Source organism: Lathyrus oleraceus, chromosome 7 (genome assembly GCF_024323335.1).
Source record: "Lathyrus oleraceus cultivar Zhongwan6 chromosome 7, CAAS_Psat_ZW6_1.0, whole genome shotgun sequence".
Classification (NCBI taxonomy): Eukaryota; Viridiplantae; Streptophyta; class Magnoliopsida; order Fabales; family Fabaceae; genus Lathyrus; species Lathyrus oleraceus.
In genome coordinates, this window is record NC_066585.1 from 100,510,524 (window position 1) to 100,582,612 (window position 72,089).

At 39.7% G+C, this 72,089-nt stretch overlaps 1 protein-coding gene across 1 annotated transcript; it reads right to left on the reverse strand.

The window, feature by feature from the left end:
* Nucleotides 1-45,181: 45,181 nt before the first annotated feature.
* Nucleotides 45,182-46,562, reverse strand: LOC127102446 (RHOMBOID-like protein 1). The gene is made up of 5 exons (XM_051039818.1): nucleotides 46,537-46,562; nucleotides 46,293-46,456; nucleotides 45,979-46,217; nucleotides 45,768-45,885; nucleotides 45,182-45,504 (listed from the first exon to the last, which is right to left on the reverse strand). Exons 2-5 carry the CDS (start codon nucleotides 46,335-46,337, stop codon nucleotides 45,376-45,378), a joined length of 531 nt encoding a protein of 176 aa, XP_050895775.1. The 5' UTR covers nucleotides 46,338-46,456; nucleotides 46,537-46,562; the 3' UTR covers nucleotides 45,182-45,375.
* Nucleotides 46,563-72,089: the final 25,527 nt, after the last annotated feature.

Here is a 72,089-nt window from a genome sequence, read left to right on the forward strand (position 1 = left end):
AGACAAGTATGTCAATAGAAACCCAGAATTCCCTTGGACTTTTTAAGAATAAAGCAACACACAAATGCAGAATTATATCAATCTTGAAGAGCAAAGGAATCAAATAAAGATGGCCTCATCCAAGCTTATCCACTCCAATGATCTTCTTCAAAATTGCTCATGTAGCAAATGAAATCCACAAGCCACAGGTTCAACATAATAGCTTACAAGGATCAATGTTGCAGATGAATCTGGAGAGATCTAGAATGATGTATCAGATGAATTCAAACTTGCAAGTTCTTGGTCTCTCAACAAATTGGCATTAGCCAAGTCCATTAGCAAAGGAATGTGGCCTAAATTCTAAGTCCAATTGGGGAGATCAAACAACAGTCCACTCAAAAAGTCTTTTAGGGTTTTTGTTATTATTATGTGCATTAATGGTCAAAGACCAAACAAACAAACAAGACAACAAAGTATATCACATAATATGGTCCAAGTGGACAAAGTGAAAATTGCATAAACATAAACAATTAGAATGATATGTACAATGACAAATGATAATAGAATAATAAAAGTAAATTGCATTAAAAGTAAAAGCTTGAAAGTAAAAGTTAATGGTTAGTAAGTTAATAGTTAGTTTTGTTTTGCTTTTGATTTCAATACATTCTTTGGAGAATACTCAACCCACTTGCCACAAGCATGGATCCTTGAACCAAAACATCTTCCAAAGGAAGGAAAGAAGGCCAAGTTTCCATACAATACCATGGAAGAGGGGAGACTTACAATCTCACTAACTAGAATGCTTATGACTTTTTATGTCACAAATTTAGCGCTATGTTAAGCAATCGTAATTGGACTTATGTGGAAGTCACAACTATTTGAGGCCGGGCAATGAACTTTTGGTGTTAATGCATGTTGGAGACATAGTATTAAGAACTCTGCTCATTAAACATACCACACACAAAAATATGCAAAGGTGTGGCCTAATCTCATCCATACTCATGTTAATCTTTCAATCAACTAGCATTAGGACTTTGAGATGTCATTGGCCAATTGAAATGAATGGATGAAGAAGGGGAATTAGATGAAGAGGGAAGGGGATGAATGAGATCACACATTGGTCAAAGGAGGACTTTTACCAAATTAATATTATTCATTCATTTTGGGAGATGGAATGTACATTTCATTAATCCCCTAAATCCAATAATATTAATTTGACAAAGTCAAATCAACCTTGATCAAGGCCCAACAACAAATGAGAAACTCAAATAAGTCAATCCAAATGGTCAACACAATTTAAATGACATTTATTCAATTAAAAATATTAAAATAATGCATTAAATTCAAATATGTTTTGTCCAAATCCTAAAATCACATTAAAACACCAAATAAATGGCCATGTGATTTATCATAGGTCAAACAAGGTCAAAGGACCTTGGATAAAAAAAATTCATAATTTTTGGACACTTAAAAATATTTTTAAATAATTAAAAACAAATGAAAAATCAATTAATTCATGAAAAATATTAATAATGATACAAAAAATAATTTTAATTCAGAATATGAAAGAGAAAAATACTTGAAATTTTTTGGTGAAAGTCCCATATTTTTTGGATCAATATTGAATTTAATATGAATTATTGAAGAAAATGAAATAAAAAGGAAAATCAGAAATTACAAAATACGTGGACCATCAGATTTCCCTCATTAATTGAGGTGGCAGATCTGATGATCCACAGCGCGCGTTCCACCAAGGTGCTAGTCAACTACGTAGCAAACTTGTTAATCACAATGCACAGTCAAGATTAGAACGCAGGAATTGGATCACAAGGTCTAGACCTCAACCACATCATCACTGGAGCCTGAGCTCCGGTTGTCTTCTTCGGTGAGCCTCGCCAGACTGGTCATCATCAACCATCACCAGAATTTTAAACAGGGACATGATTTTAAAGAGAAAACATCACTAAGCAAGAATATCACCTTCATTTCTTCCAATTCCAACTATATTGAGAGATATGTGGAATTGAAAAATGAGATTCATGATCCGAGTTGCTTCGATTCATCATCAAAACAACTCAAACACCTTGCCTACATTGGTAGGACTTCAGCCAACACATTAATCAAGAGAATTGAGCAAGAAACAAGGAGAATGGAAGAGATCAAAAATTCTGCAAACTACCTTCAATGGAGGTCTGAGCTTGCTAGATCTTGATCTGAATCGTGCTTTGCTCCACTCCAATTGCTTGCAGAAGAGGAATGAAATGGCTTAGAATCAATAGACTCCTGGAGAATTAAATTCCAAAATAGTGAGATTCAAGCTCAAATTCAACAGAATTTTTCAGGTTTATCCTCTCAATGTGAAGGGTTTTCTGTGGGGAATCAAAGCTTGCGCAATGTGTGTGTTGATTATGAGCAATTGAGCTTCAATTTATAGAGGATTCAAGTGTTAATTGCACACTCCATTCAAGTTTCCAAAATTGGAAAAGTGAGGTAAGCAGTTGCATGGGCGCGCATAGGCCCATCAAATGATTGTTCAAAGGTCCATAACAAAGTTCAGATATGTTGAAGCAAGCTTAGAATGAAAGGCAATTAAACATTGATACTTGAAGTTGGATCCATGATACATGATACCAGTTTGTTTAAGCGATGCGCAGCCTATGCATTTCTCATCCAAAATGCATGAATTTTAGCTCTTTGGAAAGTGAGATCAAGAGGAACAAGTTTGATGCTGAACACTTTTTCATTTGGAGCTTGGAACTTGGAGATATTTGAGGTGGAAGTTTGGAAAAATTTGACATATTGAAAATTTTCTAAGTGTCAAGCCATATGTCTCAATATTCCATCTTGCTTAACTTTTTATGGGAGCTTCAAATGAGAAAAGTGTCTTCATCAAAGTTGTATCTCTCTCAAAGACCTTCAAAATGGTCACCAATTTCATGTCATTTGGATTTTAAATAATAGAGTTATGCATTTTTGAAGTTTGGCAAAATCACTTGATCAATGGTATAGGTCAAAAATGACCTATAATGTAGCCTCATATCACATGTGCAAAGAAGTTGAATCAGCTCTTACTCCAAAAATAAAAGTTGAAGTAGACACATTGAATTTGATTATGCAACTTGGAAATATTTCTTATCATAAAAATTGAGCAAGTTATGGCCTTGGGAAGTTGACTTTCAAATTAGGGTTTAGACAAAATAACCTATAATGTTTCAACATAGAAAATGATTTTCCAAGCAAAACTAGCTCTAGGTCTCAACATGAAAGTTGTTTATAACATCATTTAGAGTATGTTTTCTCTTGGAATTATTTTCATATGGTGAAAATTGTAGGAAATAGGGTCTAGGGAGACCCAGTTTTGATTAGATGAATTCATCTGGCCAACCACCATCAACCAACTTGCTAACTTCCAATTCTATTGACTTTCTTGACTCATGGTAGATAATATATGCATAAGATGTTGTATTTTGAAGTGTCCCTTGAGAAATTTGATCAATTGGTGAGATAGCTTGTTGGAGAAGTTACCCAAGATACCTAGTCAAACTAGGGTTTCCAAGGCACATCACCCTCAAACTCTTAAAGCAAACCTGATCAATATAACATGTAGAAACAATTGGGACTCATACATGATGCTTATAACTATTCTTGAATCAATTGTTGATGGTGCTCTTTGTTCATGGGGGTCTTAAACCCTAGATATGATCAATGAATCAAGGAGATCATGTCCCTCACCTAAAAAATAGTTAGACAACTACAAAGACATATGTTTGGTATTTTGGTTAGTGAAAAATGATAAAATACAAGTATGATATAATCACAAAGTGCTTGGGGATCTCTCCCAAAACAAACCCAATGAAAGAGGGGTAAGGAGGATGTCAAGGTATGATCCCCATGCTAATTCTTATGATGGAATTTCATGAGGGATCTTAGGGTTAAAATTGGGGTCTTACAGCTGCCCCTATTTAAGGACATTCTAATTGAGGAGGTGAAGGTTAAAATCTTTGGCTTGACTCAGTAGAATGGGCTTAAATAACAACATATAGAAACAAATTTTGGTCCCTAAGAGACCTCATGATGCATATGATATGAATGCAAAAGTAATGCTTTATGGGGGAAATGTTGCCACAAAGGAAAAGAAATAAGAGAGACCGAAAGTCTGCAGGAGTATAATGCATTCCATAAGGAAAACTCACTGGGGAAACAAAGACTCTGAGGGGATAAAAAGGGGTATGCGTAGTCCAGGCTACGACTTAAAACTACTGGGGGACTCGAGGGGATCCATATAAAATGGAAAAACTCAGTCGGGGAAGCAAACATTTCTGTAGGGGATACGAATAAGTCAGGATAAAACTGAAGTACTCGACTCATGCAAGGGGAGCAACACGATTTCACTAAGGAAATGTGCACTCGACTCGACTGGGGAGAAAAATAAAATTTCAACACAGGAGGAGCAGAAATCTATTATCTACCATTTGTTACTAGGTAAGGAGATAATAAAGATCTGATAGAGAGAACATCCGTCATCGGTTAGGATGAACATATCAAGGATGACTCACTGAGGACCAACAGGAGGAAATATTCATTACCGGTTACTGGGTAAGAATAACCTTGCTGGGGCAAACTGCGAAAAATAGGATTTACAACTACCAGTTACTGGGCAGAAGACCGAAGGATTGGAGTATCCGTCATCGGTTAGGATGAACATATCAAGGATAAACTCGACAGGGAAGAAAATCTGTCACCGGTTAAGATGAACATATCAAGGATAAACTTGCCTGGGGATGTCAAGGAGGATACCCGTCATCGGTTAGGATGAACATATCAAGGATATACCAACTGAACAAAAAAGGTAATTACATCTATCGCAAACTGGATAGAAAACCGTCGAAGAGAGAATCCGTCACCGGTTAAGATGAACATATCAAGGATTAAACTCTGTGAGGGGACAAAGTAGGATTTACAACTACTGGTTACTGGGTAGAAGACCAATCAAAGAGAAAATCCGTCATCGGTTAAGATGAACATATCAAGGATAGACTCTGAAAGGGGAGAAAACAGGGGTTACATCTATCAGTTACTGGATGGAATACCAAAGAAGAGAAAATCCATCACTGGTTAAAGTGAAAATATCAAGGATTAAACTCCGCTAAAGGGGAACAATAGGATTTACAACTACCGGTTACTGGGCAGAAGACCAAAAAAGGCGAAGAAAACCCGTCATCGATTAAGATGAACATATCAATGATTAACTCTCTGGGGAAACAAAATAGGGATTACAACTACCTTTTTACTGGGTAGAATACCAAAGATGAGAATATCCATCACTGGTTAAAGTGAACATATCAAGGATAGACTCAGGCGGGGGAATGAAAGATATCCGTCACCAGTTAGGATGAACATATCAAGGATACACTTCCGGGGACTCCACTTGGGAGAAAAGAGGTACTTTTGCCGGGTATTGGGCAAGAAGTAACAAACCACAAACTAAGAAGAATATCACCAGTTACTGGGTAATAGACTCTTAGGGGGACCAAAACATCCATCTAGGTAAGAGCTAGAAAGGAAACAGTCAATCAAGACTCGACCCAATGAGGACATAACTCAAGGGGAGTAATTCCATCCAGAAAATTTGCTAGAGAGGAAACTGAAATAACAACCATGCACGAGGAAACAACTCAGTGGGGAAACAGAGAAAGGTTAAAGTCTTTTCTGCTTAGGGGCTGACACTCTACAATTGAACAAGGACAAACACCAGATTTGGTATGGGGATAAAGTACCGCCATAATAGAGAATAAAAATCTCGAACCAAACAAATATGAAGATGCAGGATATGCAAATCATGAATTCATATGAATGGATATATATATATATATATATATATATATATGGTGATTATGCTGACAAAACGATCACGAAGGATACAGAGGTGTCGCAAAGAAATTGAACCACCGGTACAATCCTCGGTCAATCAACAAAAAATCATGGAGACAAACTGCTGGAGAATATAGAGATCAACATATCAAAAGCTCAAACCCTAGCTGGGGAAGGAGGAGATCTGCTGAGGAGAAAACACATCCAACTGTAGGGAATTTTAGGTCAATACCATAAAATGGGAGACAACCCTACTAGGGAGGAAACAAAAAGCTGCTCAAAAACCAGGGGGGAACTCTAACTGGGAGCAGAGACGCAACGATTGGTGGAGACACCAAAGCAATCTACTGGGGAGAGATCAAACATCTTCTGATGACGGTCTACCTGCTGAGGAAAAATGAACTCCGTTGGGAAGGCCGAAGCTCTATTAGGGACAAGGACACACCGCTGGGGATTTGAATCAATCAACTCAGCTGAGGAACAGAAAAGAAATTCCACTGGTGTATCAAACACTCCACCGGAGAACTGAATCAACACTGACGCCTAGAGATACCCGAAGAGTTACTGCTTGGGAAACCTCAGATGTTTCACACTTAAGAACTTTCTTTTCACTGAAATGCTGTTGATATTACTGTTACTTGCTTTGGAAAAGTTGTTGCTTTCATATTTTTAAGAAAATTTGGTTTTGATTTAAAAATTTTATTTCAAAATGATCATAATAAAAATTTAAAACTATTGGCTGAAGTAAATAAGAGTATAAACAATTGGATAAAAGCTCAATTTTATTTAATATGATGGTAGTCTGTAAATGACAAGACTCCATAGATTTTACAAAGTTGAAAATGGTAATTTACATGGAAAAGGGTTACATTAAATACAAATGATCCTTAATCCTTCTGCCAAATCTTGGTATCCACTGTGCTTTTTGACCGCTGCTGAAGATGAACCGATGTCAACCCTTGTGCTCAAACAAGTCTTCAAAATCATTGAAGATCAGCAGAATGCAGTTACTTGCCATAATCCCTAATTTTTGCATAAGTTTCCCCAAGGTGGGGTACTCAACTTATAGGGAAATTATTTTCTGTTTTTATGTCTCTAATTTTTGCCTGGATCGCCCTTTCGGGTTTTCAATCCACCGAGACGCTCATTTTTGCCTAAGCCGCCCTTTCAGGTTTTCAACTTAGCGATCCGTTCTTTTCTTTTTTAGGCGAAGTATTTCTTGACAACATATGGGCCTTCATAATTAATGGTCCATTTTCCTCTGGAATCTGGCTTGAACGATAAAATCTTCTTGAGCACAAGGTTACCTTCTCTGAACACATGAGGTTTGACCTTCTTATCAAAAGCTTTCTTCATCCTCTACTGATATAACTGACCATGACACATGGCAATTAATCTCTTTTCTTCGATCAAATTCAATTGGTCAAACCTTGTCTGACACCATTCAACTTCAGTCAACTTGGCTTCCATGAGCACACACAATGAAGGAATCTCAACCTCTACGGGGGAGCACTGCTTCCATACCATATACCAGAGAGAAAGGGGTTGTCCCTGTTGAAGTGCGGACGGATGTACGATACCCATGCAGAGCAAACAGGAGAATCTCATGCCAATCGTTATACGTGACAACCATCTTCTGGATAATCTTCTTGATGTTCTTATTTGTCGCTTCAACAGCCCCATTCATCTTGGGTCTATAGGGAGAAGAATTATGGTGCGTAATCTTGAAGTCTTTGCAAAGAGCTTCCACCATATTGTTATTCAAGTTCGATCCATTATCAGTAATGATCTTACTTGGAACACCATAACGACATATGATCTGATTCTTGATTGATTACATTTGCATACGGTGTCGCTTCAACCCATTTTGTGAAGTAATCAATTGCCACCAAAATGAAACAATGTCCATTCGAAGCTTTGGGCTCGATCATCCCAATCATATAAATTCCCCACATGGAGAAGGGCCATGGGGAAGAGATAACATTCAATAGTGTCGGAGGAACATGAATCTTATCAGCATAAATTTGACACTTGTGGCATTTCTTCACAAACTTGCAACAGTCAGATTCCATTGTCAGCCAATAGTAACCTGCTCGCAACATCTTCTTTGCCATTGCATGTCCATTGGAATGAGTACCAAAGGAACCTTCATGCACTTCGGTCATCAACAAGTCTGCTTCGTGTCTATCCACACATCTGAGCAAAACCATGTCGAAGTTTCTCTTGTATAGTACATCACCATTCAAGTAGAATTACCGGCTAATCTTCTCAAAGTCTTCTTATCTTTCAAAGATGCCCCAAGCGGGTAAATCTGACTTTGGAGGAAACATTTGATGTCATAATACCACAACTTCTCGTCTTTGATCTCTTCAACAGCAAACACATGAGCTGGCCTATCAAGACGCATCACAGATAAATTGGGAACTTCATTCCAATACTTCACTATAATCATTGACGCCAACGTTGCAAGAGCATCTGCGATCCGGTTCTCATCTCGAGGGATATGATGAAACTCAACCTTTGTAAAGAAAGTTGAAATCCTCCTCACATAATCTCTATACGGTATCAAACCGGGTTGATTCGTCTCCCATTCTCCTTTGATCTGATTCACTACCAAAGCTGAATCACCGAAGACATCCAAATACTTGATTTTGAGATTCACGGCCTCTTCAAGCCCCATAATGCATGCTTCATATTCTGCCATGTTGTTTGTACACTTGAAAGTCAATCTAGCTGTAAATGGTAGATGCGTGCCTTGAGGAGTAATAATCATTGCCCCAATGCCATTTCCATATTGATTAACAGCTCCATCAAATACCATGCCCCAACGGGAACCAGGTTCTGGCCCTTCTTCTAGCAATGGTTCATCACAATCTTTCATTTTTAAGTACAAAATCTCTTCATCACGAAAATCATATTGTACTGACTGGTAATCTTCAATTGGTTGGTGAGCCAAATGGTCAGCCAAGATACTACCTTTGATCGCTTTCTGATATCGGTATTCAATATCATACTCTGATAACAACATCTGCCAACGGGAAATCCTCCCAGTTAAAGCAGGCTTCTCAAATATATACTTGATTGGATCCATTTTGGATATCAACCAAGTGGTATGATTCAACATATACTGACGCAGACGCTTAGTAGCCCAAGCCAATGCGCAACAAGTCTTCTCAAGCATTGAATATCGAGTCTCACAGTCGGTGAGTTTCTTACTGAGGTAGTAGATTGCAAATTCTTTCTTTCCAGTCTCATCTTGCTGACCAAGAACACAACCCATACTATCTTCGAGCACAGTCAAATACATGATCAACGGTCTTCCTTCAAAAGGTGGAGACAAAATCGGAGGTTCAAACAAATACTCCTTGATACTATCAAATGCTTTCTGGCAGTCTTCGGTCCAATCACAAGACTGATATTTCCGAAGGAGCTTGAATATAGGCGCACATGTGGCAGTCATGTGGGAAATGAATATGGAAATATAATTCAAGCGGCCGAGAAAACCTCTAACTTGCTTCTAAGTTTTGGGCGCAGGCATCTCTTGTATTGCTTTGACCTTGGCAGGATTAACTTCAATACCCTTCTCACTGACAATAAAGCCCAACAACTTACCAGAACGAACACCAAAAGTACATTTATTGGGATTCAAGCGGAGTTTATACTTCCTCAAACGCTGGAATAGCTTCAATAAATGCTCAACATGTTCCTCTTCATCAATGGATTTAGCAATCATGTCATCGATATACACTTCAATCTCTTTATGCATCATATCATGGAATAGAGTATTCATTGCTCTCTGGTAAGTTGCACCAGCATTCTTTAGACCGAAAGGCATCACTCTATAACAGAATGTTCCCCAGGGTGTAATGAATATGGTCTTCTCCATATCCTCGGGTGCCATCTTAATCTGATTATATCCGGAAAATCCATCCATAAACGAAAAGACTTTGAATTTAGGAGTATTGTCTACCAACATATCAATGTGTGGCAGGAAGAAATCATCTTTCGGATTGACTTTACTCAAATCTCTATAATCAACACACATGCAGACTTTTCCATCCTTCTTTGGCACATGCACAATGTTGGCCACCCATTGCGGATATTCAGCAGTCACAAGGTAACCGACATCAATCTGTTTCTGCACTTCCTCTTTGATCTTCACAGCCATATCAGGATGCGTTCTTCTCAACTTCTGCTTGGCTGGCGGGTATTCTGGCTTCAAAGGCAATCTATGCTCCACAATATTAGAATCCAACCCAGGCATGTCTTGATAGGACCAAACAAACACATCGGAATACTCTCGAAGAAGATCAATCAACCCCTTCTTAGCATCTGGACACAATCGAGACCCAATCTTGACTTCCTTCACATCATCTTTGGAACCCAAGTTGACTAGCTCAATCTTCTCTTCAAATGGCTGAATAATCTTTTCATCTTGCTCAAGAAGATGAGACAACTCTTCACTGACTTCTACATCACTTTCCTCCTCGACTTCAAACACAGGGAATTCAAAATTTGGAGAAGGAGAAGGATCATTGTATTCAATGGGGTTATTTTAGAGAAGTGAATTTTTGACCAAATATTATGCAGATGGACAATTATATTGTTTATTTATGTTTTTTGTGATTACCATTTTAAAAAATAAGCAAAAAGTAAAAACAAAACATCAAAGATGTGGATGAATAGAATTAATTTTATTGATGATCAATTTAAAATGCCCAACAACGTTCACTTCTCCCTTAGGCATAGGAGAAGGATTTTTTTTAAAATATAAAAATAAATTACTTAGATCGATGAAAAATAACAGGAATATCAACAGCAGTCAAATTGTTGCATGTCTGTCCATGCGTCACATAGTTGGTGCAGTCTTCCTCTTCATCATCCTCTAGCACAGCAGCTAAGTGTTATTCAATCCTATGAATGAACCCTCCGCTATGGAAGCTGAGTTGCATCTCTTCAGATCTAACAGCTGACGAGCCCTTCTGGAACCCCAAACCAGCTCTTCCTTTATTGTCGGCGACCTCTACCATGCGCCCCCACTAATCAACAGGACCTTCTTCAACAATCTTCTGCGCATCTTTCAGAGAGGACATAGGTGCCCCAACTCTCTTCTCAATAGCAATAGACAAGGCTTAGAACGGCGTCCCAACCTCATCCTTAGCTTCCACATATGAAAAATATGACAGATGGCTGACTAACAATGCTTTCTCACCTCCCACAATCACCAACTTGACATTCTTAACAAATTTGAGCTTCTGGTGCAGAGTGGAAGTAACAGCCCCTGCTTCATGAATCCACGGCCTTCCCAACAAACAGCTGTAGGCCGGGTGAATATCCATTACCTGGAAAGTAATATGAAAATCACTCGGACCTATCTTAACTGGAAGGTCCACTTCTCCAATGACAGTCTTGCGAGAGCCATCGAAGGCTTTGACAATTACTCCACTATACCTCATGGGAGCTCCTTGATAAGATAACTTTGACAATGTCGACTTCGGAAGCATATTGAGTGACGACCCGGTGTCAACTAGTGTAGCGGGGTATTCGTTACCTTTAGATTTATTGACTAAATCAAAAGTAAGCATACAATTCGAGTCACCACCACACTTCTATTTATCCAAAGGAAAGGTTAGAAAGCGAACAAAAACCAAGAAGTTTTATCAAATCAAAAACTAATAAAAATGTCAGAGATATGGGTAAGGGGGTTGGTTATGCAATGGGAAGGTTTTAAGCACCCAAAACATCCTTAGTACTCTAAGGGAGCCCTTTTTGCAAAGTGTATTGTAGGTTGGTATTTGTGAAAATATTTGTGCAAACAAGATTGGGGAGATGAGAAAAGAATGTACATATTATTTACAATTTTATTGTTTGAATGGATGAATCCATTGCCTACGTACCATCACAAAGGTAGGATCAAAACCTCACAGTTCGGGGTAAAAATCTCAAAAATATGGGTGAATTGATTTGGTCAAAAGCCTTAAGGTCTTTTGTTATCAAAGGGAGAAAACTCAACCTAAACCAACAATCCACCGTATGAGGAGAGCTTCAACATACTAGTGAGGGATCCACCCTATAATAAGTATGGAAGACTTATAGTCCAATCACTAAGGATAAGGTGAGGTTTACATCAACCACTATGATAACTCAAACCTAATGACTAATGTTTATGAAAAAAACGGTTTTAACAAAGGTGGTCATTGGAACCACAAAAACAACTTGAAGTGAGTTGTATTTAAAAGTTAGAAGTATTCACAAAATGAAGTCAAAGTTGACTTAAGGTTCATTCAACATAAGTATTAATGAAAAGAGTTTGAAAAATCAAAGGCATATGGCCTAGGTTTCTAATTTTGAAAACAACGTCAATGTTTGCACAAAATGAGTTTGGCTTGGGTTAGAGAGGAGAGAAGAAGAGAAGGGTTAGTCCTAAACATGTAAAGATGAGAGAAGAGATAAAACCCTTGGATTTCCTTTCTTGAGATCATAAAGATGATTCAAGACGCTCCTTTCCTTTGGACTTAACAAGCAACAAGCAATCATAACAAATATTCAATCAAGCTCCTAGGATCTTCCAATTGGACTTGTATCTCTTAACTTGCATGCTCATGACAATGGTCCTTCTTACTATCTCAAGTTTAGAATCCCTACCACACAAGAACAAACAATCAAAAAGTTCACAATGCAATAAGAGGAATGGACAAAGAGTGAGTTTAGATTAGGGGTCCTTTGAAGTCAACTTTTAAGATTAAGCATTCTAAAGACATGAGGCCTAGTTGCTCTTCAATCAATTTTAGAATTCTAAAGGCATGAAGCCTAGTTGCTCTTGAACTTCTTTAAGCATAGGTAAGGTCCTAATTCTAAGTCCTTTCTCCTTTTTGCATTGGGTTCACACAAACAAAGACAAAACAAGCACAAGGCAACAATATATTTACACAATAATGTGCTCCAATGAGCAAAAGGAAAATGGCATAAACATAAAATATGAGCTCAAGTGAGCAAAGGGAAAAGACAATATGAATAAATGAGGAAGAAATTAAATTGCATTAAAGTAAATTGCAAGAGTTAAATGCTTGAATTAAAGTTAGTAATTAGTAGTTAGTGTTAGTGTGCCATGAGGCAATTTAGCGCTATGTTAAGCAATCGTAAATGGACTAATGTAGTAGTCACACCTATCTAAGGCCAGTCAATAAAACTATAGGCAAATAAACACAAGTTAGAGATCATGACTAGTAAGCCAAGCTCCTACAACTTGCCATGCCAAAAGAAAAGAGGAAAGGCCTTGTATGGATTTCAGGATTTTTGCTTGACCAAGAAGCAACCTATCTTGGACACAAAGCAACTCACTTGATCTTTGATCAAGTTGAGTTTGATTTGGATCAAAGAAGGTTAAGCCTCTCATATGTCAAGGCTAACCACAAATCATTAACTCATTGGCCAAAATAAAAGAAGAAGATGAAGATGAAATGAAATGAATAGAAAATGAGAATTCAAATGACATAATCAAAACATAATGATCAAATGTGAATGAAATCAATACCAATCAATGGTAAATAGAAGTGAAATGAAGATTAGAAGTCAATAAAGGTCAAACATATTTTTGGTATTTTTGGAATTAAAATAAAACATAAAATAAAATGAACAAAATATGGTCAAACTTCAAATTCAATTCAAATCCACTTGGATAAGTCCAATTGAATCATCATAAGTCTAACATGATCAAACAAGGTTTGACAAATTTTCTCAACATTTTTTGAAAACAGAAACTATTTTAAAACAATTAAAAATCAAGAAAAAATAACACAAATGAACTAAAATCTCAAATAAATCTCAAATCAATTAAGTAATTGATGAGAATATTTTTCATTGACTTATCATGATCCATATGTGTTAAAATAATATTTTGGGAATTTTTGGATATCAAAAAGTATTTAAAATGAATTAAAAACTATTAAAAACAAAATAATTCATAAAAAATATTAAATTGAATCACAAAAATAATTAAAAATCAGGTTATGAAACTAGATTTTAAAAGAAAAAATTTGCAATTGGTCTCATATTTTTGTGATTCCAAATAAAATAGTTATGAATTTTTGAAAATAAATGGAATAAAAGAAAAATAAAACAGAAATTAGAAAATATGAAAAAACAGGGAGCGCTGGATGGAACTCATTAATTGACGTGGCAATATCTAATGGTTCAGAAGCGCGCTTCCATGGTAGGCAAGGGTCAAGCGCGTTGCAAAACATTTTAAAACAAGTCAAATGAAACAAAGGCTATGATTAGATCGTGCACATGAGATCCAAAGGCCCAGGAGGTTCCATGTGGGGACGGTGGTGGAAACCACCGTCTTCTCCGGTGAACTAACGGATTCCGGCCACCTGTTGCAGGTTTTCAAACCTCAACAAAAATGCATGATCCTTATACCAAAATGAAGCTGGGGTGATGTACATCATCCCTGTAACCTTGGATTTCTCTCAAGATTTCTATGGAATGAGAAATCTGAGCTTGAATTTCCAGGTGCATAAACTGAAGTGCTTTAAAACACAAAATCAAAGCCACCACTGGCTTGCCTCTCACACGAGGACTTCAGAAAACCAAATGAACACAAACAATTCACAATATATGATGAGATATAGCTCAAAACAGTTGGATCATAAACCTTTGAAGTGCAGCTTTAAACAGCACGATCTGCTCCAATTCTTGCTTCCAACTTGATCAGGAGATGATGATGATAGGCTTAGGAATTAGAAACTGAAGATCAACCAAGGAAGTTGAAATTCAAGTTTGAATTTGAGAAAATAAAATCAGAATTCCTTTAGTGTGGTTGGGTTTCCAATTCTGCAGAGCTTCAGGTTGAATTCAGGGTGAAATTTGAATGAGTATGGCAAGGTATTTATAGCTGGAGCTGATGCCAAGTGAGGAGAAACTCGTGTGCATGAAGCTTTGGGTCCTCCATGCATGGGCCTGTACAGGCGCATGTGAGGCCCAAAAGCTGATGGATTTGCAAGATGATAGCATAATGAGTTGATTTGGACGTGTAATTTGCCTTGCAATAGCTTGCATTTCAAGATTCAATGTGAATTTCATAATTGGTCACAAATATTCACCTCTTCGAAAGTCACTCATGAAAAATCCAAACATAAGCATGTGAGTAATGGTTGGAAAGGTCTTGACATAAGGAGAAAAAGCTATGTTGGGAAAAAAATCCATTTGGAGTTTAGAAAATTGTGAAAACTGGTCATGAAGTTTGAGGTACAAAACATGTCTTTGAAAAATTTGCCAAAAGTGGCCAACTTCAAGCCCTTCTGTTTCAATGATGCAAGCCTCAAATGGAAAAACCTCCAAGATGATAATTTTGGACTTAAATTTTGCATCATTTGGGTTTTTTTATGAGAAAGTTATGGGCACTTGAAGTTGGACTTTTTCAAGATTCAATGGCTTTGGTCCAAAGTGACCTATAATGTTTTGTATTATCACATGTGTTTATTTTAGGATTATGAAATTTTGTCCAACATAACATTTTAAGTAGACATCTTACGCTTTCCAATGCAATTGGTCTCACCTCAAAATAATAAAAAATGAAGGAGTTGGGTCCTTGGGAAGTTGACCCAAAATTAGGGTTTCAGTCAAAATGACCTATAATGTTTTGAAACTAATGATGACCTTCCAAGTTTCAAATGGATTTTTGATGAACATGAAAGTTGTTCATATGGTTCTTAAGAACATTTTTTTTATCTTGGGTCATATTTATTTGACAAACACATCAAAAGTTAGGTCTCAGTGGATTTCAATTTGGTCAGATGACTTGACTAGTCAACTTCTCAAGTCCAAACTTCAAATCTTGATGAATGAATGATTGAGGATACTCATATAAGCTCATATATGCATAAAATAGTGAATGAAAAAACTTCCCTTGATTGAATTTGATCATAGGTTGAGGTTGCTTCATGAGCAAGGCACAATCAATGCACAGTTGAATTAAGGTTTCCTTGGGAAACAATCCTCAAGCCCTTTGGTTTATATTGATAAAATTAGCAAATTGAGATACTTGGGAGACATATATGATGATTGAGAGCTTTGGGAACCATTGTCATGCTTTCTTTCATCTTCATCTAGCCCTTTCAATAAGCATAGGAGCCTCCTAGGAGCAAAGGATCTCATGATTGCTTGAGCTTCAAAACAAAACAAGTTAGTGACATATTTTTGTGCTTTTGGTTAGCAAACAAAATAAGAAAAGCAATGATATACAATTCAAGCATGCTTGGTGGTCTCAAACCAACTCACACAAGTCCCAACCCTAGGGTTAAGGAGCCAAGATGCTATGATCCTTGAGGCAATGCAATGAGCAATGGTATGATGCCATGAGGGATCTTAGGGTCAAAATTAGGGTCTTACAACTAGCACGTTTGACAAAGCATCTTCCTTGCTATCCTTGGAGATGTGCAAAGCCAGATTGTGATTCCTTCCCTCCTCAGAGAGTTTTTCATCGTAAAAACTCAAATTGTTGCATGAAGTGATGTTAGCTACAATATGATCAAATTGAGCCACAATAACATCTTGCTCCACGTATGCCTGTTCGAGAACTCTCTAGAGTGCTTCTCTATGCGCTTCAGAGTTTAAAAGCAGAGACAACACGGAAATCTTTGAGGGGGTCTGAAGCAATTGCTTAACCACGTTGAATTCACTCCTCTTGATTAGTCGGAGTACCTCATCATCATCACTATTGGCTTTCAAATTGCTGGATTCACCAGACTTATTCTTTGAACAACCAACCGGATCTATACTAGGCACCTCCGCCTTCTTACCAACAATCAATTCGTCCTTATTCTCTGGGACAACTGGCCCAAAAACTTGACCACTGCGGGTCACCTTCGTAACATCTATAATGCTTACTACTGAGCTGGTCGTAGGCAACGGGACCTCTTGACCTTTCTCAATCATCGTAGCATTGTATTGATACGGTACAGCCTTATCAGATGCATGCTGGATTGGGCTCGTCAACCGTATTACCAACGGCGAAACTGATCTATTGCTGACGTTCTTGCTGCTATCATACTGCATCACCAACCGCTCTGGTTGCTTGAAAACGGGAACAATGACATTAACATCGTCATCTTGATGACGGGATTGACAAATCTGGATCATGCCTTCATCCATCAGACGCTGGATGTCCCTTTTCACAACAACGCACCCCCTTGGGTTCACATTACAAATATCATAGCCTTCATGATCATGTTCACATTCACTCACCATACAAATGTCCTTGTGTATTTGCACCAAGGATCCACGAATGAAACGCACATCAAAAACTTTATATTCACCTGGACAGCCGTCCACCATATTCACTGAGGTATTCCCATGAGCGGGCAAGGGATTAACTTTCACATTAGGCGCGCGGTCTTCAAAAGACACCGTACCACTCTTCATAAGCTTTTGCACCTCATACTTTAACGGATAACAGTTCTCGATATCGTGCCCAGGTGCACCCTGGTGAAAAGCATAGCGAAGTTCGGGTTTATACCATCATGGAAGTGGTTCTGGTATCTGTGGCGGATTCCTTTGTTGGAACAAATTCTTGAGGACTAAAGATGGGTACAACTCAGCATATGACATAGGAATCGGGTCGAAAGAGACCTTCTTCCTCTCGAAGTTCTACTGATGGTGATGATTGTTGTTGGAATTGTTGTTGTTGTAAGAGTTTGTTCTTTGTTGCGGTTGTTGTTGTTGACGTTGATTTTGATACTGATGTTGTTGTTGTTGAATTGGTGTTGCTGGTTGATTTGAAAACACTGGAATAATAGAAGACACTTGATGATGATGATGTTAACGGGGTGGTAAATTCCTTCTTGCTTGAGGCCTCCTCTGCCTCCCACTGCTTACTGCATTTGTTTCATTTTCCTTCCTCTTGCTAAAGTTGCTCCCATACTTCTTGTTAGTCGACGCCTCTTCTTTCGACAATCGTCCTTCACGGACCCCTTCTTCAAGTCTCATCCCCATGTTTACCATCTCGGTAAAATCACCGGGGGCCCTGGCAATCATACGTTCATAATAAAATGAACTCAGGGTTTAGAGAAAGAACTTCGTCATCTCCTTCTCCTCTAAAGGAAGAGTAATTTGGGCAGCCAACTCTTTTCAACGCCGAGCGTACTCTTTAAATGTCTCCTTGTCTTTCTGAGACATGGACCTCAGTTGGTCCCTATCTGGCGCCATATTCACGTTGTACTTGTACTGTTTCACGAAAGCCTCTCCTATATCATTGAAAGTGCGGATGCTTGCACTATCTAACCCCATATACCACCGGAGTGCAGCACTTGTCAGGCTATCCTGGAAATAGTGAATCAGTAGTTGATCATTATCTGTCTGGGTTGACATCTTGCGGGCATACATCACAAGATGACTGAGTGGACATGAGTTTCCCTTATACTTCTCAAAGTCATGCACTTTCAATTTGACTGGGATTTTCACATTGGGCACTAAGCACAGTTCAGCAGCACTCTTCCCAAACAGATCTTTTCCTTTCAGTGTTTTCAGTTCCTTGCGCAGCTCAAGGAATTGGTCCTTCATCTTATCCATCTTCTCATAGACGTTCGGGCCCTCTGATGGCTCGGAGTGATAGATGGTGTCTTCTACTCGTGGCAAAGTGTGCACAACGGGAGGTGGCACAAACATGATCGGGCTAGATGCGGGCATGGAAGCAAAGGTGGGAGCGAAACCCTCTGACACAAAATTAGGTGGCATTCCCCAAGGGAATCCAGAAGGCAGATTCGGAGCAAAGTGAGCGGTGGCAGCAGGCACTGTAGCAGTTACCACTTCAGAGATGACAGTCCTCGCGGGAGGAGTCGCAGGAGTTGGAGAAGCTTGGCTTTGGGCACCAAGAACTGACTCCATCATGGCAGTCCGTCGGGCAATCTTTCAAGTCGCGGTTCTCTTGCTCATGGTGTTCCATGATCTTTGAATGATTTGCTCAAGTGTTGTACCAGTGAGTCAGCTTGGCTAAAGCACAGAAGAACACTGATCAGACACCTGGAAAAAACCTGCTTATGCAAATGATGCATGAAATGTAATGCTTGATTATTTTTTATTTCCAAGGAACTTATTATATCATTTTCAAATATATAAAAATTGAAATTGCAATAATTTTGATATGACCAAAAATCTCTTTTCATTTATATAAATTGGAAGGATTACACTGAGTACAATTTCAGAAACCAAAAATAAAAGATATAAGAGAAAAGAAGATTAGTCATCCTAAGGATCCCTAACAACAGTGTCAGAAGATCTGGCTAAAGGCGCATACTTCCTTCCAATGTGACGAATCTCGGTCTCAAAAGAAGCCTTCATCTGGGTCTTCTCGAGGACAAGCTGGTCAACAATCTTCTTCCAAGCAACGAAAGGATGAGGCATACTAGAATATGAAACCTATGGCTCTCTCTGTCTCTTCGTCACTCGGTCTTCAAGTAGCTCAATCAATGCGTCTTTGTCCTTAGACTCCAATAGCAACTCTTCATGCTTCTTACTCAAAGCATGGAAATGTTCTTCCCATATATCTTTCTCTTGCTTCATCTTGGCGAGCGCGTCTTCCAACTCCTCTACATCTTGGTTAGGGAGAGTTAATGGCTCAACCGCAACCATAGACATAGGTCTCTCACAAGGATAAGGCGTCTTCAACTCTAAATCTCTCTTCTTCACCCAAAGAGTGTAAGCTTCCAAAGCTATACAATTGCGCGGACCAAGCTCGGATCTTCCTTTCCTGTGCACATTATGCCAAGCATGCACAATCTTCTGCTTCAAATGTTATGGATCTTTACCCTCTTGATAGAAAAGACCTTCTAACAACATCTTATTAGGTTTGTCTCTAAAGGGGAACCCAAGTTGACGACGAGCCAAAGCAGGGTTGTAGTTAATTCCTCCTTGTGTACCAATGAGGGGTACATTAGAGAATTCACCACAACCATCAATAATCTCCAAGCTTCTTAAGGACAGATCATACCAAACTATATCATCATTAGTGAGAGACATAAGTCTCTGAGACCACCTTAGACATTGTTTGTTCTCCATAAAAGCAGGTGTCTAAGGCAAGTGCGAAATAAACCACTTGTACAGAAGAGGAATGCAACAGACAATCGTTCCACCACCCTTAGAATTCCTTAGATGCAAAGAGAAATACATATCACCCAACAAAGTAGGCACAGGATTCCCAATCAAGAAAAGTCTAATGGCGTTAACATCAACAAAATCGTCAATGTTAGGCAACAAAGCTAATCCATAGATGAGCAACATAAAGATAGCTTCAAAAGTGTCCATACTACCAGCTTGAGAAAAAGTAGTAGCTTCCTTGATGAGGAAATCAGATGGCAACCCAAACAATCCTCCTTTCTTCACCCAATGAACCTCTATCTCAGATTTCTTCAAGTGAAGAGCTTCAGCAATAATACAAGATCGGGGAATCTCCTCCAATCCACTAAAAGGCACTCTACTAGAAACAGGTATCCCCAAAAGATGAGAATACTCCTCCAAGGTAGGCACAAGCTGAAAATCTGGGAAAGTGAAACAATGGTAGAGAGGATCATAGAACTGCACCAATACACTCAACAATCCTTCCACTACATCAGCAGACAAAATGGACAGAAGCTTCCCATGACGCTGTTTGAAGTCTAAGGGGTCTAATACAAAATATGCTAGCTTCCTTAACTCTTTCAAGTCGGGACCTCTGAAACTGTACTTCTTAGTGTTCCTTCGTCCATAATCCATGGTCTGAAAATATTTGCAAATGATACCTTAGTTCCTTTAAATTTTGTGTGATGAATGTTATGATGCGCATGAATGCAACAATCGCCAGTAAGGGATCACACACAAGGCAAACAAAGGTGAAGGGATGAATCAAGTCATTGTCAAGATCAATCATCCATTTTGGTGGATTATGGTTTTCACCTTATCAACATCCAAGTTCCATTGATATTGGCAAGACTTTGATTGGATCAACCAAGAATCAAGCGTTTGTTGTAAGTCACGAGCATGGAGTATGGGTAAGAACCATCCCAAAAGAGTGAACTAAGGATAAAACCTGTAGATCATGTCCTAAAAAGTTCCCAGAGTCTTAGTTCCATCTATCAGATATTATAGGTTAAGATGACTGACTCATCGACCCATAATATTCTCAAGAGAAACTCGTCTGAGTGTAGTATCGCGTAACAACTATTATCAAGTCTACACTTGAATAGTTTCTGCACTACGTCCTAAATAGGCCAAGATTGGTTAGGTGTTCTAAGGTCCTCAGCTTCTCAGACCCAATTAGAAATAGCCATGCCTAACCACAAATACTTGTGGGACATTTCCAAATCCAACGGAGTCTCCACTGAGCAGATGGATCTCAAGCCAACTTATTAAGGACTACTTCACACAAGTCTAACATGACTATACTATCCTCCTATCTTAATTGCACTCAAGTTCGGGTTAGAACTTATCTCACCACTCAGAGATCACCAAGCACAACAAGCAGATTATATCACACATACATATATACAAACATCACATATATACAAATATATTCACACAAAAAGTAGGCTAAACCCACTGGAGACTACTCCCCAGCAGAGTCGCCACTTAATTTCTGTAGCGGGAAATTCATGATCATTAAGCTATTGACAAGCTAAAGATCAATTTACAAGAGTCACCACCGCGATTTTATTATTTCCAAGGGAAAAGGGAAAAAATGCGAACAAAACCCAAATGGTAAGAAATTTTCAAATAAAAACTAATAAAAATCAGAGATCACAGGTAAGGGGGTTGGTTACACAGAGGGAAGGTGTTAGCACCCAAAGTGTCATAGGTACTCCTAGGGAGCCCTTTTTGTGTGTATATGTAATTTTGTACAAAGTGATATTTACAAACAAATAGAATGGGGGGGATGAGAAAAGAATTGATTAATTATATTTTTGCGTTTGACAAGACCTTCGGTCTCGTGCCTACGTACCAACATATAAATGAGGGATCATAACCTCGTAGTTCGGGCTAGAATTTTCAAAGTGAGTTGGTTGGTTTTTTAACAAAAATTAAGTTTGAAAGGCACAAGGGCCTAAAATGGTTTGAATGAGTTAGTTCTTTTTGGCTTTTTGATAATTTAAGTCAAGTATGGTTAAATTTATTTACAAGTTTGATTTAAGAAAAATGAGTTTGAAAATGCAATGGCATAAGGCCAAAGTTTCTACCTTTTTGTAAAAATGGTCAAAGTTTAGAACAAAAGAGTTCACACAAAGAAGGTTTGGAAAATGGAGGGAGAGATTTGAAATTAAAGAAATGAGGAGAAGATGAAGAGACTACTCTAGTTACAAGAAATTTAAAAGTTTAAAGTTGAAAAGGTCTGACCAAATGGGAGCAATCCAATAGACAAGTATGTCAATAGAAACCCAGAATTCCCTTGGACTTTTTAAGAATAAAGCAACACACAAATGCACAATTATATCAATCTTGAAGAGCAAAGGAATCAAATAAAGATGGCCTCATCCAAGCTTATCCATTCCAATGATCTTCTTCAAAATTGCCCATGTAGCAAATGAAATCCACAAGTCACAGGTTCAACATAACAGCTTACAAGGATCAATGTTGCAGATGAATCTGGAGAGATCTAGAATGATGTATTAGATGAATTCAAACTTGCAAGTTCTTGGTCTCTCAACAAATTGGCATTGGCCAAGTCCCCTAAATCCAATAATATTAATTTGACAAAGTCAAATCAACCTTGATCAAGGCCCAACAACAAATGTGAAACTCAAATAAGTCAATCCAAATGGTCAACACAATTTAAATGGCATTTATTCAATTAAAAATATTAAAATAATGCATTAAATTCAAATATGTTTTGTCCAAATCCTAAAATCACATCAAAACACCAAATAAATGGCCATGTGATTTATCATAGGTCAAACAAGGTCAAAGGACCTTGGATAAAAAAAATTCATAATTTTTGGACACTTCAAAATATTTTTAAATAATTAAAAACAAATTAAAAATCAATTAATTCATGAAAAATATTAATAATAATCCAAAAAATAATTTTAATTCAGAATATGAAAGAGAAAAATATTTGAAATTTTTTGGTGAAAGACCCATATTTTTTGGATCAATATTGAATTTAATATGAATTATTGATGAAAATGAAATAAAAAGTGTAGCACCTCAAATTTGCACCTATCATCGTACATACATTCTCATATTAGGTCATAGCATATCATGATACATTGCATAGCATTGCATTGTCCCCAGTTGCCTCAAGAGCAAGCAAGCAAAGAACTAGGTCAAACTGATCAGGAGATCAGTCAACCAATCAAGCAAAGTTGTTTCTCAAGGAATCAAAGCCCTAGGGTTTGTCCATCAAGTTCACATGACCTGGAGGTCTATTTGAAATGTTTAAGTCAAGGGTTGAAGGCTCAGAAGTCAACAGTCAATCAAAGCAGTGGATGGTGGCCATTCTTGTGGAATTTGGGCACCATGGTCAATAATCAAGAGTTCATATGTTTTGGGACGTCATTTGAAGTCAAAATCTCAAGGAGCTAGGGTTTGGAATTCATCAGAAGTGCACAGTCAAGTCCAAAACCCTAGAAAGTCAAAGTTGGTCAACTGTGGTTGATTCTTTGGATTTGGTGGATGGAAATGGTTTGAAGGAGCTTATTCATGTCCTAATAGGCCTCATGTGTCATGGCAATCAACATCATGGAAGAATTTGAAGCCAATCAGAAAATTTCCAGAAATAGAAACTGGGCCTGTAATTTCAACTGCCAAAAATAGAAACTTCTTGATCCTCAACTTGCATCATGATACAAGCTTCAAATGAATTTTTGCCCAACATGAAAGTTGAAGATCTTGTTCTCCCATTTTCAAAAAGTCCAAGAACTCTCAAATCCCATGTATGGTTGTCAAGATATGATCAATTCATTTTCACAAAATCTTGAACTTCAAGGGGGCATATCTCTCAAACCATAAGGCCAATTTGGTGGGGTTTTTTCCTACAAACCACATTTTTCACCCTCTTTCCAAAAATATAGATTTCATGACCTAAAACCTTGCCAATCAAAATGGCATTTTTGGACCTTTTTCATTTAAAATCAAAGTTTGACCAAACTTTGACTTTTTGAATTAAAACTTTTTTCACCATTTGGCCAATTGAGATTGCTTTTATATAATATTTGTGACTTGTTCCAATTCTAAAATCATGTTCATACCCTTATCATATCACTATTTTGGCAAAATTGCATAATTGGCAATATGTGCAATTTGGTTTCATTCATGAAGGCAAGCTGGCAAATCATTAAACAGACCACAAACAGCAATTGGCAAGGTCTTTGACAGCATTTCCAAGCCCAAAACCGTGCAAGCTTGCACCCTCCATGTTCACTTGTACACATTTAGCAAAATTGCAAAAACTACATTTTAAGCAAATCAAGATTAGCACTCACTAAACCAATGCTAAACAGACCCATATAAGCTTTTTCTCAGCTCGTTTCAACCCTAGCTTGGCAGCCTACCATCACAAAAATACACTTTCTCTCCTTTTTGCATATTGGCAAAAACCTTTTTCTGCATAAACCATTCAAAGAATTCAAGGAATCTTTGCTTCCTCCATCATCTAAACCTCATTTGAGAGGGTTTTCGAGCATCTAATCTTGACTGTGGTGCATTTCCTCGGTCTGTTTTCTTCAAGCCATAGCAATGGAAAATCGTGGGTTGGATACTTAAGAGCATCATTGAGCTAGCTTACTTCAAGAATCCTCCATTATAAAGCACAAGGGCCATTTGTTTGAGCAAATTCCATCAAGTAACCACTGTTCCTTTGAATTCTTCAAACCAAGTAAGTTCTTCGACCCTCTATTTTTTCTCATCCATGCTATGCCATGTGTAACCCTGGACTTGCTGATGCCAATGAACTTTAAATCATCCAAAATGATCCACTGTGTTGAGAGAAATATGGTTTTGAAATTCTGTGCTCAAACTTGTTTGTGTGGATTTCTCTGTTATATGCTTGAATTAATAAGTATAGATGTTGGATTATGCTTATTCTTGGTCTGATGATGCCATTGGTATGTTGGTTTTTTGTTTTGGGCATGATGGAATTTCGAATGCATAGTGATGATGAGTGTTGGCTGCTGTTCTTTAAACCCTAGAATTCTGTTCAGAAAAAACTCCCATGGTTGTTTGTTTTGCTGTTAGTTGATGATATTTCATGGCCACGACCATTTATTAATGTTGTTGTTCATGTTGATGATTGACTGATGAATGTTGGTGATGAGCATATGTACTGTTGTATTGAATTCTACTCTGCCCAGCTCATGATTATATTTGTTCTGTTGTTCTTAATGTTGTATGAGGATAGTGTCATGGCCCTGTTGGATTATTGATGACGTTTATTTTTGTTTGTTCATGATTAATGGTTGAACTTGGAGATGATGAGTATCTTGTTAAAACCCTAGCTTGTTCCAGTTTGTTTTCCCAGGATCATGCCCGTTGTTGTTGCTTGTATTGGCCTGAACATATTGTTACTGCCATGCTGTAGATTGATGTTGATTTTCGATAAAAATGTTAATGCCTTGCTGCTGTTTTGAATATGTCCAGAAAATCAATGATTTGCGTTTGTCGTGTTTGGTTGTGGCCACTTGATTGTTGCATTGATTATTATGTTAACATGTTGCTGTTCATTTGTTGTTATTTTTGATCGATTGTTGAACTTGCTTCAAGAACAAATGCCAATGCCTTGCTGTATTAGAAACCCTGCTGCAGTTTCGAAACTCTATGAACATGTCCAGAAAATCCACATGATTGGTGTTTGTTTATGTTTAGTTTATGGCTACTTTGAATATTACATGAACATTGTTGTTGCCTGTACTATTACCATGCTGCTGTTGTGCTGGTCGAATTTCGTATTTGATGTTGGAAATACCATGAACATGTTGCCAATGCCCTGTTGTTCTAAACCCTAAGGGTTTATGCATAAAACCCAGATTTCTGCCCATCCATTGGCTCGGGTACTGTTTTATTGGATAGTAGCCAATCACAACATTTCGTTGTGTGCTTCAAAACGCTGCAGTTTAGATTAGTGGCACGCAGAATTACGCTTTTGCCACTCCGTTGACCCCATGTTGACCATATGCCATGCTTATTTGCTCATACTTCATTCAATAATTCATCAAGCTTCAATAATTCATTTCTCACTCAATTTTCATCCAAAATCATGAGGTTTTTTCCACAATGATCACAAATGTGTCTAGTATTTGATTGTGATTTTTATTTAATTTTCCATTGGCTGGATTTTAATTGGCAATTGTTTTCCCAACATGTGTGCATAAATGATATCTCTTGCCATTTCAATTGTGAAATAATGATGTTGCATCCATTGCCCTTGAAATTTTTTGTGATGAAACTAGACATGTTCACCTTCATTTTGGTATAGAGTTTGTGGATTTCCCATTTGTGGTTTGCTGGTTATGATTTTTTGAAGTCATGTGTTACATTTGTTGCTATACCATGATCATGCATTTTCCCTAATTTTGTTCACATGCTTCCCTACATCCAAATGACCCCATTTTTTGCATGAATGATCCTTTGTATGTCTATTTCACGTATGAATTTTCTTAGAATTTATCTTGCTGTTTTCCATTTGATTGTGAATTTTCTTCCATGCTTGGTCACTTGTTGACTTTTTGTGCTATACATTGCCAAATCTTTTGGGAAATTCTCATAACATATCACATGATCATGAAATTCCATATGTGATAACTAGACATCTCAAGCTTTGCATTGGTGTTAATCTCATTCATTTCTCTTCTGTTTTCAATTTGATATGATTTTTTGAAGTTGACCCATGCTTGTTGACTTTCATTGTGCTTACTTAAAATTGGTTTGACTTCATGATTTTAGTTGACTGCCTTCCTCTCATCCAAATGCCATGAAATTTTACATGTCTACCATGTTAGATGTTAGGATTGAGTGTGATTTATTTGATGATTTTTGAAATTGTTTAGGTTGACTTTTGATGCAAGTCATTCTGTTGACTTTTGTATGCTTTCCTTTGCCTTACTTTGACTTCAAATGTTCATGAAATGATCATAATGCATGATATGATTGTGGGCCCAATTGTGATTGCTTTCTAATTGGTTGACTTTGACTTTGAGTTGACTTTTCCTTGCTGCCTTGACTTTTTCTTTCATCTTTGACCCTAGGCTAGCCCTAGTGGTCCTTTGGACTTATGTTGAGTTCATCTGTTTCAGGTTGAGCATAGTGCTTCCAAGATCATACCAATTTGATTGATGTTTGTTTGTCTATATGGTGCTAACCTTTTGTTTTGTAGGCTTGACTCATATGCTTGAGTCTTTGTGCCTTGCACGATTGGTCCCTCTGTGGTTGACTATTGGTTCATTTCCTTTTGCTTTTATCTGTTGAGCTGTTTACTAACTGTTTTGACTTTTGCAGGTACTTTAGTTGCTTAAGTTCTCTGAACTTGCTTGCTTTGCTGTTTAGCAATTGCTTTTGAGGTATAATTATTCTCTCTACATGTAGTCTGGAGACCCGGTCTGTTATTTGACCGGGCAAACTGTCTGAAGTCCTCCTTAAGAGGCAATGCCTGTGTTTGTTTAAAATTGTCCCAAGCAGGAAAAGTCCTCATTTGAGGCAATTGGTGGAAGGTAGGGATATGCAGTCTATCCCCCACTATTCAGTGTGTCTTCTGTCTTGCTCACACCACTGTGTTGATGCATCTCAGATAAAAACCCAAGATCTTGTGCAATTGCACAGTTGAGTCAGTTTTAAATGTGTAGAAGGGTTCCCACTTTCTGAACCCACACATTCTTGTCAAATGCTCTCCCAGGCCAGGGATAGAAGCAATGAGGCACACCCCTCATCTCCTTTCATCTGCTTCACCTTAGCCTATCAATGGCAAGGTTAAGAGCACACTTACCCCATTCCAGTTGGCCCTAGTGCCTAACCCTTGATGTTTGAGCCCCCTTGTTGGTGTGTTTATTTTATGCTGTATGTGTTTGTGATTGCTTTGTTTGCCTCTCTAGGTTTAGTTTAGGTTTGCCCTTGTGCAATAGGTTTGTGCTTGACTTGCTTCCTGTGCAAGTCAAGTCTGTGTGGCTTAACCCTTGTGTGAGCCATGTTTAGAACTGTTCGGCCGAACTACGGCAACTCTGATTCTCACGTTCAGGTGAGATACGTAGGCACGAGACGCGATGTCTTGCCGAGTTTGACTAACCACTAACACTAACTCTTTTCTCTCACCCCTGTGTGATTGAGATCTTTCTCTTCTCTCGCCCTCGTTGCGATTGAGACCTCCCCTTTCTCTTGCCCTCGTTGCAATCGAGACCCTTGCTTCCTGTGCAAGCCTTGTCTAGGATAGGTTGGCCCGTGTGCCATTTAGCTAGAAACCTTAACTTAGGGTTGACTTTGCATGACAACATCTAGGCTCGAGTCGTAGTCTCCCTAGAGTTGTGTCTCCCTCTGTTATCTGGTTAGGCTAGATCCTTGTCCCTGCGTAGGGGAACTACATCGCCCTGATCTTCACACCAGATGAAGTATGTAGGCAGGAGATTGAGCTGATCTCTCCGGGCGCCCTTTCTTTTCTTTTGTGTTTGTTTGACAGTTGTAGGCTGAGTCCCAGACTCCCTATCTATCTGTTGTGTTGTTTAGGTTCGGATGCTGATGTAAGTCCAGTGATTGGCATTCAGGCTCCACGTTTGCCTCTTTTGCGTGTCGTTTAGGTTCGGATGCTGACATAAGTCCAGTGATTGGCAGTCGGGCTCCACGTTTGCCTGTGTGTCTTGTTTTGCTTGTGTGTGTGTCAGCCGAGCTACGAATGCTCTGATTCTTCTCTCGTCCGAGAAGATACGTATGCATAGGATGCGACATCCTAGCGAGCATGTGTCGTCTTCCCAGTCCGAACTACTTCGACTCTGATGTCTATGCCTGATAGACTAAGTAGGCCCAGGATGCGACATCCTGCCGAGTCAGTTTCAGTCAGTTTCTTTTGTCTCTTTTCAGCCAGTGTGTGTGTGTTTGAGCAGTGTTTAGCAACCTTTTTCCCTTCCTTTTGTGCATGGATCCCGTAGAGTACTACGGATGCGTAGGGTGCCTAATACCTTCCCTTCGCATAACCGACTCCCGAACCCTTTCTCTTTGGTCGCGAGACCATGTTCTTTCCCAGGTTTACTTCGAGCGTTTCCTTTCCCTCTTTTGGGATAAATAACGCACGGTGGCGGCTCTGTTGTTTCTTTCTTTTCCCGCCGGTTTTTCGCGCGATGCGACAGCTGGCGACTCCACTGGGGAAGTAGAGAAGTTGACCTATGCTGGTCCATCTTCCCTGAGCGAGTCTCTCCTAGCGCTCTCTAGGATTAGGGTTTTGGTTGCTTTCTGCTTGTTGTATTTTATTGCATTCATTGTATATATTTACATTTATTGTTTGCATTGATTGTGTGCATTGATGTTTGCATTCATATTCATTATTCATTACTGGTTGGCTGTCTGTTTTTCTCTGTGTGGGGGGAGTCAGTTGAGGTAAAAGGTCCAATACCCAGACCGTGAGTGAAATCTAGGATACCTAGGAATAGAGTGGTTCATGGGAAGCGGGTGGTATGGCGCCACTTAGCGGAACATTGATATCACGAGCAGTTCAGACCCTGGTGGGGTATCATCGTTACATACTTCGGGTGTGTATATGATGGTATTCTGCGAAAGGTTATTTATACTGCGTTTCTCTCAGCATTACCCTGGCCTAGACTACACCCGTGAGTGGGGAAGGGTTATTCATTACAGGTACCGTTGGTGACTTTGGTTCTGATGGTGACTTTATGTTCAGACAGTGTGATCAGTTTGACCTTAAGTTGGATTTAAGTTCCGAGTTTTGACTGAAGCTCCGACCTAGTCAGAGATCGCACAATCAGCCAGTCCAGTCTGCATCATGTGCATCATAGCATATTTATTTTTCAAAAGAAACGCATTGAAAAAAAAATCGAAAAAATATTGAAAAAAAAAAAAGAAAGAAAAAAAAAAAGAAGAAAAAAAACTAATCTCTGCATGCATATCATTTCTCAGGTACATTCCCGAGCTTGTCTACTGATAGAGATGGCAACAGTTCCCGAGTTGAAGCAGAAGACCTGTTCCTACAGTTTCCACCGTGAGCCGTTGACTCCGCTAGTTGAGTTGGGTAGCCTCGTGACAGACGACCGATTGAAGAGTTTTGTTGGGCGGTATGGAGACATCCTGACAGTGCTGAAGACGGTAGTGGATCCAGTGCCTCTGCAGACATTACTACAGTTTTATGATCCAGAGCTCAGATGCTTCACTTTCCAGGATTATCAGCTAGCACCTACTCTCGAGGAGTATTCTATCCTGTTGAGTATCCCAGTACAGCATCAGACTCCCTTCTTGGACGTCCCAAAGGAGGTCGACTTCAGATTGATTGCCAGAGCTCTCCGGTTGAGTGTTGAGGAGGTTGGTAAGAATTGGAAGCCCTGTGGGGAAGTTGTTGGTCTGCCGTTGAAATTTCTGTTGAGGGTAGCCAGAGATGAAGCAGAGAAGGGGAATTGGGAAGTTTTTCACGCACAGCTAGCTGCCATGATCTATGGGATCATCCTATTTCCTAGTATGCCGAACTTCATTGACTATGCTGCCATCAGCATTTTCATCAGAGGGAATCCAGTCCCTACCCTCTTAGCAGATACTTACTATGCCATCCACAGTAGGCATGGTAAGGGTGGAGCCATCAGGTGTTGCTTACCTCTTCTATTCAAGTGGTTCATGTCTTTTCTGCCAGCCAGTGGACCATTTGTGGATACCCAGAGCACTCTGAAGTGGACTCAGAGGGTCATGTCGCTCACTTCCTACGACATCAGGTGGCAGTCGTACCGGATGGATGTGAAGGATGTCATCATAAGTTGTGGTGAATTCCGGGGTGTGCCACTCATAGGGACCAAGGGTTGCATCAACTACAACCCAGTTCTCTCCCTTCGCCAGCTAGGGTTTGTCATGTGTAGAAGGCCGCTCGAAGCAGAGATAGCTGAGAGTTTTTGTTTTGAGAAGAAGGATGACCCTGCTAAGTTGGAGCAGATAGGGAAAGCCTGGAGAGATGTTGGAGTGAAGCATGGATCCGTCTTAGGGAAGAAGTTTGCCATTGCCATGCCCGATTACACTGATTGGGTAAAGAAGAGAGTGGAAACTTTGCTGCTTCCCTACGATAGGATGGAGCCGTTGCAAGAGCAACCACCCTTGGTACTTGCTGATAGTGTGCCTGCTGAGCACTATAAGCAAGCCTTGATGGAGAGTCGGCGTCTGAGGGAGAAGGAGCAAGACACTCAGACGGAGTTGTACAAAGCTCAGGCTGATAAGCTGCATTTGGCCCATCAACTCAGGGAAGTGCAAGGAGAGGATGCTGGTAGAGCAAGGGGGAAAAAGAGGTCATATGAGGAGATGGAATCTATGTTGGATACAGAGCATAGGGAATGTCTGAGACTGCAGAGAGCAGAAGTCAACTACCAAAAGAAGATCAGAGATTTGGAGAAGCAACTCAAAGACAAAGACGCTCAGTTGAAGAAAGAGATGGAGTTGAGACAGAAGTCAGAGGAGTATCTTGGAGGAGAAGTCTTAGAACTTAGAAGACAATTGAAGGAGAAGATCACTCCCCTACCAGATTGTTCAGAATGCTCACTGTTGATAGACCAGTGTCATTACCTGAAGACCCTCATTCCAGAAGACCGTCTGCCGTAGACTGTATCTTTGTTTGTTTTTTTGTTGAGAATCACCTCCAGGCTTGTTGGATGGGATTCTTTTTCTTTGTACTTTGAGAATATTCTGCTGATCTTGGTTGTATGACTTTTCTACCCTTATGTATATATAAGGCTATCAGCATTTCCCTGTTGTTCATTTTTTCCTTGTATCTGTTGTTCTCTTGTTGCTGCAGGTTGCCATCTTTTGAGGATGGGTCAGGCTCTTTGAATGCCTGAGAAATGAGCATATCATGTGCATCATACGCATCATTTAACATCATACTCATATCATTTGCATAACAGGTGTTCTTGTGCTGTCTTCTCACTCCGGTCCCTTTGTCAGGCAGGATAGCTGATCAAAGACCACACCGGTTTTCAACCAGGCTCAATCAACAGAGGAGTATGGACCAGGTTCAAGCCGAGTTGGCTGAGATGAGGGCAAACATGGCCCAGTTCATAACAACGATGCAAGGAGTTGTTCAGGGGCAAGAGGAGCTGCGTGCCTTAGCCCAGAGACTGGAAGCCGTGATTCCACCAGTCCGCCGTACTCCACCAGTGGATGTACCCGTTTATGAGAATGCTGCTGTCGCTATTCTCGTCGATGATTATGCCGTGGGCGATGAATTGAAGGGGATCAGAATCAGTGAACAGCCTCTTGCTGCAGAGACTGTTAATGTCAGAGCAACCCGCGCTCCGGTTCGCCATCCTGACTCTTCAAGTCCTTCCGGTTCTAAGAAGACATCCTCTGGGGCACCCAAAAGGGGAGAGGATGAAACAAATGCTGTGCACCGTCGGAGGAGTGTGAACAGAGGACAGTATCGTCAGGCAGCTGCTGTGACTATCCCAGCAACTCAAACTCAACAGCAACAGAGAAGACCAGCTCAGCAGCATCAGCGTCAGCAACATCGTCCTCAGCAGCAGGCTTCCCAGCCTCACGATGGTAATCAAGCTGGTACAAGTAACGAGAGGAAGAAGATCACTTTTGATCCAATCCCCACGTCCTACGCCGAACTGTATCCCTCTCTGTTAGAGCGGAACTTGATTACTCCCAGAGACCCGCCGCCCATTCCCGTCAACCCTCGGTGGTGGTATAGGCCTGAACAGCATTGTGTGTATCACTCGGGTGCTCCTGGTCATGATGTAGATAGCTGCTTTCAGCTGAAGGTGAAGGTTCAAGACCTTGTGAGGTCAGGTATTCTGATCTTGGAAGACTTAGGTCCCAATGCTAATCAAGTTTGAAGATAGCAAGTCCTGGGCTGGCGCCGACTTTTCTTCAGAAGGGTTGTTCAGAAACCAGAAGCTGCTGATGCAAGAGATATCGACAGTTGTCATCCCTGGTGGGATCTATCACAATTGGGTCGCTGTGGGCTTTCCTACAGCTGTTCATAAGTCTTTGTAATAATCACTTTGTTTAAAAACCCTTCTCCCATGCCAAAAGGAGAAGTGATGACATTGTTGGCAACATTTTGCGCAATGATATTTTCATTCAAATAAACTCATGTTAAACATTTGTTTTTCCATTTGTTTTCCCTTTTCACTTTTGCATGAAATTGGTGATCACAAAAACCTTAAAAAACAAGAATAAAAGCAATCTTTTCATCTGCATAACGATTGTCTTGTTTGATTTTTCAAAGAGCTTTTCATCTCTAAATCTTTATGCAGGTTGTTTCTCAAACCCATTGAGCATAATGATCGGACGTCATCTCCCAATTTTGAATTCCCTGTGTTCGAAGCGGAAGAAGATGATGTTGAAGGGATTCCTGACGAGATTTCCCGACTTCTTGAGCAAGAAAAGAAGATCACACTCAGCTGCATCTCGAGAATCAGCAGAACAGCCAACTGGGGCATTATCAAAAAAAGAAGAAAAAAGAGAAAAAAGAAAGAGGAGGGTGCAAAACCAAATCAAAAAAATCAATCAAAAGCAAAATCAAAAGCAAAATCAAAAGAAAAAAACAAAAGAGAAATAGCACCCTCAAAGTCCCAAGTTGACTGTTGCTGAATTCGATCGAAGGGAAGAGATCAACTGCCATGTGTCATGGTCAGTCGTATCAGCAGAGAGTAAAAAAGCATTCAACAAGAAGGTCAAGCCTCGTGTGTTCCGAGGAACCTTGTGCTCAAGAAAGTCATGTCTTTCGTACCCGATTCCAGGGGCAAGTGAACTCCAAGCTAAGAACGTCCATACGTTTTCAAGAGAGCCTCTTCAGGCAGTGCTTTAACACTTACAACAATGGATGGAAGTTCACTCGTTCTGGGAACTCTGATGCAGTCAAGAAATACTTCGCCTAAAACAAAAAAGCAAAAGCTCGATAAGTCGAACACCCCAAAGGGCGACTTAGGCAAAAAAGGAGCGTCTCGGTGGATTGAAAACCCGAAAGGGCGATCCAGGCAAAAGTTAGAGACATTGAAAAAAAAAGAGAATTCGCATCCCGCTAGATTGAACACCTCACACTGGGGCAATCTAGGCAAAAATTAGGGATTTGGCAAGTAACTGCATCTTGACAAGACTGTGCTCTATATCTGTCATCCGTCAGGGATTCTCGATTCGTCGTCGACTGAAGCTTTGAATACATCGAAAATTCAGAATGGTAGAGGAAAGGTCATTATGTTCAATGTAGCCCTCTCCAATATACATCACCGATTTCAAGCTTGTACAGATCTATGGAGTCTCGCCCTTTGCAGACTACCATTCCATCACATCGATTTGAGCTTTTATCCAATTATTTGCACTCTTATTTGTTTTCAACTCAACAAATGTTTTGCATGTTTTAATTGATAAAGTATCATTGTTTTCAAAATAAACAAATTTTTTCAAAAAAAACTGTTCTTAAACAAAGTGAACATTCACAATGATGGAAGAATACTTAGGAGACCCACAGTGCTCTCCCGAGGGTGGTACGATTACCAACGGGTAAGACATTTGTTCGTATCTCGAGCATGACTGTATCTTTGTCCTGCAGAACCTCGTATGGTCTCTCCTCAGTGAAGTTGCCCGATGCAGTGTTGTTTGAAGTTGTTCATCTTCATGTTCCCGGCGGTACGGATTCTTCCTCCAAATCCCTGTTAGCTCTATTGTGGGGCATCCCCAGTAGAGTGCTGTTTGAGCCCTATCGTGGGGCATCCCCAGCAAGTTTGCTGTTTCGGACATAATTGTGGGGCAGCTCCCCTAGCAGAGTGTTTACTGAAGACTTCAACTTTCGCCTCTCCAGCAGGCCAGTCTTCCTCTCCACCAGCACGGGTGTTTTTCTTTGAAGATTCAGTATCCGGTGGATTGACGTCCCAGTAATCCGACATTCTCTCAGATAGATCCCCGAGTGGAGCGGGTTTCAGTGAAATACATCTCCAGCAGTAATTCTCCTACATATGGATTGGTTGGGTCGTCCCTAGTAGAGTAGAATTATTCACTCCAGCAGAGTTCATCCTACCAGTGGATTGGACGAGTTCCTATAGTAGACTGATATTTGCATCCCCGGCTGAGTTGATTCTACCTATAGTCGGCATGGGTCACCCCCCAGCGGAATAACAGATATTCTCCAAGCAGAGTTTATCATATCCGAGGATTGGTTGGGTCTTCTTCCCGGTGAAGTCGCTTTGCTATTCCCCCAAGCAGAGTTCCCCGCAGAGTTTCCTCAGTCAGAGTGTCCCCACAGAGTTGGAATGTCTGATCTTTTTGGCTCCCCAGCCAGGGTTCATTTGCATTTTGCATGTAGTGATCATTGCATCTTCAAAAATCGCGTAGCATTTCCATTCCTAAATGGAGCATTACGCTATAGAAAAATTCAAACATATGCATCCATGTGTTCGAAACCCCGTCAGACCGTATCCCCTGCAGAGACGGATTTTTGTTCAACCTGTACAACGCATTTGCTACAGTTGCTCCAGTCAGCATTTGGTGTCCCCACAGAGGTTTATTTCCTCACCTGTTGGTGACAGAAAGTTTGTTTCTCCCCAGTGAGACCCCCTGCAAGTGTTCAGCCTAGCCCTGTCATCTTGAGAATATCAATACCCCGTCAGCACCCGCGTGTGTTTGTTTCTTTGGTGTCGGTAAACACCATCTTTCGGTGATTTCCAGTCATGCGTAAGTGTCTGGTCTTCTTTGGTGTCGGTAAACACCATCTTTCGGTGATTTCCAGTCATGCGTAAGTGTCTGGTCTTCTTTGGTGTCGGTAAACACCATCTTTCGGTGATTTCCAGTCATGCGTAAGTGTCTGGTCTTCTTTGGTGTCGGTAAACACCATCCTTCGGTGATTTCCAGTCATGCGTAAGTGTCTGGTCTTCTTTGGTGTCGGTAAACACCATCTTTCGGTGATTTCCAGTCATGCGTAAGTGTCTGGTCTTCTTTGGTGTCGGTAAACACCATCTTTCGGTGATTTCCAGTCATGCGTAAGTGTCTGGTCTTCTTTGGTGTCGGTAAACACCATCTTTCGGTGATTTCCAGTCATGCGTAAGTGTCTGGTTTTCCTTTGATGTCTGTAAACATCATCTTTCGATGTTCGTAACATCGTTATCCCTTCCCTAGTGAAGGTTTCTCCTCTCCGTTGGTGTCGATAAACGTCGAGTTTTTCCTATTCATCCGATGATGTCTAGTTGTCCCTTCCCTAGTGAAGATTCCTCCTCTCCGTTGGTGTCGATAAACGTGAGTCTCCCTTTCGTCCTATGACGTCTGGTTGAGTTTTTCCTCCTCTCCGTTGGTGTCGATAAACGTGAGTCTCCCTTTCGTCCTATGACGTCTGGTTGAGTTTTTCCTCCTCTCCGTTGGTGTCGATAAACGTGAGTCTCCCTTTCGTCCTATGACGTCTGGTTGAAGTTTTCCTCCTCTCCGTTGGTGTCGATAAACGTGAGTCTCCCTTTCGTCCTATGACGTCTGGCTGAGTTTTCCTCCTCTCCGTTGGTGTCGATAAACGTGAGTCTCCCTTTCGTCCTATGACGTCTGGTTGAAGTTTTCCTCCTCTCCGTTGGTGTCGATAAACGTGAGTCTCCCTCTCGTCCTATGACGTCTGGCTGAGTTTTCCTCCTCTCCGTTGGTGTCGATAAACGTGAGTCTTCCTATTCGTCCTATGACGTCTAGTTGTACCTGTCCCCTTGTGGATTTACCTCTCCGTTGGTCTTGGTGAACGTTGAGTTTTTCCTAGTTGTCCGTTGGCATCTAGTTGTGATTTCTTTTCCCATTCATCGTCATTGCGATGTCTGGAAGTGGCCGTGTCCTTTGAAAACAAAACAAAAAAAAACAAACAAAATACCCAGTAATAAGAATCAAATCCCAGTGGACGTTTCCATTGGTGGATTCCAGTCGGTGCAAATTTCTACGGTTCTTTTGTATTCAATCCCTGTTTACCCTGAAAGTCTGACAGCCGTTGCTCTCATCCATTCAATTTCCCAGCTGATTGAATAGGGGCAGCTGTAGCACCTCAAATTTGCACCTATCATCGTACATACATTCTCATATTAGGTCATAGCATATCATGATACATTGCATAGCATTGCATTGTCCCCAGTTGCCTCAAGAGCAAGCAAGCAAAGAACTAGGTCAAACTGATCAGGAGATCAGTCAACCAATCAAGCAAAGTTGTTTCTCAAGGAATCAAAGCCCTAGGGTTTGTCCATCAAGTTCACATGACCTGGAGGTCTATTTGAAATGTTTAAGTCAAGGGTTGAAGGCTCAGAAGTCAACAGTCAATCAAAGCAGTGGATGGTGGCCATTCTTGTGGAATTTGGGCACCATGGTCAATAATCAAGAGTTCATATGTTTTGGGACGTCATTTGAAGTCAAAATCTCAAGGAGCTAGGGTTTGGAATTCATCAGAAGTGCACAGTCAAGTCCAAAACCCTAGAAAGTCAAAGTTGGTCAACTGTGGTTGATTCTTTAGATTTGGTGGATGGAAATGGTTTGAAGGAGCTTATTCATGTCCTAATAGGCCTCATGTGTCATGACAATCAACATCATGGAAGAATTTGAAGCCAATCAGAAAATTTCCAGAAATAGAAACTGGGCCTGTAATTTCAACTGCCAAAAATAGAAACTTCTTGATCCTCAACTTGCATCATGATACAAGCTTCAAATGAATTTTTGCCCAACATGAAAGTTGAAGATCTTGTTCTCCCATTTTCAAAAAGTCCAAGAACTCTCAAATCCCATGTATGGTTGTCAAGATATGATCAATTCATTTTCACAAAATCTTGAACTTCAAGGGGGCATATCTCTCAAACCATAAGGCCAAATTTGGTGGGGTTTTTTCCTACAAACCACATTTTTCACCCTCTTTCCAAAAATATAGATTTCATGACCTAAAACCTTGCCAATCAAAATGGCATTTTTGGACCTTTTTCATTTAAAATCAAAGTTTGACCAAACTTTGACTTTTTGAATTAAAACTTTTTTCACCATTTGGCCAATTGAGATTGCTTTTATATAATATTTGTGACTTGTTCCAATTCTAAAATCATGTTCATACCCTTATCATATCACTATTTTGGCAAAATTGCATAATTGGCAATATGTGCAATTTGGTTTCATTCATGAAGGCAAGCTGGCAAATCATTAAACAGACCACAAACAGCAATTGGCAAGGTCTTTGACAGCATTTCCAAGCCCAAAACCGTGCAAGCTTGCACCCTCCATGTTCACTTGTACACATTTAGCAAAATTGCAAAAACTACATTTTAAGCAAATCAAGATTAGCACTCACTAAACCAATGCTAAACAGACCCATATAAGCTTTTTCTCAGCTCGTTTCAACCCTAGCTTGGCAGCCTACCATCACAAAAATACACTTTCTCTCCTTTTTGCATATTGGCAAAAAACCTTTTTCTGCATAAACCATTCAAAGAATTCAAGGAATCTTTGCTTCCTCCATCATCTAAACCTCATTTGAGAGGGTTTTCGAGCATCTAATCTTGACTGTGGTGCATTTCCTCGGTCTGTTTTCTTCAAGCCATAGCAATGGAAAATCGTGGGTTGGATACTTAAGAGCATCATTGAGCTAGCTTACTTCAAGAATCCTCCATTATAAAGCACAAGGGCCATTTGTTTGAGCAAATTCCATCAAGTAACCACTGTTCCTTTGAATTCTTCAAACCAAGTAAGTTCTTCGACCCTCTATTTTTTCTCATCCATGCTATGCCATGTGTAACCCTGGACTTGCTGATGCCAATGAACTTTAAATCATCCAAAATGATCCACTGTGTTGAGAGAAATATGGTTTTGAAATTCTGTGCTCAAACTTGTTTGTGTGGATTTCTCTGTTATATGCTTGAATTAATAAGTATAGATGTTGGATTATGCTTATTCTTGGTCTGATGATGCCATTGGTATGTTGGTTTTTTGTTTTGGGCATGATGGAATTTCGAATGCATAGTGATGATGAGTGTTGGCTGCTGTTCTTTAAACCCTAGAATTCTGTTCAGAAAAAACTCCCATGGTTGTTTGTTTTGCTGTTAGTTGATGATATTTCATGGCCACGACCATTTATTAATGTTGTTGTTCATGTTGATGATTGACTGATGAATGTTGGTGATGAGCATATGTACTGTTGTATTGAATTCTACTCTGCCCAGCTCATGATTATATTTGTTCTGTTGTTCTTAATGTTGTATGAGGATAGTGTCATGGCCCTGTTGGATTATTGATGACGTTTATTTTTGTTTGTTCATGATTAATGGTTGAACTTGGAGATGATGAGTATCTTGTTAAAACCCTAGCTTGTTCCAGTTTGTTTTCCCAGGATCATGCCCGTTGTTGTTGCTTGTATTGGCCTGAACATATTGTTACTGCCATGCTGTAGATTGATGTTGATTTTCGATAAAAATGTTAATGCCTTGCTGCTGTTTTGAATATGTCCAGAAAATCAATGATTTGCGTTTGTCGTGTTTGGTTGTGGCCACTTGATTGTTGCATTGATTATTATGTTAACATGTTGCTGTTCATTTGTTGTTATTTTTGATCGATTGTTGAACTTGCTTCAAGAACAAATGCCAATGCCTTGCTGTATTAGAAACCCTGCTGCAGTTTCGAAACTCTATGAACATGTCCAGAAAATCCACATGATTGGTGTTTGTTTATGTTTAGTTTATGGCTACTTTGAATATTACATGAACATTGTTGTTGCCTGTACTATTACCATGCTGCTGTTGTGCTGGTCGAATTTCGTATTTGATGTTGGAAATACCATGAACATGTTGCCAATGCCCTGTTGTTCTAAACCCTAAGGGTTTATGCATAAAACCCAGATTTCTGCCCATCCATTGGCTCGGGTACTGTTTTATTGGATAGTAGCCAATCACAACATTTCGTTGTGTGCTTCAAAACGCTGCAGTTTAGATTAGTGGCACGCAGAATTACGCTTTTGCCACTCCGTTGACCCCATGTTGACCATATGCCATGCTTATTTGCTCATACTTCATTCAATAATTCATCAAGCTTCAATAATTCATTTCTCACTCAATTTTCATCCAAAAATCATGAGGTTTTTTCCACAATGATCACAAATGTGTCTAGTATTTGATTGTGATTTTTATTTAATTTTCCATTGGCTGGATTTTAATTGGCAATTGTTTTCCCAACATGTGTGCATAAATGATATCTCTTGCCATTTCAATTGTGAAATAATGATGTTGCATCCATTGCCCTTGAAATTTTTTGTGATGAAACTAGACATGTTCACCTTCATTTTGGTATAGAGTTTGTGGATTTCCCATTTGTGGTTTGCTGGTTATGATTTTTTGAAGTCATGTGTTACATTTGTTGCTATACCATGATCATGCATTTTCCCTAATTTTGTTCACATGCTTCCCTACATCCAAATGACCCCATTTTTTGCATGAATGATCCTTTGTATGTCTATTTCACGTATGAATTTTCTTAGAATTTATCTTGCTGTTTTCCATTTGATTGTGAATTTTCTTCCATGCTTGGTCACTTGTTGACTTTTTGTGCTATACATTGCCAAATCTTTTGGGAAATTCTCATAACATATCACATGATCATGAAATTCCATATGTGATAACTAGACATCTCAAGCTTTGCATTGGTGTTAATCTCATTCATTTCTCTTCTGTTTTCAATTTGATATGATTTTTTGAAGTTGACCCATGCTTGTTGACTTTCATTGTGCTTACTTAAAATTGGTTTGACTTCATGATTTTAGTTGACTGCCTTCCTCTCATCCAAATGCCATGAAATTTTACATGTCTACCATGTTAGATGTTAGGATTGAGTGTGATTTATTTGATGATTTTTGAAATTGTTTAGGTTGACTTTTGATGCAAGTCATTCTGTTGACTTTTGTATGCTTTCCTTTGCCTTACTTTGACTTCAAATGTTCATGAAATGATCATAATGCATGATATGATTGTGGGCCCAATTGTGATTGCTTTCTAATTGGTTGACTTTGACTTTGAGTTGACTTTTCCTTGCTGCCTTGACTTTTTCTTTCATCTTTGACCCTAGGCTAGCCCTAGTGGTCCTTTGGACTTATGTTGAGTTCATCTGTTTCAGGTTGAGCATAGTGCTTCCAAGATCATACCAATTTGATTGATGTTTGTTTGTCTATATGGTGCTAACCTTTTGTTTTGTAGGCTTGACTCATATGCTTGAGTCTTTGTGCCTTGCACGATTGGTCCCTCTGTGGTTGACTATTGGTTCATTTCCTTTTGCTTTTATCTGTTGAGCTGTTTACTAACTGTTTTGACTTTTGCAGGTACTTTAGTTGCTTAAGTTCTCTGAACTTGCTTGCTTTGCTGTTTAGCAATTGCTTTTGAGGTATAATTATTCTCTCTACATGTAGTCTGGAGACCCGGTCTGTTATTTGACCGGGCAAACTGTCTGAAGTCCTCCTTAAGAGGCAATGCCTGTGTTTGTTTAAAATTGTCCCAAGCAGGAAAAGTCCTCATTTGAGGCAATTGGTGGAAGGTAGGGATATGCAGTCTATCCCCCACTATTCAGTGTGTCTTCTGTCTTGCTCACACCACTATGTTGATGCATCTCAGATAAAAACCCAAGATCTTGTGCAATTGCACAGTTGAGTCAGTTTTAAATGTGTAGAAGGGTTCCCACTTTCTGAACCCACACATTCTTGTCAAATGCTCTCCCAGGCCAGGGATAGAAGCAATGAGGCACACCCCTCATCTCCTTTCATCTGCTTCACCTTAGCCTATCAATGGCAAGGTTAAGAGCACACTTACCCCATTCCAGTTGGCCCTAGTGCCTAACCCTTGATGTTTGAGCCCCCTTGTTGGTGTGTTTATTTTATGCTGTATGTGTTTGTGATTGCTTTGTTTGCCTCTCTAGGTTTAGTTTAGGTTTGCCCTTGTGCAATAGGTTTGTGCTTGACTTGCTTCCTGTGCAAGTCAAGTCTGTGTGGCTTAACCCTTGTGTGAGCCATGTTTAGAACTGTTCGGCCGAACTACGGCAACTCTGATTCTCACGTTCAGGTGAGATACGTAGGCACGAGACGCGATGTCTTGCCGAGTTTGACTAACCACTAACACTAACTCTTTTCTCTCACCCCTGTGTGATTGAGATCTTTCTCTTCTCTCGCCCTCGTTGCGATTGAGACCTCCCCTTTCTCTTGCCCTCGTTGCAATCGAGACCCTTGCTTCCTGTGCAAGCCTTGTCTAGGATAGGTTGGCCCGTGTGCCATTTAGCTAGAAACCTTAACTTAGGGTTGACTTTGCATGACAACATCTAGGCTCGAGTCGTAGTCTCCCTAGAGTTGTGTCTCCCTCTGTTATCTGGTTAGGCTAGATCCTTGTCCCTGCGTAGGGGAACTACATCGCCCTGATCTTCACACCAGATGAAGTATGTAGGCAGGAGATTGAGCTGATCTCTCCGGGCGCCCTTTCTTTTCTTTTGTGTTTGTTTGACAGTTGTAGGCTGAGTCCCAGACTCCCTATCTATCTGTTGTGTTGTTTAGGTTCGGATGCTGATGTAAGTCCAGTGATTGGCATTCAGGCTCCACGTTTGCCTCTTTTGCGTGTCGTTTAGGTTCGGATGCTGACATAAGTCCAGTGATTGGCAGTCGGGCTCCACGTTTGCCTGTGTGTCTTGTTTTGCTTGTGTGTGTGTCAGCCGAGCTACGAATGCTCTGATTCTTCTCTCGTCCGAGAAGATACGTATGCATAGGATGCGACATCCTAGCGAGCATGTGTCGTCTTCCCAGTCCGAACTACTTCGACTCTGATGTCTATGCCTGATAGACTAAGTAGGCCCAGGATGCGACATCCTGCCGAGTCAGTTTCAGTCAGTTTCTTTTGTCTCTTTTCAGCCAGTGTGTGTGTGTTTGAGCAGTGTTTAGCAACCTTTTTCCCTTCCTTTTGTGCGTGGATCCCGTAGAGTACTATGGATGCGTAGGGTGCCTAATACCTTCCCTTCGCATAACCGACTCCCGAACCCTTTCTCTTTGGTCGCGAGACCATGTTCTTTCCCAGGTTTACTTCGAGCGTTTCCTTTCCCTCTTTTGGGATAAATAACGCACGGTGGCGGCTCTGTTGTTTCTTTCTTTTCCCGCCGGTTTTTCGCGCGATGCGACAAAAAGGAAAATCAGAAATTACAAAAATACGTGGACCATCAGATTTCCCTCATTAATTGAGGTGGCAGATCTGATGATCCACTGTGCGCCTTCCACCAAGGCGCTAGTCAATTGCGTGGCAAACATGTTAATCACAATGCACAGTCAAGATTAGAACGCAGGAATTGGATCACACGGTCTAGACCTCAACCACATTATCACCGGAGCCATAGATCTGGTTGTCTTCCCCGGCGAGCCTCGCCGGACTGGTCATCATCAACCATCACCAGAATTTCAAACAGGGACATGATTTTAAAGAGAAAACATCACTGAGCAAGAATATCACCTCCATTTCTTCCAATTCCAACTATATTGAGAGATATGTGGAATTGAAAAATAAGGTTCATCATCTGAGTTGCTTCGATTCATCATCAAAACAACTCAAACACCTTGCCTACATTGGTAGGACTTATGACAACACAATAATCAAAAGAATTGAGCAAGAAACAAGGAGAATCGAATAGACCAAAAATTCTGCAAAATACCTTCAATGGAGGTCTGAGCTTTCTAGATCTTGATCTGAATCGTGCTTTGCTTCACTCCAATTGCTTGTAGAAGAGGAATGGAATGGCTTAGAATCAATGGACTCCTGGAGAATTGAATTCCAAAATAGTGGAGATTCAAGCTCAAATTCAACAGAATTTTTCAGGTTTATCCTCTCAATGGGAAGGGTTTTCTGTGGGGAATCAAAGCTTGCATAGTGTGTGTGTTGATTATGAGCAATTGAGCTTCAATTTATAGAGGATTCAAGTGTTAATTGCACACTCCATTCAAGTTTCCAAAATTGGCAAAGTGAGGTAACCAGCTGCATGGGCGTGCATATGCCCATCAAATTATTATTCAAAGGTCCATAATAAAGTTCAGATATGTTGAAGCAAGCTTGGAATGCAAGGCAATTAAACATTGATACTTGAAGTTGGATTCGTGACACATGATACCAGTCTGTTTAAGCCATGCGCAGCCTATGCATTTCTCATCAAATATGCATAAATTTTAGCTATTTGGAAATGTGAGATCAAGAGGAACAAGTTTGATCACTACGCCAAATAAGGGAAAAGAGGGCGCTTTTTTTGGCCTATAACAGCGCTTTAAAGCGCCCTCTAATCTGGCGCTGGCATAGGTAAAGACAACGCTTTTTTTCCTGGTGAAAGTGCTCTCTAAAGTGGCTCTTTAAGCCCTTTATGGGCCACTTTAGAGGGCGCTTTTTAAAGAAAGCGCCCTCTAAAGTGGAAACTTTTAAGGGTTTAGAGGGCGCTTTTACTGGAAAGCGCCCTCTAAAGTGGAAACTTTTAAGGGTTTAGAGGGCGCTTTTACTGGAAAACGCCCTCTAAAGTGGAAATTTAAAGGGTTTAGAGGGCGCTTATTTTGGAAAGCGCCCTCTAAAGTGGGTGGTTATTTAAATTTTTTTTTTAAAAAGCGCTATATTTATTTATTTATTTTAGACAACCTGTATATTGAAGCAGTACACCTAAAACTGTATAATTTGAAGCCCTTTTTCACACATTGCATTCAACAAGCCTTATATACAACAATCCATACATATACAACAATCCACTGATATATAATCGTTTAACTTCTAAAGATTCTAAATATACAACCAATTCATAACTTAAAAAGAAATAAAACTAAGTAGCAAAAGCATCTCTGAGATGTATGTTTTTTTGCTAGCCGCAGTCTTCTTAACAACAACCTCTTTTGTTCAATATCAATAGCATGAACCTAAAATATCATAAAATTAGTTAGGTGAAGTATAAGATCAAGAATTAACATTTTCTATGCATAAATATCATATAATTGTGTTTATACCTTTTTTTTTTATGCAACTGACTCGATTTGCTGTAATAAAAGCCATTTTACCTGTAATAAAGAAAACAATTAAAATCATTTGACCTGTATCTTTTTCACTAAGTTCTCTTTCTTTTCTTGGTTGGAATATGTTCTACATGTCTCTTAACAACACGGACGGTTGGATTGATCCAAATACCCTCATTATGATCATTTCTAATATATGAATCATTTGATGTAATATTCCTTCAGACAAACTTATAAATATACATCCTGCAGTAATTTCATAGCAAGGAGAAATATATATAACGAGATAACAACTATGGCAACAACCACAGTGACTCATTCTTATTGTCAGCAGCAGCAGTAAGAACAAATCATATACATAAGTTTATTGAATGAAATCTCCCTAAGAGATGTTGTATTTCTGTGTCTGGTTATTTACCGCAAAGGCGATAACATAGTTCTTCAGCCTGCTCGTCAGGGTTACGGTTTGACAGAGAAAAAATGCCACTTCTTCCATTGTTCAAACATGTCACGTTAAGTTTGTTTCCGATCTGGTAATCCTGCAGCATTACATCACAAAAATGTTAGCATCAGCAACATTTCAAGTTTCATTGTTGAACTTTTCAAGCATTAAATCATCATAAGAAAATTTGTTTGGCAAATAAATTAACCATATATGCAGAATCGAAACTGGTTCTTTTAATATGTGTCAACAGAACTAAAGATTAGTTATATCAGTTGTAATCACTTTTATGCCGGTGCTTCATAGAAGCTGCATAGATCAAGCAAATACAAAAGGAAGTAGCATAGGAGCATCACTCACCTCACAAGAAATGTAGCCTGGTTTACAGCTCGGAGGGGCACAGGTTATATAATGGCACCAAGAGCAGTAATCATTCAAGTCCACCCCTTTAAAGAACAAGACGCCGCCGCCGACCAATCTGTAAACAACCACTTTCACATTGGAGACACTAGTACATAACAATGTAATTCACCTAACAGCAACAACAACAAAAAAAGGAGAGAGACACTACCCAACACTAAGTAGCACAAAAGAGATAATCCGAAGCGCATATTGATAAGATTCTTGCTTCTGGGAAGTATTAGACTTGTTTAGATTAAGCCAATGATGCTGACGGCGAGTCAAAATGACAAATCCAAGAAGAAATCCTGATGTAAACCCTCCAATGTTACTAAAATTACTTCCAAATGGAAAAGTTCCAAGAGCTAAGTCCAAAACAATGATCACAACAAGAATCAACATCTCATCAATCTGTAAAACAATAACAAAAATATATCTATTAGACACCATCATTGAGCTTAATAACTTATAAACCTATTTATTTACCTTATGAGTATGCATTTTCCAATTTGTTAAAAGCTCTGATAGCATCACTCCTAGTAAGCCGAATATTGCACCAGATGCACCAACGTAGATGATTGAATGGAGGAATAAAACACACAGCAAATTTCCTCCCAAACCCGATATCACATACACCAATCCAATTCGAACTAAAAAAAGCAAGTAAAACAGTTATCATATTCAAAATTGGCACATAGAAGAAACCAGACGCCAATAACCAGAACCTTACCAAAACCAAATTTCTTCTCAAGAGGAATTTGAAGATTAGAAAATGAACAATAGCGAACGTCAGAAGAGAAACCAAGTAATATGAAGATTAGAAAAATACCTATGGTGTCAAAATCGAACAGCTAACAACGAATTAATAGAAGGAGGAAACGTCGTAGATCTAACAGAGGTGGAAGGAGAACGCCTTAGAAGTAGCGAAAATCGTAGCAGTGAGAACCCTAACGTGAAAAAGAACGAAAATAACAGAGAGTGAAATAACAAAACGCGCAGTATGTTATAATTTTAATGTTTACTAAAGGGGACCTTAGAGGGCGCTTGTGGAAAAAAAGCGCCCTCTAAAGGGGGCCTAAGAGGGCGCTTATGAAAGCGCTCTCTAAGGCTTTCCAAAAGCGCTTTATAAACTGGAAATGCACATGGACTTATAGAGCGCTTTTTTAAAAGCGCCCTCTAAGGGTAACCTTAGAGGGCGCTTTCTAAAAAGCGCCCTGTATTGTTGTCCCTCTATCTCCTCCTTATTTTTTCGCTTCACCTTAGAGGGCGCTTTATTATAAAAGCGCCCTCTAAAGTGCGCTGTCTATTCCAGTTGTTCGCTCCTTATATTTTCGCTTCACTTTAGAGTGCGCTTTTGTAATAAAGCGCCCTCTAAGGTGCGCTGTCTATTCCAGTTTTTGGCGTAGTGGATGTTTAACACTTTTTAATTTGGAGCTTGGAACTTGGAGATATTTGAGGTGGAAGTTTGGAAAATTTTGACATATTGAAAATTTTCTAAGTGTCAAGCCATATGTCTCAATATTCCACCTTGCTTAACTTTTTATGGGAGCTTTAAATGAGAAAAGTGTCTTAATCAAAGTTGTATATCTCTCAAAGACCTTCAAAATGGTCACAAATTTCATGTCATTTGGATTTGAAATGATAGAGTTATGCATTTTTGAAGTTTGGCAAAATCACTTGATCAATGGTATAGGTCAAAAGTGACTTATAATGTAGCCTCATATCACATGTGCAAAGAAGTTGAATTAGCTCTCACTCCAAACATAAAAGTTGAAGTAGACACATTTAATTTGATTGTGAAACTTGTAAATATTTCATCTCATAAAACTTGAGCAAGTTATGGCCTTGGGAAATTGACTTTCGAATTAGGGTTTAGACAAAATGACCTATAATGTTTCAACATAGAAAATGATTTTCCAAGCAAAAATAGCTCTAGGTATCAACATGAAAGTTGTTTATAACATAATTTAGAGTAAGTTTGCTCTTGGAATCATTTTCATATGGTGAAAAGTGTAGGAAATAGGGTCTAGGGAGACCCAGTTTTGCTCAAATGAATTCATCTGGCCAACCACCATCAACCAACTTGCTAACTTCCAATTTTATTGACTTTCTTGACTCATGGTAGATAATATATGCATAATATGTTGTATTTTGAAGTTTCCCTTGAGAAATTTGATCAATTGGTGAGATAGCTTGTTGGAGAAGTTACCCAAGATACCTAGTCAAACTAGGGTTTCCAAGGCACATCACCCTCAAACTCTTGAAGCAAACTTGATCAATATAACATGTAGAAACAATTGGGACTCATACATGATGCTTATAACCATTCTTGAATCAATTGTTGATGGTGCTCTTGTTCATGGGGGTCTTGAACCCTAGATATGATCAATGAATCAAGGAGATCATGTCCCTCACCTCCAAAAGAGTTAGACAACCACAAAGACATATTTTTGGTATTTTGGTTAGTGAAAAATGATAAAATACAAGTATGATATAATCACAAAGTGCTTGGGGATCTCTCCCAAAACAAACCCAATGAAAGAGGGGTAAGGAGGATGCCAAGGTATGATCCCCATGCTAATGCTTATGATGGAATTTCGTGTGGGATCTTAGGGTCAAAATTGGGGTCTTACAGCAACACAGAAGGATCACTTCCCGTTACCATTCATTGATCAAATGCTGGAAAGGTTATTCGGACACAATTACTATTGTTTCCTAGATGGTTACTCGGGGTACAACCAGATTGCTGTTGCCCCTGAAGACCAAGAGAAGACTGCACTCACATGTCCCTATGGTATTTTTGCTTATAGAAGAATTCCATTTGGATTGTGCAACGCACCGGCCACTTTTCAAAGGTGTATGACATCAATCTTTGTTGACATGCTCGAAAAGCATATGAAAGTATTTATGGATGACTTTTCAGTATTCAGTTCTTCATTTGATAATTGTTTGACTAACTTGTCACTTGTGTTAGAAAGATGCCAGCAAACAAATTTGATCCTGAATTGGGAAAAATGTCACTTCATGGTACGTGAAGGAATAGTCTTGGGACACAAAATCTCTAACAAAGGAATCGAAGTGGACATAGCAAAGGTGGAGGTAATAGAAAATTTACCACCACCGGTAAATGAAAAAAGCATCTGAAGCTTCTTAGGACATGCGGGGTTCTACCGCAGGTTCATAAGAGATTTCTCCAAGATCGCAAAACCACTAATTAGTCTACTGGTGAAAGATACACCGTTCCTATTTGACAAGGAGTGTAGGCAAGCCTTCGAGACCTTGAAGAAGGAGCTGGTGTCAGCCCCCATAGTTATTGCCCCCGATTGGTCTCTTCCTTTTGAGATGATGTGCGATGCTAGTGATAACGCAGTAGGGGAAGTACTAGGGCAACGCAAGGAGAAGCTCTTGCATGTGATCTATTATGCAAGATACGTATTGAACCCTACTCAAATGAACTATGCAACCACTGAAAAAGAATTCCTGGAGGTGGTGTACGCGTTTGACAAGTTCAGGTCCTATCTGCTGGGATCAAAGGTAATTGTGTATACTGACCATGCGGCTTTAAAATATATTTTTGCCAAACAGGAATCAAAGCCAAGACTGCTGCGATGGATCCTTCTACTACAAGAATTCAACCTGGAAATTAGAGATAAAAAAGGTAGTGAAAACATTGTTACTGATCACTTGTCTCGGATGACCCCGATTCAAGAAATAGAAGAAACACACCCCATCAAAGATGAGTTCACAGACGAACATATCCTAGCCGTTACACATATCCCATGGTTCGCCGATTATGTGAACTTTGTGGTAGGTGGACTAATACCTGATGACTTTGACTTTAACAGAAGAAAAAAGTTTTTGCATGATTGCAACTTTTATGTGTGGGACGATCCATTCCTGTACAAAAAGGGATTAGATGGCCTGGTCAGGAGATGTGTTCCAGAGGAAGAGCAAATGGACATCCTAAAAGCCTGTCATAACTCAAAATATGGAGGACATTTTAGCGGAGATAGAACCGCAACAAAAGTCCTCCAATCGGGATTGTACTGGCCTACACTATTCAAAGATGCACAAGTAGTGGTAAAAGAGTGCGACAGATGTCAGAGAACATGAAACATATCCAAAAGAAACCAGATGCCTCAGAATGCCATGTTAGAAGTTGAACTGTTCGATGTGTGGGGAATAGATTTTATGGGACCCTTCCCACCGTCCTTTGGAAAGCAATACATTCTGGTCACAGTTAACTATGTGTCGAAATGGGTGGAAGCAGTAGCACTGCCCACGAATGATGCGAAAGTGGTAATCAATTTCCTCAAGAATTGTATCTTTGCACGGTTCGGGGTACCAAGAGCACTGATTAGTGACGAAGGTACCGACTTCCTCAATAAGCTAATGGAGAACCTACTGAGGAAATACAATGTCAAGCATAGAATCGCCACACCATAACACCCCCAGACTAGTGGACAGGTTGAGGTATCAAATCGGCAGATCAAGCAAATCCTAGAAAAGACCGTTAGCGCCTCACGAAAAGATTGGTCAATCAAGCTCGATGATGCACTCTGGGCATACCGAACAGCGTTCAAAACACAAATAGGTATGTCCCCGTATCAACTGGTCTATGGTAAAGCTTGTCATCTACCACTCGAACTTGAGCACATGGCATTTTGGGCTACCAAATTCCTCAACTATGATCTTTCCAAAGCGGGTAAATCTCGGATCCTCCAATTACAAGAGCTGGAAGAATTCAGAAATCGAGCATATGAGAATGCCAAGATATACAAAGAGCAAACCAAAACATGGCATGACATGCGCATTCAGAAGAAAGAACTTCAGGAAGGACAACTGGTTTTATTATTTAACTCAAGGTTAAAGCTATTCCCAAGGAAACTAAGGTCACGATGGTCGGGACCCTTTATGATACAAAAAGTATTTGCGCATAGAGCCGTTGAACTAAGAAATCCCACAAACGGAGACACGTTCAAGGTAAATGGGCAGAGAGTTAAACCGTACCTACACGACTAGGAGGGTGGTCTAATTGACAAAATTCGTCTCACCTAAGCAGACGAAGGACCGTCGAGCCATGCGACGTTAAACGAAGCGCTTCGTGGGAGGCAACCCACGATTTTTATATTTAATCTGTTATATGTGTTTGTAGGTTTACACAGGAGCTTTACAAGGAGGAAACATCACGTTAATAAATGTTTAAGTCATGCAAAAGAATGATCAACATGGCCAGAGCTATCAGCAGTTAAACCGGAGAGAAAGCCAAAAAAAGGCCAAAAGGGCAGCCTGACACGGGCCGTGTCAAGAGGGTGCAAAAATAGACAAAAAAGTGGAAAAACAGTGGCCTGACACGGCCACCCGTGTGAGCTGACACGGGCTGTGCCAAGAGCACTGAAGGTGACATGATTTTTTTGATTAACAGTAGCCTGACACGGGCGACCGTGTCAGCTGACACGGGCTGTGTCAGGATCACTGAAGGTCATCCCCAACCGTGTTTAAAAATAGTAGGCTGACACGGCCGTGTCAGGTAGGCGGGAATTTTGAATTTTTTTGGAATTTCGAATTTTTGTGGGACCCACACACTTAATCCACCATTAACCACAAATTTCCCCCACTCACCCTATCATTATCATATTTTTTCTTACAACTCATTACTCTCTCTCATCATTTTTCCTCTCTTTCTCTCTAAAACCTTTCAACTTCCATTAAAACTCACAAACCTCACTACATAAAACCTTCCATAACCCACACTTCCACTCACCTATCGCAAAAACGCCCTTCACAAATATTACTCCATTCCCCGTCCCCGTCCTAACCACGGTTTTGGAAATTCCTATCTCAAAATATTCAAATAATTTCTATTTTTGTAGGTCCAAAATGCCCCCGAGGAGAATTCTCACCGGAAAGCAATAGCAAGCGGAAATGGAGAAGTCACGAAAGTGCCCGAGTCGGAATCCAAATCCATACAACATCGTGTTTTACAATCCGGAACAAGAAAGGAGATACCAAATTCATCGGAAACGCAAACTCATGCCGACGAGGTACATGTGTGAGCATACTATGAACGCTCTAGGGCTCAAAATGGAGGTCTACCGGATGTTCCATATTTTAGGAATGCTAGAGTTCATGAGTCTGGAAGCGCCAACATACGAGCGCATTACTCTCGAATTCCTTAGCACGTTGGAATTCCAGTTGGAGAAGTGGTGGATAGACATGACCAGGTATTATTTCGGGACTTTGCGTTTACGGTTGTTTAATAATTATCATGAGCTGTCTGTTGAGGAGTTAGCAGTAATACTCTGACTCCCTCTGTACGGACCAGGAGCGATCCCAGATGGGTTCTCACCTAAGGAGTTCTAGATTGCCATCACCAGGAGGACGGATTACACCTCCAAAGGTGCTAAGGCCTCGGGCATCCAAAATCCATGTTTCAGGTACGCTCAGAAGGGTTTGGCCTATACCCTGTTTGGAAGAGGTGATAACATAGGGGTAGCTACTCAGAGAGAGCTATTCTTTATGTACTCGATGGCACAAAACAAGGCCATCAATGTAGCTACCTTTGCAGCGGACTATCTGGGCAAAGTTGGCCGAGCCGACTCCGGAGGCATATCCGTAGGTGGGATGATCACCCAAATCGCTAAGCATTTCAGGTATCAAGCTCTTTTACTCGAAGACACGCCAATTACAGTTAAGACCAAAATTGACATGTCTGCTCTAATTTCACAAGGTATGATTGTTGTTGCCCCTACTTACTATTCCGTAATTATCCATAAGAGGTTTATTCTCGCTCTGCCAGATCCGGACAGAGTGGCTATTACTAACTGTGCTAACTAGTTGTATGTGAGCGTTGACTGTAACACCCTTCTAAAATACCCCAAATATTTAATTAAAATAACAAAACTCAAATCAGAGTAATTATGCAATTAAGGGTGTCACACAAACAACTTCACACCATTCATCAAAGTAACTGTCATGCTCATTTATTTATCAAATAAAACGTTGCATAGTACGCAGCGGATAGAAATCTCATCAATCATTGTAAAACATGTAACACATTACATGTAAACTGGTTCAACAACCAACAATGAAAATAAGGTAAAAACATCCCGTCCCGATGTTACATCTACCAGAGCATGACCCACTAAGAAACTACACTAGACTTCAAGCACTAGCCCCTACTCAATCACTGCTCGTTACCTGAAAAATAGTTGTAAGGGTGAGTTCCTCAATCAATATAATGAGCATTATAAAATATCATGTCATGTTAAGTAATTTAACACATTAATCACCCTAATCACATCACCCGTTCGGTAACGGCACATCAATTCAAATATCATAATCAATACAAATACAACTCATGCTCATACTCAATATCAACACAAACACACGTATAATATTGGAATACATCCATTCATATTATACGCCATACACATATTATGCAATGAGACTCCATGCATGCGGTACCGACTATTTGTGAACATATAGTTCACCTCACCGTCCAAATCCAGGCACGGCTACCAAGCCCACTAGTCCCACTCATTTGAGACTTAGTGACTCACTCACTAATTCCTCACCATGGGAATTAGCTACCACCCCAAGGGCCATGCTATGCACGCTAATTCACCTAGCATGCAAACATCAACGACAGTCCAAAATGACTAACTCACTAATTCCTCACCATGGGAATTAGCTACCACCATAAAGGCCACAATATGCATGCTATTCACCTAGCAATGCTAAATCATCAACCACAATTCAAGAATAGACATATGCTCACACTCTAAGCCATAAAACAGTCTATTCACAAATGCACACATAACTGATACATTCACAAGATCATGCATACCATCACACATCATCAGTATTTTATCACATAAGCATATTAGATCATGCCAAAGAACAACCACAGTATTAGCACACTCTACTAATACCTATACTACTCAAAACAACGGGAAATGATCCCTAATATATCGTACATCAGCTAAATCACATTACTCAGCTGAACAACCAAAAACTGCACAACAACAGCACAGAAAAATCACAATCCTGCCCATACGCGTACTGCCTATTCCCATACGCGTATGGCCCATCTCCTGACCAAATCCCATACGCGTAACACCATCTCATACGCGTATCACTTCCCCATACGCGTACCAACAGAGACCAAACTACGTTCAAAACATCATCTTCCTCATCCATACGCGTATTGCCTAGTGCCATACGCGTACCAGACCATCTCATACGCGTATTGCCTAGTGCCATACGCGTATGACCAGAAACCAGACTTCCAGATCTGTTATGGCTTTCTCTGCTACGAGATCTATCCAATTCAACCTTCCACAGTCCAATTTTACACATTATTCGTTCATATCCTCTAACACAATTCATACCCTATTCGATTTCACAAAATCTAACATTATTACATCTAATTCCTACGAATTCCTTTCAATCATAATCCAATTTCGTTCATCCAAAAGTTCACAATTTCATCATGCATCATTCAATTCAGAGGTAAATCAATGGTTTATCACTACCCAGTACATATTATCCCATAATACCCATTAAACGATGATAAACCCCCCTTACCTGAGTTAATCCGGCGAATCTATAAGCTTCAAGCTCTTCCTCCCTTCAACCCTTGTTCTCTGGCTCCCTTTTTCCTTTTTCCACTTTTCTGTCCCTTTTTCCTTTTCACGTGAAAAAATAAACCTTTTTACTAAATGGGACCTTTTCTAAATTCCAACTTTTATTCCAATAAAATAATAACCCAATAATAATAATTCCAATAATAATATTCCAATTATTTAATTAAATTAATAAATATATTATTAACTTAAATTAAATAACTATCTTATTTTTATCGGGGTGTTACAACTCTCCCCCACTAAAAGAGTTTTCGTCCTCGAAAACATACCTCAAGCGAATAACTCCGGATAAGACTCCTTCATCTGACTCTCAAGTTCCCAAGTCACATTGCCACCTGCTGGTCCTCCCCAAGCTACCTTTACCAAAGCAATCTCTTTACCCCGCAACTGTTTCAACTCTCGATCCTCGATCCTCATAGGTGATGTTTCAACAGTCAGGTTATCTCTCACCTGGACATCATCTACTTGGACCACATGCGACGGATCATGAATGTACCTCCTCAACTGAGACACATGAAAAACCTCATGCAAATTCGCAAGTGACGGCGGTAAAGCGATACGATAGGCTACCTCCCCTATCCTCTCCAAAATCTGATAAGGACCAATAAATCGAGGTGTCAACTTCTTCGACTTCAAAGCTCGACCAACCCCAGTTATCGGAGTAACACGAAGAAACACATGATCTCCCTCTTGGAACTCAAGTGACTTCCTTCTCTTGTCGTGATAACTCTTCTGACGACTCTGAGCAATCCTCATCTTCTCCTGAATCATCTTAATCTTTTCCGTAGTTTGTTGCACAATCTCCGGTCCAACCACAACACTCTCACCGGACTCATACCAACATAAAGGCGTCCGACATCTCCTACCATACAAAGCTTCAAACGGTGCCATACCAATGCTCGAATGAAAACTATTGTTGTAGGTAAACTCAATCAAAGGTAAATAACAATCCCAAGCACCTCCCTTTTCCAAAACACAAGCCCTCAAAAGATCCTCTAGTGACTGAATCGTCCTCTCAGTCTGACCATCAGTCTGCGGATGATATGCAGAACTCAATCTCAGCTTAGTTCCCAAAGCCTTCTGCAAACCTTCCCAGAACTTCGATGTAAATCTAGGATCTCTGTCCGAAACAATACTCGACGGAATACCATGCAAACTTACAATTTTCTCAATATACAGCTCAGCTAATCTCTCTAACGGATAATCCATTCTGATCGGAATGAAATGAGCCGATTTTGTCAATCTGTCAACAATCACCCAAATAGCTTCAAAATTCTTAATCGTCCTCGGTAAACCTGAAACAAAATCCATACTGATACTATCCCACTTCCACTCTGGAATAGCCAACGGTTGCATTAGCCCAGACGGCTTCTGATGCTCAATCTTTGACTTCTGACAAGTCAAACAAGAATAAACAAAACTCGCAATTTCTCTTTTCATTCCCGGCCACCAAAATAACTTTTTCAAATCATGATACATCTTCGTAGCTCCAGGATGAATACTCAAGCCACTACGATGTCCTTCCTCAAGAATACTCTTCTTGAGTTCGGTAACATCCGGAATGCACACCCGATTACCAAATTTCAAAACACCATTCTCATCAACTCTAAATTCACCACCTTGACCTTGATTCACTAGAGTCAACTTATCAACCAAGAGCACATCGGATTTCTGACCTTCTCTAATCTCATCCATAATACCACTTGTTAACTTCAACATTCCCAATTTAACACTATTGTGAGTACTCTCACACACCAAACTCAAGTCTCTAAACTGCTCAATTAAATCCAATTCCTTAACCATTAACATAGACATATGCAATGATTTCCGACTCAATGCATCAGCCACTACGTTTGCTTTACCCGGATGGTAATTCAAACCAAAGTCATAATCCTTCAGAAATTCTAACCATCTCCTCTGTCTCATGTTCAGCTCTTTCTGATCAAACAAATACTTTAAACTTTTATGGTCACTGAAAACCTCAAATCTTGACCCATATAAGTAATGCCTCCATAACTTCAGAACAAATACCACGGCTGCCAACTCTAAGTCGTGTGTCGGATAGTTCCTCTCATGAACCCTCAGCTGTCTCGAGGCATAAGCTATAACCTGCTTATTCTGCATCAACACACCACCTAAACCCAACAATGACGCATCACAGAAAACCTCAAATAGTTCTGACGGACTCGGTAATATCAGAATAGGAGCAGTAGTCAACCTTCTCTTTAACTCTTGGAAACCTTCTTCACATTTTGAGTCCCAAACAAAAGCTTGCCCCTTTCTAGTCAACATCGTCAACGGTAACGCCAACTTAGAAAATCCCTCAATGAACTTCCTATAATATCCTGCAAATCCAAGAAAACTCCTTATCTCAGAAACTGACTTCGGAGCTTCCCACTTAGATACCGCTTCTATCTTAGAAGGATCAACAGCAACGCCACCTCTTGAAATCACATGACCAAGAAAACTAACCTCTTCTAACCAAAATTCACACTTTGACAGTTTAGCAAATAGCTTCTTTTCTCGTAGAACTCCTAAAACCACTCTCAAATGCTCAGCATGCTCTTCTTCAGATTTCGAATACACCAAAATATCGTCAATAAACACCACAACAAACTGATCTAGGTGTGGATGGAAAATCCTATTCATATACTCCATAAACACTCCAGGCGCATTAGTCACACCAAAAGGCATTACAGAATACTCATAATGTCCATACCTTGTTCTGAAAGCAGTCTTCTGAATATCCTCAGTTTTCACACGTATCTGATGATATCCCGACCTCAAATCTATCTTACTGAACACGCTCGCACCAACCAACTGATCCATCAAATCATCAATCCTCGGCAAAGGATACCGATTCTTGATCGTCACTTTATTCAGTTGCCTGTAGTCCACACACAACCTCATAGTACCTTCCTTCTTCTTAACCAATAACACTGGTGCACCCCACGGTGACACACTCGGACGAATAAATTTCTTATCCAACAGATCTTCCAGCTGACTCTTCAATTCAGTTAACTCAACAGCAGACATACGGTACAGAGCCATCGATATCGGACTAGTACCAGGTACCAAATCAATCGAGAACTCAACTTCACGCTCTGGTGGTAATGCATTCACTTCTTCAGGAAACACATCAGGAAAATCACACACCACGGCTAGATCGCCAATCACTAGTTTATCTTTCGCCTCCAAAGTCGCTAACAGCATAAACAACTCTGCCCCATCTGCTACTTCCTCAATCACCTGCCTTGCAGATAGAAACAAACTCTTCCCTTCCTCAATCTCAGGAAAGATCACAGTCTTATCAAAACAGTTGATATAAACTCGGTTAGACACCAACCAGTTCATACCCAGAATAACATCAATCTGCACTAGTGGAAGACACACAAGGTCTATCCCAAAGTCTCTACCAAAAATATTCAAAGGACAATTTAAACAAACTGAAGTAGTAGTTACTGAACCCTTCGCAGGAGTATCAATCACCATACTACCATGCATCTCAGATGTCTCTAACTTAAGTTTCACAGCACAATCCAAAGATATAAAGGAATGAGTCGCACCGGTGTCAATAATAGCTACAAGAGGAAAGCCATTAATATAACACGTACCTCGGATCAAACGATCATCTGCAGCAGTCTCAGAACCCGATAAAGCAAAAACCTTGCCTCCCGACTGATTCTCTTTCTTCGGCTTAAGACACTGTGGACTGATATGACCCACTTCTCCACAGTTGAAACAAGTCACAGTCTTCAACCTGCACTCTGCAGCCAAGTGACCACCTTTTCCACACTTGAAACACTTCTTCTCATTACTGGTACACTCATGGATACGATGCCCAGCCTGACCACATCTATAACACTTAGCAGGGGCACTGGAGTCTCCCCCACTAGGCCTCTTCATCCCACTCTGTCGCTGGAACCCTTTGCCAGCTACATACGGTTTCCCGCGATCATTCTGATTCTTGCCTTTCCTATCAACCCTTTGCTGATAGCTCTCCGCCCTGGCCTTGGTATCCTGTTCAAAGATCCTGCAACAGTCAACCAGGTCAGAAAACACTCTAATCCGCTGATACCCAATAGCCTGCTTGATCTCGGGACGTAACCCGTTCTCAAACTTCACACATTTTGAAAATTCCCCAGTAGCCTCGTTATAGGGAGTGTAATACTTCGACAGTTCTGTGAACTTAGCAGCATACTCAGTAACAGACCGATTGCCCTGCTTCAATTCCAAGAACTCTATCTCTTTCTTTCCTCTGACATCCTCTGGAAAGTACTTCCTCAGAAATCTCTCTCTGAACACAGCCCAAGTGATCTCAGCATTCCCAGCAGCTTCCAACTCAGAGCGGGTAGCAACCCACCAATCATCTGCTTCCTCTGACAGCATATGCGTACCGAACCTGACCTTCTGGTTATCGGCACACTCAGTCACTCGGAAGATCCTCTCAATCTCTTTCAACCACTTCTGAGCACCATCTGGATCGTATGCTCCCTTGAACATTGGAGGATTATTCTTTTGGAACTCACTCAGCTGACGAGCAGCTCCCATTCCCACAACATTCGGATTCCCTCCAAGTACTCCAGCTAGCATACCCAGAGCCTCAGCAATCGCAGCATCATCTCTACCTCTTCCAGCCATCTCTATTCTGAAAACCCAACAAGCTAAAACAATAAGTACTGATAGGGTTACACAACACCTATCCCGTACAGGGGAAACATAATGATTAAGACTCGACTCGACCGACTATGCTCTGATACCACTAATGTAACACCCTTCTAAAATACCCCAAATATTTAATTAAAATAACAAAACTCAAATCAGAGTAATTATGCAATTAAGGGTGTCACACAAACAACTTCACACCATTCATCAAAGTAACTGTCATGCTCATTTATTTATCAAATAAAACGTTGCATAGTACGCAGCGGATAGAAATCTCATCAATCATTGTAAAACATGTAACACATTACATGTAAACTGGTTCAACAACCAACAATGAAAATAAGGTAAAAACATCCCGTCCCGATGTTACATCTACCAGAGCATGACCCACTAAGAAACTACACTAGACTTCAAGCACTAGCCCCTACTCAATCACTGCTCGTTACCTGAAAAATAGTTGTAAGGGTGAGTTCCTCAATCAATATAATGAGCATTATAAAATATCATGTCATGTTAAGTAATTTAACACATTAATCACCCTAATCACATCACCCGTTCGGTAACGGCACATCAATTCAAATATCATAATCAATACAAATACAACTCATGCTCATACTCAATATCAACACAAACACACGTATAATATTGGAATACATCCATTCATATTATACGCCATACACATATTATGCAATGAGACTCCATGCATGCGGTACCGACTATTTGTGAACATATAGTTCACCTCACCGTCCAAATCCAGGCACGGCTACCAAGCCCACTAGTCCCACTCATTTGAGACTTAGTGACTCACTCACTAATTCCTCACCATGGGAATTAGCTACCACCCCAAGGGCCATGCTATGCACGCTAATTCACCTAGCATGCAAACATCAACGACAGTCCAAAATGACTAACTCACTAATTCCTCACCATGGGAATTAGCTACCACCATAAAGGCCACAATATGCATGCTATTCACCTAGCAATGCTAAATCATCAACCACAATTCAAGAATAGACATATGCTCACACTCTAAGCCATAAAACAGTCTATTCACAAATGCACACATAACTGATACATTCACAAGATCATGCATACCATCACACATCATCAGTATTTTATCACATAAGCATATTAGATCATGCCAAAGAACAACCACAGTATTAGCACACTCTACTAATACCTATACTACTCAAAACAACGGGAAATGATCCCTAATATATCGTACATCAGCTAAATCACATTACTCAGCTGAACAACCAAAAACTGCACAACAACAGCACAGAAAAATCACAATCCTGCCCATACGCGTACTGCCTATTCCCATACGCGTATGGCCCATCTCCTGACCAAATCCCATACGCGTAACACCATCTCATACGCGTATCACTTCCCCATACGCGTACCAACAGAGACCAAACTACGTTCAAAACATCATCTTCCTCATCCATACGCGTATTGCCTAGTGCCATACGCGTACCAGACCATCTCATACGCGTATTGCCTAGTGCCATACGCGTATGACCAGAAACCAGACTTCCAGATCTGCTATGGCTTTCTCTGCTACGAGATCTATCCAATTCAACCTTCCACAGTCCAATTTTACACATTATTCGTTCATATCCTCTAACACAATTCATACCCTATTCGATTTCACAAAATCTAACATTATTACATCTAATTCCTACGAATTCCTTTCAATCATAATCCAATTTCGTTCATCCAAAAGTTCACAATTTCATCATGCATCATTCAATTCAGAGGTAAATCAATGGTTTATCACTACCCAGTACATATTATCCCATAATACCCATTAAACGATGATAAACCCCCCTTACCTGAGTTAATCCGGCGAATCTATAAGCTTCAAGCTCTTCCTCCCTTCAACCCTTGTTCTCTGGCTCCCTTTTTCCTTTTTCCACTTTTCTGTCCCTTTTTCCTTTTCACGTGAAAAAATAAACCTTTTTACTAAATGGGACCTTTTCTAAATTCCAACTTTTATTCCAATAAAATAATAACCCAATAATAATAATTCCAATAATAATATTCCAATTATTTAATTAAATTAATAAATATATTATTAACTTAAATTAAATAACTATCTTATTTTTATCGGGGTGTTACATTGACCCCGACGCGGAGGAAGGCCACAAAACTGACCATTTTACTGCAAGTGATCAATTTATAGATGACCAGGTGGAGGGAACGGAAGCAGAAGAAGAAGATCCTCAAGCACCTCAAGAGCAGTTTTTACCACCACATCAGGAACCCACCCAGCAGGAGGCGGGTTCATCATCCTGGTCCACTGACCAATGGACCTGGGTACAAACCGAAATAGGTGACTTGAGGACGGAATAACAACGGCAAGGCATCGAGCAAGCCCGCCAGGGGGCGATGTTGGATGAGATGAGCAACATGATGCGACAGTTGATCCTGCATTTCCCGCAACCACCTCCTCAGTAGGGTATTGTGAGTTCCCTCCTTTGCTCTTGTTCGCAAACATTATGGACAATGTTGTGTTCAAGTGTGGGGGAGCTTCAAGTTGGTTGATGGTGGTTGGCCAGATGAATTCATCTAATCAAAACTGGGTCTCCCTAGACCCTATCTCCTACATTTTTCACCATATGAAAATGATTCCATGAGAAAAATTACTCTAAATGATATTATAAACAACTTCCATGTTGATACCTAAATGATACCTAAATGATATTACTCTAGGTATCAACATGGAAGTTGTTTATAATATCATTTAGAGTAATTTTTCTCATGGAATCATTTTCATATGGTGAAAAATGTAGGAGATAGGGTCTAGGGAGACCCAGTTTTGATTAGATGATATCAGCTTTTATGAATTCATCTTATGGTGGTGGTTGCTCAAAAGTTCATACACAATTGCGCCAACTTTGATCCCCCATTACATACCCTCGGTTCTCAAAGGATAAGCCTGTAAATTCTCTGGAATTTGAGCTTGAATCTCCACTATTTTGGAATTCAATTCTCCAGGAATCCATTGCTTCTAAACCATTCAATTCTCTTCCTGCAAGCAAGTGGAGTGAGTCCAAGCATAAGCAAGATCAAGATCCATCGAATCCAGACCTACATTGAAGGTAATTTTCAGAAATTTTAAACTCTTCGATTCTCTTAAATTCTTGCTCAATTCTATTGATTCTTTGGTTGTCTAAAGTCCTACCAATGTAGGCAAGAAGATTGAGTTGCTTTGAGGTCAAATCGAAGCAACTCAGTTCATGTACCTCAAATTTCAATTCCACATATCTCTCAATATACTTGGAATTGGAATGAATGGAGGTCAGATTCGAGCTCAATGTCATTTTTTCTTTAAGATCATGTCCTTTTTTTTCTTTTTGGTGATGGTTCATGTTGACCAGTCCGGTGAGGTCCACCGGAGAAGATGACCGGAGCTCTGGCTCCGGCGATGACTTGGCCAACCTCTAAACCACATGATCCTTCTCTCACGTTTTAATCCTGAGTGTTGGTGTTGATTACCATTTGTACAGCACAGTTGACTAATGTCCATGTGGAACGCGCACTTTGGATCATCAGATCTGCCACCTCAATTAATGAGGGAGATCTGATGGTCCACGTAATTTAGAATTTCTGAATTTTTGTTTTATTTTCATTTTCTTCAATAATTCATATTAAATTCAATATTGATCCAAAAAATATGGGACTTTCACCAAAAAAATTCAAATATTTTTCTCTTTCATATTCTGGATTAAAATTATTTTTTGGATCATTATTAATATTTTTCATGAATTAATTGATTTTTCATTTGTTTTTAATTGTTTAAAAATATTTTTAAATGTCAAAAAATTATGAAATTTTTTCTCCAAGGTCCTTTGACCTTGTTTGACCTATGAAAAATCTCATGGTCATTTCTTTGGTGATTTGATGAGTTTTAGGAATTGGACAAAACATATTTGATTTAAATGCATTATTTTATTATTTTTAATTGAATAAATGCCAATTAAATTTTGTTGACCATTTGTTTTGACTTGTTTGAGTTTGCTTGTTTGTTGTTGGGCCTTGGTCAAGGTTGATTTGACTTTGTCAAATTAATATCATTGGATTTAGGGGATTGATGGAATGTACATTCCATCTCTCAAAATGAATGAATGATATTAATTTGGTAAAAATCCTCCTTTGACCAATTTGTGATCTCATTCATCCCCTTCCCACTTTATCTCATTCCTCTTCTTAATCCATTCATTTCATTTGGCCTATGACATCTCAAAGTCCTAATACTGGTTGATTGAAAAATTGACATGAGTATGGATGAGATTAGACCACATATTTTTGCATATTTTTGTGCGTGGTATGTTTAATGAGCATAGTCCATTATACTCTGTCTCTAACATGCATTAACACCAAAATTCTATTGTCCGGTCTCAAATAGTTGTGACTTCTACATAAGTCCAATTACGATTGCTTAACATAGCGCTAATTTTTTGACATAAAAGGCATAAGCATTCTAGTTAGTGACATTGTAAGTCTCCCCTCTTTCATGGTATTGTGTGGAAACTTGGCCTCCTTTCCTTCCTTTGGAAGATTTTTTGGTTCAAGGATCCATGCTTGTGATAAGTGGGTTGAGTGTTCTCCAAAGAATGTCTTGAAAAGCAAAAGCAAAGCAAAACTAACCTCTAACCTACTAACTACTAATTTTTAAATTCAAGTTTTTACTTTAATGCAATTTACTTTTAGCACTTTATTTCATTTGCCATTATTCATATCATTCTAATTGTTTATGTTAATGTAATTTTCACTTTGTCCGTTTGGACCATATTGTGTGATATATTTTGTTTGTATATACTTTGCTTGTTTGTGTGGTCTTTGACCATTAATGTACATAATAATAACAAAAACCCTAAAAAACTTTTGAGTGAACTGTTGGCCTGATCTTGCCCAAATGGACTTAGAATTTAGGCAACCTCCCTAAGCTAATGGACTTGACCAATGCCAACTTGTTGAAGAACCAAGTGCTTGCAAATTTGAAATTCATCTGATACATCTTTGAAGACCTCTCTAGATTCATCTGCAACATGATCATTGTGAAGCTGTTATTTTAAACCTGTGACTTGTGGAATTCATCTGTTGCATGGCCTATTTTAAAGAAGATCATGGAATGGATGAGCTTGGATGGGGCCATCTTTATTTGATGCCTTGCTCTTCAAGATGATATAATTGTGCATTTGTGTATTGTCTGATTCTAAAAGTCTAAGGGATATCTGGGTTTCTATTGACATACTTGTCTATTGGATTGCTACCCACTTGGTCAGATCTTTTCAACTCTAAACTTTTAAATTTTGAGCATATCGTAGTCTCTTCATCTTCTCCCCATCTCTTTAATTTCAAAATATCTCCCTCCATTTTCAAAATCTTCTCTTTGTGTGAACTATTTTTGTTCTAAACTTTGACCATTTTTGCAAAAAAGGTAGAAACTTTGGCCTTATGCCATTGCCTTTTCAAACTTATTTTCTTAAATCAAACCTGTAAATAAACTTAACTATACTTGACTTAAATTTTCAAAAAGCCAAAAAGAACTAACCCATTCAAATCATTTTAGGCCTTTGTGCCTTTCAAACATAAATTTTGTTAAAACCAATGCATCCATTTTGAAATTTGTATCACGAACTACGAGGTTTTGATCCCTCATTTTTTTTGTTTGTACGTAGGCACAAGACCGAAGGTCTTGTCAAACACAAAAATATAATTAATGAATTCTTTTTCTCATCCTCCCATTCTATTTTTTTGTAAACATCACTTTGTACAAAATACATATGCACACAAAAAGGGCTCCCTAGGAGTACCTATGACACTTCGGGTGCTAACACCTTCCCTCTATGTAACCAACCCCCTTACCTCTGATCTCTGACTTTTATTAGTTTTTATTTGAAAACTTCTTACTATTTGGGTTTTATTCGTACTTTTTCCCTTTTCCCTTGGAAACAATAAAAGCGCGGTGGCGACTCTTGTTAATTGATCTCTAGCTTGTCAATAGCTTGATGATCATGAATTTCCCGCTACAGAAATCAAGTGGTGACTCTACTAGGGACTAGTCTCCAGTGGGTTTAGCCTACCTTTTGTGTGAATATATTTGTATATATGTGATGCTTGTATATATGTATGTGTGATATAATCTTCTTGTTGTGCTTGGTGATCTCTGAGTGGTGAGATAAGTTCTAACCCGAACTTGTGTGAAATTAAGATAGGAGGATGGTATAGTCATGTTAGACTTGTGTGGTGTAGTCCTTAACAAGTTGTCTTGAGATCCATCTGCTCAGTGGAGACTCCTTTGGATTTGGAAATGTCACACAAGTATTAGGCATTACTATTTCTAATTGGGTCTGAGAAGCTGAGGACCTTAGAACACCTAACCCATCTTGGCCTATTTAGGACGTTGTGTGGAAACTGTTCAAGTATAGACTTGATAATAGTTGTTACGTGATACTACACTCAGACGAGTTTCGCTTGAAAATATTATGGGTCGATGAGTCAGTAATCTTAACCTGTAATATCCGATAGATGGAATTAAGACTCTGGGAACTTTTTAGAACATGATCTACATGTTTTTATCCTTAGTTCACTCCTTTGGGATGGTTCTTACCCAGACTCCATGCCCGTGACTTGCAACAAACCCTTGATTCTTGGTTGATCCAATCAAGTCTTGTCAATATCAATGGAACTTGGGTGTTGATAAGGTGAAAACCATAATCCACCAAAATGGATGATTGGTCTTGACAATGACTTGATTCATCCCTTGACCTTTGTTTGCCTTGTGTGGGATCCCTTATTTGTGATTGTTGCATTCATGCATTCATGCGCATCATAACATTCATCACACAAAAATTTCAAGGAACTAAGGTATCATTTGCAAATATTTTCAGACCATGGATTATGGACGAAGGAACACTAAAGAGATGTCCTGATTTGAAAGAGTTAAGGAAGCTAGCATCTTTAGTATTAGATCCCTTGAACTTCAAACAACGTCATGGGAAGCTTTGTCCAACTTGTTTGCTGATGTAGTTGAAGGAATCTTGAGTGTATTGGTGTAGTTCTATGATCCTCTCTACCATTGTTTCACTTTCCCAGATTTTTAGCTTGTGCCTACCTTGGAAGAGTATTCTCATCTTTTGGGGATACTTGTTTCTAGTAGAGTTCCTTTTAGTGGATTGAAGGAGATTCTCTGGTCTAGTATTATTGTTGAAGCTCTTCACTTGAAGAAGTATGAGATAGAGGCTCATTGGGTGAAGAAATGAGGGTTATTTGGGTTGCCATCTGTTTTCCTCATTAAGGAAGCTACTACTTTTTCTCAAGCTGGTAGTGTGGACGCTTTTGAAGCTATCTTTGTGTTGCTCATCTATGGATTAGCTTTGTTGCCTAACATTGACGATTTTGTTGATGTTAACGCCATTAGACTTTTCTTGATTGGGAATCCTGTGCCTACTTTGTTGGGTGATATGTATTTCTCTTTGCATCTAAGGAATTCTAAGGGTGGTGGAACGATTGTCTGTTGCATCCCTCTTCTGTACAAGTGGTTTATTTCGCACTTGCCTTAGACACCTGCTTTTGTGGAGAACAAACAATGTCTAAGGTGGTCTCAGAGACTTATGTCTCTCACTAATGATGATATAGTTGTGTATGACCCATCTTTAAGCAGTTCGAAGATTATTGATAATTGTGGTGAATTCTCTAATGTGCCTCTCATTGGTACACAAGGAGGAATTAACTACAACCCTGTTTTGGCTCGTCGTCAGCTTGGGTTCTCCTTGAGAGACAAACCTAATAACATGTTGTTTGAAGGTCTTTTCGATCAAGAGGGTAAAGATCCCTAACATTTGAAGCAGAAGATTATGCATATGAAAGGAAGATCCGAGCTTGGTCCGCGCAATTGTGTAGCTTTGGAAGCTTACACTCTTTGGGTGAAGAAGAGAGCTATGGAGTTGAAGATGCCTTATCCTTGTGAAAGACCTATGTCTATGGTTGTGGTTGAGCCATTAACTTTACCTAACCAAGATGTAGAGGAGTTGGAAGATGCGCTCATCAAGATGAAGTAAGAGAAAGATATGTGGGAAGAGCGTTTCCGTGCTTTGAGTAAGAAGCATGAAGAGTTGCAGTTGGAGTCTAAGGACAAAGATGCACTGATTGAGCTACTTGAAGACCGAGTGACGAAAAGACAGGGAGAGCCAGAGGTTTCATCTTCTAGCATGCCTCATCCTTCCGTGGCATGGAAAAAGATTGTTGACCAGCTTGTCCTCGAGAAGACCCAGATGAAGGCTTCTTTTGAGACCGAGATTCGTCGCATTCGAAGGAAGTACGCGCCTACAGCCAGATCTTCTGACATTGTTGTTAGGGATCCTTAGGATGACTAGTCTCCTTTTCTCTTGTATCTTTTTATTTTGGTTTCTGAAATTATAGTCAGTGTAATCCTTCCAATTTATATAAATAAAAAAGAGATTTTTTGGTCATATCAAATTATTGCAATTGCCATTTAAATATTATATATTTGTAAATGATATAGTAAGTTCCTTGGAAATAAAAATAATCAAGCATCGCATTCCATGTATCATTTACATAAGCAGGTTTTTGCCAGGTGTCTGATTAGTGTTTCTTCTGTGCTTTAGCCAAGCCGACTCACCGGTACAATACCAGGTCCAATCATCTGAAAATTATGGAGCATCTAGAGCAAGAGAACAGAGAGATGAAGGGAGAGATTGCCCGAATGACTGCCATGATGGAGTCAGTCCTTGCTACTGAAAGCCAAGCTTCTCCAACGCCTGCAACTCCTCCCGCGAGGACTGTTACTTCATAAGTGGTTACCTCTACCGTGCCTACTGCCACCACCCATAGCGCGCTGAACTTGCCTGCCGAATTCCCGTGGGAAATGCCGCCCAACTTTGTGCCAGAAGGCTTTGCGCCTACCTTTGCTTCCATGCCAGCATCTAGCCCGGTCATGTCCGTGCCACCTCCAGTTGTGCACACTTTGCCTCGCGTAGAGGACACCATCTTTCATCCCGAGCCGTCTGAGGGCCCGGATGTTTATGAGAAGATGGACGAAATGAAAGACCAATTTCTTGAGCTGCGCAAGGAATTGAAGACGCTGAGAGGTAAAGACCTGTTTGGGAAGAGTGTTGTCGAATTATGTTTGGTACCCAATGTGAAGATCCAGGTGAAGTTCAAAGTGCCTGACTTTGAAAAATATAAGGGGAATTCTTGTCCGCTCAGTCATCTTGTGATGTATGCTCGCAAGATGTCAACTCAGACAGATAATGACCAATTGCTTATTCACTACTTCCAGGATAGCCTGACTGGTGCTGCACTCCGTTGGTATATGGGGTTGGATAGTGCAAGCATCTGCACTTTCAATGACTTGGGAGAGGCTTTTGTGAAGCAATACAAGTACAATGTGGACATGGCGCCAGATAGAGACCAGTTAAGGTCTATGTCTCAGAAAGACAAGGAGACATTCAAAGAATATGCGCAAAGATGGAGGGAGTTGGCTGCCCAGACCACCCATCCTTTGGAGGAGAAAGAGATGACAAAAATCTTCTTGAAAACCCTGAGTTCATTTTATTATGAACAAATGATCGCCAGTGCCCCCAGTAATTTTACCGAAATGGTAAATATGGGTGTAAGACCCCAATTTTGACCCTAAGATCCCTCATGACATCATAACATTGCATTTGCATAGCCTCAAGGATCATGAGCATCTTGGTTCTCTTTGCCTTTGGATGGGACTCCTTGTGATTGGTTTGAGATCACCAAGCATGCTTGAATTATACATCATTGTTTCTCTTACTTTTGTTTACTAAAAAAAATTAAAAAAAAATTAAAATAAAAAAACGAAAAAAAAAAGAGAAAAACGAAAAAAATAAAATAAAATATAACAAAAAATTTTTTTTTGGACTTGGGCCTCTCTCATTTTAGCCCATAGGTCCACAAAAACCAGGTTATAAATTCAGAGTTTCAGTGAAAAAAAGGAGGCCATTCCTATTACCCTGGCAGGAAAAAGAAAGTGAGAGAAGAGATGACAGAGTTCAGAGCAACCTCCAGAGGCAAACCCTCAGATTGCTCTGCAAACCTCACGGGTGCAACTCAATTTCAATCGATCCTCCCCAATCAGGTATGCCCTATTTCCACTACTTTATACTTTCAACCTGAAATTTTTTGATACCCTTTTAATGTATGTGTTTGACAAGAGGTTTAGGCCTCCTGTCCTTGGTTGCTTTTTGTGAGCTTTTTTTTGTGAATTTTAATGGCATGATTCATTTGGTTACATTTTGATTTGGGGGAAACTCTTGATTACCCTATCTTGTTTCTCTAACCTGTTTGTTGAGTTTTTTTGTGAGGGCTCACATGACTCTTGCAGAGATGGCCTGGTGTTCCACTTGATTTGTGGGATACCCCCTGGAGGTTTATTCCGATTACCTGTGCTTAATGGCTTGAGATATTTGTTTGTGACTGCTTATTCCAAAGGATGGGAGCTACTTGGATCATCAATATGATCTCAAGAGGGGAACTCCTAATGTGGTTTTATTTTCTTTTCCCTTATCTCTTGTATGTTTAGGAATTTAACCCTTTTTTTCCCCATTCTAACCCAAGCCAAAACTTTTGTGCAAACAATAACTTTTGTTTTCAAAATTAGAAACCTAAGCCTTATGCTTTTGATTTTCAAAACTTATTTTTCATAACACTTATTTTGAATTGAACCTTTTAATCCACTTTAACCCTATTTTTGTAAATACTTTTAATTGGTAAATATAACCCATTTAAATACTTTTTGTGGTTTCAATGGCCACCTTCTTAATCAAACCCTTTTTTATAACCATTAGCTATTAGGTTTGAATTATCCTTGAGGTAGATATAATACTCACCTTTATCCTTAGTGATGGACAATGAGTCTTCCATGCTTATTATAGGGTTAACCCCTCACTAGCATGTTGAAGCTATCCTCACATGGTGGATTTGTGGTTTTAGGTTGAGTTTTCTCCCTTTGATAACAAAAGACCTTAAGGTTTTTGGACCAATCAATTCACCAACTTTTTTTTGAATTTGTTTACCCCGAACTACGAGGTTTTGATCCTAATCTTTTTTAAGATGGTACGTAGGCAATGGGTTCATCCATTCAAACACAAAATGTAAATAAATTTGTATATTCTTTTCTCATCCCTTCAATCATGTTTGCACAAATAAATTTTCACAAAAAAAAAACAACAACCTTACAACAAATGTGAAAAGGGCTCCCTAGGAGTACCTAGGATGCTTTGGGTGCCTAACACCTTCCCATTTCATAACCAACCCCCTTACCCAGATCTCTGACATTTTTACTAGTTTTTGATTCGATAAAACTTTTAGGTTTTTGTTCGCTTTCTAACCATTCCTTTGGATAAATAGAAGTGCGGTGGCGACTCGACTTGTATGATTTACCTTGGATTTAGTCAATATCTCTAATGGTAACGAATACCCTGCTACAGAAAAATGGCGACTCTGCTGGGGAGAATAATTTGCCTAGTGGGTTTTGCCTACTTTTCATATTTGTTGTATTGTATTGTATATTTTTTTTGTGACATATTTTTGTGCAATTTGGGATTACTGTATTGTGTGTAATGATTGAATTGCTTGATATTAATTCCTTGTATGCTTGGTGATCTTCGTGAGATGAGTTCTATACCCGAACTCGAGTGTACTTAGGATAGGAGAATGGCATAGTCTTGTCGACTTGTGTGGAGTTATTCCTTAGCAAGTTGACTTGCAAGTCCATTCACTTGGTGGAGGTTATGTTGGGATCAATAATGTCACACAAGTAAGTTGTGGTTAGACATTACTCTTTCCAATATAGACCTTAGAAGCCAAGGACCTTAGTTTACCAAACCCATCTTGGCCTATTCTTAGGATGTAGTGCGAAAGTCGTTCAAGTGTAAGATTTGATACGATTGTTACGCGATACTACACTCATAAGAGTCTCTCTTGAGAATATTTTTGGAATACGAGTAGTCGTTTCTCCAATAATATCTGAAAGATGGGATGATGACTATGGGAACCTTTTGTAGAACATGTTTGGCAGGTTTAAACCCTAGTACACTCCCTTTTGGGTGGTTATTAACCTAACTCCATGCTCGTGACTTACAACAAACCCTTGATTCATGGTTGATCCGTTCAGGTATCCTTAATATCAATGGAACTTGGGTGTTGATAAGGTGTAAACCATAATCCACCAAAATGGATGGTTGATATTAAGGATACCATGATCCATCCCATGACCTTTGTTTGGTGTGCTTTGCTTGATCCTTGAGTGTGATTGTTGCATTCATGCATTCATGCACCCATTTGCATTCATATCATCAAAATAATAAGAAAATTTTCAAGGAACTTAAAGGGTTTATTTGCAAAATTTTCAGACATGGAAAGACAAAGAAGGAATACAAAGAGGTACAGCTTCAGGCAACCAGATTTGAAAGAGTTAAGGAATCTGACATCCTATGTATTAGATCCTTTGGGTTTCAAGGCTCGTTTTGGGAAGCTTCTTCCTCTTCTGACTACTCAGGTGGATGAAGGATTGATGAGTGTATTGGTGCAGTTTTATGATCCCTTGTTCCGTTGCTTCACGTTTCCGGATTTCTAGCTTTTGCCTACCCTTGAGGAGTATGCTTATCTTGTGGGTATACCTATTCTGGATCAGGTGTCGTTCAGTGGCTTGGAGAGTATTCCTACTTCACAAGAGATAACTGACATGTTACACATAGATGAATCTCTGGTTGGTGCTCATATGACTACCAAAGGTGGAATTCAAGGTCTCCCTTCGGAGTTCCTCATTGCTCAAGCTACTATATATGGGAAGGCCATGAGTGAGGATGCCTTTGAAGCCATATTTGTACTTCTCATCTATGGATTGGTATTGTTCCCCAACATCGACAAGTTTGTGGATGTGAACGCTATTAGGATCTTCTCTACTCTTAAT

Bases quoted from the DNA above. Each gene is read 5' to 3' on its own strand.
- LOC127102446 (XM_051039818.1), bottom strand. From the start codon at position 46,337: ATGCTATCAGAGCTTTTAACAAATTGGAAAATGCATACTCATAAG. The intron at 45,886-45,978 runs GTAGTGTCTCTC...GGTTGTTTACAG, and splicing joins TTTGTGCTACTTAGTGTTGG to ATTGGTCGGCGGCGGCGTCT. The intron at 45,505-45,767 runs GTGAGTGATGCT...GTAATGCTGCAG, and splicing joins CAGGCTACATTTCTTGTGAG to GATTACCAGATCGGAAACAA.